The 60,948-nt window shown below is 53.8% G+C and overlaps 1 protein-coding gene and 1 pseudogene across 1 annotated transcript; one reads left to right on the top strand and one right to left on the bottom strand.

The window, feature by feature from the left end:
- Window positions 1–247: 247 nt before the first annotated feature.
- On the bottom strand, window positions 248–44,796 carry PSTPIP1 (proline-serine-threonine phosphatase interacting protein 1). Its single transcript, XM_025390582.1, has 17 exons — window positions 44,761–44,796; window positions 43,341–43,453; window positions 42,562–42,766; window positions 19,776–19,876; window positions 19,489–19,563; window positions 12,281–12,315; window positions 12,000–12,106; window positions 9,694–9,756; window positions 8,969–9,067; window positions 8,042–8,087; window positions 6,930–7,009; window positions 6,228–6,326; window positions 5,155–5,251; window positions 4,587–4,677; window positions 2,015–2,070; window positions 1,641–1,774; window positions 248–531 (listed from the first exon to the last, which is right to left on the bottom strand). Exons 2-17 carry the CDS (start codon window positions 43,364–43,366, stop codon window positions 400–402), a joined length of 1,446 nt encoding a protein of 481 aa, XP_025246367.1. The 5' UTR covers window positions 43,367–43,453; window positions 44,761–44,796; the 3' UTR covers window positions 248–399.
- A 12,585-nt stretch (window positions 44,797–57,381) lies between these two features.
- Window positions 57,382–58,840, top strand: LOC112627883 (annotated as a pseudogene).
- Window positions 58,841–60,948: the final 2,108 nt, after the last annotated feature.

Raw genomic sequence — 60,948 nt, 5'->3', positions numbered from 1 at the left:
ACCCCTTCTTGCCCCTGCCACATCCTCCTGCAACCCTGTATCCTCTGTCCAGGTGTGAATGTGTCTCCCTGGCGGTCTGGGAGCTCCTAGTAACTGGGGCCAAGCCTCTTCTCCTCCAACTATAGCTGAAGCCTTGGCTGAGTTGGGGAGCTCCGCCGTCCAGGCTCCTTCCCTTGTTCCTTTACCTCCTCTGAACTGAGCACTCGGACCCTGGAGCAGGAGGAGAGAAAGACCCCAGCACACCAAGGAGAACAGAACGCACTCCTTTATTCTCTGGGAGACAGGATGTCTCTCAGGGCTGGGGACGCTTGGTTCTGGGCCCCAGCAAGGCATGGTCAGTGCTGGGAGCACTGCTGGCTCCACTGGCAGGGCAGGTCCGAGGGGGCTCCTGGCCCTTCCTCAAAGCTTCTCCAGGTAGGAACCAGGGACGAAGCCACGCTGCCCATTCCTCTCCACGGTCCACCAGCCATCCTCCCCTTCCAGGATCACCTCCAGGATGTCTCCCGCGGAGAGGTCCAGCTCATCCGGGTTCTGGCCAAGAGATTGAAAGCACATGATGCTAGAAGGGCCTGCGGGGAGGGGTGTGGCCTGGTGTTCCCCCACCCAGCAGTAAATGCGGCATGCCGAGCTGTGTCCCTGCCTGCTGGGGCAGCCCCTTGGAGACACAGGATGGGGGTAACCCAAGGGACCTGGCTTCCCATCCACCCCAGTTTGTCATCATAGGCCTCCCCCAACCTGGGTTTCTTCCCCACCCGTACCTCCCCTCTCCCACTCTGGAGATGCAGTGACTGGAGCATGTCAGGGGCCAGGGATATGCATCACACCCCAAGCCCAGGACACACGCCCAAGCTTACCTAACAGCCTCCCCTTTGTGGTCCCCAGCCCCAGGTAGCAACTGCCATCCAAGTACCCCGTCACTCTCCTGGCCTGGCTTCCCTACCTCCCCGAGCCCTGGCCTTGTCAGTGGAGCCCACACCCAGCCTGCCTGGCCATGGGGGGTGCTTAGCCTCAGTCCAGTGGATGTGAGGCCTGGGTATGCACCCCTCCCCTCAAGCAGGGAGCAGAGTGGACCCTCTCTCATAGCTGCCCTGTGGCTGCCTTGGTACATCCTCACCCTATGCACATCAGAAAATCAATCCTGGCACGATTGCAAGACTGATTCTGGCCACAGTTTTCCACACCCATGGCCACAGAGGACAGGGCCCTGACCCAAAGGCGCAGAGCCTGGCCCTCAAGCTATGACCTGCAGGCAACCCCAGGCTCTGCCAGCTCCCCGCATGTGTGTACCACGCAGCGCCCAGCCTGTGTGGACGGCACAGGCCCATGTGCCCCACATGTGTGCTGTGTACAGGCCCCGGCAGACACAGGCCTGCTGCACACCAGCTTCCAGTCAGTACATGCACGCTGAGGCCCCCCAAGCCCTGGGTGCTGTTCTCAGAGCTCATGCCCGAGCACACTCCCAGGTGCCCTTGCTAGTGTGGACATAACTCTCGGGCACATGTGCCCTCCTGAGCAGGAGAGGATGCTCAAAGATGAGTGAAACCACCAGGAGAGATGAGGATGCGAGGCACTGAATGGGGGAGGGAGCGCTCAGGTGCAGGGGAGGTGGCACAGGTGGGTTTAGGGTGTGGAGGCCTCACCTGTGCTGTATAGTCGTAGAGCGCCCGGTACTCCTGGGCTGGCGAGGCCGGGTTTCCCTGCATCTCCTGCACTGCGATGGCTGCGTAGACACCCTCATTCCACTCAGGGGTGGGGGTCAGGGTCTCTGTGGAGGCTGAGAGCAGGGTGAGGCATGGACCCCTCCCCTTTCTGGGGACACTGGCCCCTGGAGGTTCTGCTAGAATAGGGTTTCTCCATGCTGGGCCCTGCCTCTTCCTTCCGCTCTCCATACTTGCTTTTGGGGGACACACCTTTCCCCTTGAGGGGCCTCAGTGGCCCCATCTGTGCCACGTGGGAGACCTTTCCTTCCCCCCTGGATCAGTGTGTTTGGGAGTCCCCTCCTGACCCCCTTTACCAGCAGAAGCTGCCAACGAAGTGGTCTTGGGACTTCCGTGCAGCAGTCCAGAGAACCTGGGGATGGGGAGGAAAGAGGGTGAGTGCCCCCGCTCCACACTCAGGGTGCCACCGGGAGGAGGGTTTAGACACAGAGAAGTCTCAGAGCTGCACACGCTCTGCCAGGGCTGGGGCTGCCCCTAGCCTCCTGGCATGGATGTGATTTATGAGGTGCCCCTCAGGCAGGAGGGCCCCCAGAAGGTGGTCCCGGTGGCTCCTCCTTCCCCAGCTGTGCCCTCCACTGGCGCCCTCTACAGCACCTGCTCCCTACAGGGCCCTTTGGGGGGATCCTAGAACCCCCAAAGCTGCGGCTTCATGGGAAGACTCCCATGGCCCTTTTGGGGGTTCTAGGACCTCCATGCTGAGGCCTAGACACCCAGTCCTTACCCTCCAGACCCCTGCTCTGGCTTGCCCTAGCAGCTTCCCTGGCCAGTAGGGGTGGGGGTGCACTGCCACACAAAGCCTGGCTCACGTGCCCTGCTGAGGCCTCCACTGCCTGGGCTGAGCCAGCCCTCCTCCCTGCGGGCCCGCTCAGCCACCCTGTGCACAGGAGTTCTGGGATAGCGCTGGGCTACTTTATCCCTGCCCCGTGCCAGGCTTAGGCCTGGACTGAGCTGGGGTTGTGAAGGTTTACTGAATAAAGGAAAATAAAACAGAAGAGGCAGATGCTGGGGGCAGCCCCTGAAGTGGGCAGTAGTGAGGGCTCAACAAGTAGAGGCTGACACTGCCTCCAAGGCCAGAAGCCTTCTTGGTGGGGTGGGGCTGAGTCTTCAAAGGTGAGTGAAGCTTTCCTAGGAGAGAAGGGGAATGAGGCACTGCGGGTGACCAGGAGAGGGAGCACTCAGGTGCAGGGGAGGAGGCACGGCACAGGTGGGGTTTGTGGAGTGGACCAGACCAATTTGGGTGTGGGGGGAACAGGACTGAAATAGGGACTGGACCAGACCCTGAGGGACCTTGAATGCAGGTGAGGGGCTGAGCCATGACTCAGGGGCCTGTGGGAGGCAGCCCTGCAATTCAAGGTGGCATGTGGGGGACCTTTCCCACATGAGGGGTCGAGGGCCAAGGCCCTAGGAGTGCACACACATGCACAGGGTGGACATGCGTGGACCCAGCACATGGGAGGGCCTGACACCAACAGAGGCGGGCAGACACGCACCAGCGCCCCAGGCAGCAAAGGACAGGGTGAGAGCCAGCAGGGGCTGGGGACGGGAGGAGGAAGCGGCCAGAGCAGGGGGAAAGGTGTGCAAGGCTTGCTGAGCCATTGTGCTGCCTGCCCCACACCTCTTTTTCCCAGACTGTCTATACTTCTGACTCTCAGCCACTGACCCCCACCTCTTCCCAGCCCTGCCTGGCTTCTAGCTGCCCCATCCAGAGGCCTGACCAGCCCCCTCCAGCAGCCAGGCCTCCCTCCGCCCTGCAGGACATCTCTCTCTCTCTCTCTCTCTAATCCTCTCTGGGGCCACCCCTTCCTGATACTGCCTCAGGTGAGCTCTTTTGTCCAGTTGCTTAAATGACCACCTTTGCTGGGATCCAGGTCCTCACCAGGTGCAGGGAAGCCTGAGTCTCACAAGCTTTTGTAGCATGTGAGGCTGTGGATGTGCTGCGCCCTGGGGCCACTGCTTTCATAAGATTCTCAAAGGGGTGTGTGTGTGTACCGCTCTCAGCACCGGTGGTTCCCACGAGCCTCTGCCTCCCAGGAGTAGGAAGCTCCAGGGGCTCCTGAGGCCCTGGAATGAGCCAGTCCTTGCGAAGGGCCAGGAACTGCATCAGCCCCTCCCCACAGTCCACTACCTCCCAGAGGCAGGGCCCTCTTGGTTGAAGGCTGGCTGGAGAGAGGAGTGGCAGCATGGCAGTGGGGGCACAGGCGCCACGTGAAACCCACAGACCCTTGTGGATGCTCATAGACAGGGCACATGGCCTCCCTCAAAGGCCTGGCTACGAGGGCTCCCTGAGCCGGCTATAGTGTTCCCAATGGGCTGTCACCATTGTCACTCAAGGCCTGAACCAGGAGAGTCCTTAGGTTCTGAATCTGACCCCAACACTCAGGGCCCTGGCCTTAGAGAGTGCGAATGACTTGCCCAGGTCACACATTGAGGCCCGGCACCAGGACCTTGGCACTTGACTGCAGCCAGGCCAGGGAAGGGACCCTGGAGAAGCCTGGAGAATTCTCCAGATGCCCCAGTCCTGCTCCAGCCAGACAGCGTTGCCACTGCAGCCCGACAGGGCACCAGGCTCACGCGAGGCCCCAGGGACAAGGAAGCCAGCATAGGGGCCTCCGCAGAGCTCAGAGCACATCCCCTGCTGAATAATTGGGATGTGATTATTCACTTAGTGTCTGGGTCCCTCGGGCTGAGGGCTCCATAGGCTGAACTGAATGTATCTTGTCTCCACAGGGTACCCAGCACCTAACTGGGCACCAGATACAGATACATAGTAGGTGCTCAGTGAACGAGGAAGGGCCAGGTGCAGAGGAGGGGCTTGACCCACTTCCTTGACCCACTTCCAGGCCGTCACACCGTCTGTTGGGGCCTCACCTCTTTATCATGCCGCAGGATGGCTGTACGCTGGGGCTGCTGGTCAGTGGGGTGACCTCCCGATCATAGTAGTTCTGGTAGGGCACCGGAGCTGCAGACAGCAAGCTGTGAGGCCCAGGGCGGCCCCCAACACCCCATTCTGGCCCTGCCAGAGACTCAGCTGGGGCCCTACGTTCCCAATCTGGCCCTGGCCCACCCTGGTGCCTGGGGAGGTGCCTGTCTTGCTCCCATGAGAGACCCCACTGTAGGTACCACCAAGACCTAATATTCTGGACCCGTGATCCAGCAGAACCAAACAGGCGGGAAGTGGGGGCCATGGGAGCTCCTCACCTCAATCCCCATCCCCACCTCTTCCTCTGAGTGCTATCGTGCCCTTAGCTTTGCCTGAGAGGAGGCTGCAGGCCTGGGACCCAACCCCCCACAACCCCTTGGGTCTGGCTAGGGCTCCTCTGCCTGAAAGGGAGCTATGAGCTACCCCAGCCCTGTCCTGGCACTTGAGGCTCAGGGCCAGGCCTTCCCAGGGGCTCAGTGCACCCAGAGGCTGTGCTGTCCACAGGCTGGTCCTCACCCGGGGGCTCGGTGCCCGTGCTCTTGGCCTGGATGAAGCCGTCGATGTCAGCGTCTATGCTGCAGCCTTCCAGCGTCAGCCGCACTTCCTCATAGAGCTGGGGCAGGAAAGAGCAGAGGCTGCAGCCCGATGCCCACTCTGCCCCTCTGTGGGCCTGAACTCTGGCCAGCGGCCCCCACCCACTGGCCTCCTCACAGGACATTGTGCGCAGCTCAGGGTCTTTGATCCTGAGGGGTCACAGCCCTGGCTGACAGCTTCCTGTTTCCTGAACACCTTCTATGCGCAAGGCCCTGTGCAAGGGACTTAACTCACACCTGTCCTCTGAGTTAGACCCCACTTTTCCCATTGGATAGATGAGGAAACTCAGAGGAGAGTGACTTGCTCAAGGTCACAGAGCGAGCATGCAGCACAGCCAGGTCTTGGGGCTAGTGAGAGTGGATCCAGAGCTCACCCTTCCACCTCGAGGAGGCGAGGAGGCAGCAGGGGGCTCAAGTCACTTGGGCAAAAACAACAAGAAAATCGATCCCCACAGCCCTGGACAGGAGGGTCAGGCAGGAAACACAGCAGGCAAGGGGGCCAGGGCTGCCCGGGAGAGCCATGCGCTGGGCTATATCAACAGAGCTCAGGGCCCCTGGCGGGGGGCCCTCTCTGCTGAGGAGGACCCACCCAGCAGGTTGGGCTCAGTAAGGGGAACCAGGACACCCTGGAGATGTGGGAAGCAGAGGAAGCCAGGGTCCTCCAGCTTCCGCCAGCCTCTGAGAGCTATGTCCACCTCCCCTCCCATCCGTGGCAGAGGGAGCAGGTGCTCTGTGGCTCTGAGGCATGAGAAGGAAGTCAGATGGCAGGGGAACCACAGAGTCACCATCTTCCAGGCAGAGAAGCCTTGGCCCTGTGGTACTGATCTCCTGTCCTGGGGTTCTGGGGGCAAAGGCTGAGCTGCTGAGGCCTGAGACCCCTGGGGCCAAGCTTGGACCACAAAGGACCAGGTGCTTGTTGACTGGCTCAGACGGACCTGGGCACTTTGCTGCCTAGATGCTGCCCTCCCTTACCCCACCAAGGCCCTCAGTCCCCACCTCATCATCCTTGACACACTGCATGGAGAGCTGGTTGCTGTGCACCCACAGGGCATTGCGGAGAATGGTCAGCCGGTCAAACTCTTGCAGCTGAAAGGCCTAGGGGCAGTGGGAGGGAGATGAACTGTGAGGAGGTGCTGCAGGGCCTGGCCAGGCTGGGCCCTGTTCACAGCTCAGCCAGAGCTGACCAGGCCAGTCCTCCCTGCTGGAAGCCCGATCCAAAGGAGAGTGCCCTGGAGTCCCCATCCCGACTCTGGGCCAGCCCTGAGGCTTCAGGGAGGGAGGTGGAACTGCCCAGGGGGTCCCTGCCCCAGCCTCCCTTCAGGCCGCACCACACTGAGGCAGAGGGGTAGTGAGAGGAGCCTCGGACAGGAGTCCTGAGCCCTATCCCCCAGGCCCTGTCCATCGGCAGCGCCCAGAGAGGCTGTGGGTTTTGTCCAAGTCTCAGTTTTGGCTTCAACAAAAACGGTGAAAGAATGCCTGCCTGCAATGAAGGGGCCCGGGACTCAAGGTCAGGTGACAAGCACCAGGGCCAGGCCCCAGCACAGGCCTGTGAGCAGGAGGCTGAATAAATGAGTGAGTAACTGAGTAACGTGTACCTTCCCCCACTGCCTCGCTTGGGCCCCTTGAAGCAGCTGGAGCAGGGATGGGTGTCTTCCACTTCCCGGCTGGGGAAAGCGAGGCTCCCTGTGGGCCACTCACCTCACAGGTGGTCCGGTGTTCCTGCTCCCACTCAGCTCGGACCTTCTCCAGCTGCGTGATGCTCTGCCTGTATACCCGCTCTGCAAGCGCAGGCAGCCTCAGGGAGGGCCCTGACACGAGTTCCTCTAGCCCTGGCTCCTGCTGGGTCCCATCCTGGAGGCCTCCTCCCCCCTGGGAGCCCCGCCTCCCCTGTGGGACCCGCCCTAGCAGCTGGTGGAGCCTCATCTGAATGCCTGTCAGGGCCACCCATGCTGGTACTGCTTCTGCTCCCCAACTGTGCTCTGAGCTGCCTGAGGGCTGCAGTAAAGCCTCATATATGCAAGTCCAGAATATTGGCGTCTGGGCATCTCTGGGCGCCCCACTTCACTTTCCAGAGAGGAAACTGAGGTTCAGAGAGGGCAGCTCAGAGGGTGCTGGAGGAGGGGTGGAGTCCCACAGGCTTGGGTCACAACTTCTGTGCCCAGATCTCTGGAGGTCACCTGTCCCCCCGCCAAGAGAGTAGCTGAGTCCTGATAGAGACAGAGCACAAGGGAGAGGCCTTCCCAGGGGAAGGGAGGAGGGTGGGCGCTGTGTCCGGTGGGTGGGTGGGGCACCAGCAGAGACAAGGGTGTTGGTAGGATTTGGGCATCAAGTGAAGGACAGAGGCCCAGAGAAGGCTATGTGCACACGTGCGTGTGCCCGAGCTTGAATGTGTGTGCGCACATGCATGTAATAGATAGCGGCCCTGTCTTCTGGGGCTGTGCCATGCAAGTCCTGGGCTCTGAAGCCCGATGGCCTGGGTTCAAATGCAGTCCCCACCACTTATTGGCTGTAACCTGGGGCAAGTACTGGACCTTTTAGTGCCTCTGTTTCCTCATCTGTTGAGAAAGGGAATAATAACAGCAGCCACCTCGGAGGGCAGCTGTGAGGACTGAACACATGAAGTGCCAAGAATGGCCGGCGAATGGGGGAGCACAGCGTTTACTTTGACTGCACGTTTCTGGAATGAGAGCGCCGCGCCCATGACTGTGCAGCCAGGTGGGAGTGTGTGTGTCCCAGGGTGTAGAGGTGTGTGTGGGGAGTACCACCCAGGCCTCTGCCCTGGTCAGATGGGGCAGCCAGGGCCCACATACCTGCCTCAGTGGCTGAGTCCTTGCACTGCTTGGCTTTGTTCTGACTCTGAGGAAACAGAGGGGAAGCAGCGTTGAGACCCTGCCCCAGGAGCCCGGGCCCACCCCGGCAGCCCTGAAGTGAGTGTCACACCTTCCCCAGCCACCCTGCAGGGGAGTTCAGGAGCCAACTGTGGGCAGATAACATCATCCACGAGCAACCTCCCCTCACAGCGGACCACAGGCTAGCTCCATGGAAAGGGAATGAAGATAGGAACCGAGCCCAGCAGGATGCCTGTGAAGAGTGGGACCACAACCCACAGGAGAGATGCAACTACCGCTGAGCGCCCTGGCTGGGACTTGGGCCCTGGCCCCTGACTGACTGCCCCCAGCTCATCCTTGGGCCATTTCCCTCTCTGGGCCTCAGGCTTCCTGTCTGTGCAATGGGTGATGTGTTTCCTGGGCTCTGGGAGCTCTGATAACCCCACTCTGGCCTAGGGGCCACAGCCTCAGGAGCATGGGCTCTAGACCACCTGAGTTGGGGGTCCCTTCTCTGCAGCTTCCTGGCTCTGAGACCTTAGACAAGTCACTTACTGTGAGCCTCAGTTTCCTCTCTGTGACATGGGCCTATTGAGCCCTTCTCCGAGGTTGTGTGAGGGTTGGCGTCTGCTCTCATCGCCCCGTGGGCCTCAGTGGGCCTGATCCGAGGAATGGGTCCCTGAGTGCCACCTGATGGTGGCAAAGGGGATCCAGCTGACCTGCCTATCCATGCCCTGAGGTTCTCTATAGGAAACCCATTTCACAGATGAGGAGACTGGGGGTCAGAGAGGGCTGAGCAGCTAGCGTGTCCCACATGCAGACCTTGCCTGGGGGTGTCTACGGCACCCCTTCCGTGTCTCCTCCACTGCCCCCAGCCCTGGGCAACCCACACCGCCCAGCAGCTCAGCGCACCTTCTCCACCTGCTTCTGGTGGCCGTTGGCGCTAATGCGCTCGAAGGCCTGCTCGGCGTCGTCTGCATCCCGGCACTTCTGCTCATAAGTCTTCTTGGACTGGGAGTGTGGAGGGGCGTGACTTGGGGGCTGCACAGCCCTGCTCTGTGTGCCCCGGGAGTGAGGCTCCCTGAGCCCAGCCTGCCTTTTTGCCTGGCGAGGGTTGTGGGTGGAGTGGGGGCATCCTCACCAGGGACAGGGATCTGGGGGTCCGGAAGGAGATTGAGAAGGTGTGGGGGTACTGGCAGTCCTGCTCCCAGGTCCTCTCCACTGAGGACAGCACGGCCTGTCCCGGGCCCCGCCTCCTGGGCTGTGCTCCTCAGCGAGGGCACGCCCCTCGCCACGCCCCTCGCCACGCCGCGCCCTCTTAGGAGCCCCTCTCCCTTCCTGCCCAGCGTCTCGCAGGATCCAGCTCAGGGGTCCCTCCTCACTCCACCCTTAGAGTCCCCAGCCGACTTCATCTACCCTTCATTCACGAGCACCCAAGGAAAGGGCCCGGGCCCATCCCCACTGGACCATGGCGCCCAGCGCAGGCCCAAGCACCCCGTAGGTTGGTGCGCCCTGCAGGACCAAGGCCGAGGCCAGCCTGTTCCAAATGCCCTGCCTGGGGCCACAGCCCAGGATCGCACCCTGAGCCCTTCTCAGCTCCTCGAGGGAAGGCCGCGGCCCCGTGCCCTGACGCTCACCTCCATGGCCTTCTTGTAGAGCGACAGCTTGCTCTTCTGGACCCGGTCCATGACGGCCTCATACTGCAGGGGACACGAGGTTCTGAGCCGAGGGCAGTGGCCTCGGGAGGCTCCCCTAGGCCAAGAGGACGGGGTGTCCCTGGGATGAGGCGCAGCACCTCTCCTGGCTCTGGAGAGGGGGTGACAGGCTGCCCTCCCTCCCCCAGAGCCTGCTGCTTCACAGTGACCCTCACAATGGAAGACAAGCCCAGGGCATCGGTGTGCCCTGAGGTCCTGGCTGCAGACCTTGGCCAGAGCTTCATCTCCAGCTGGGGAGTTCCCAGCCCCACACATGTGCACACACAGTCGTTCATCCTGCATCCCAGAGCCTCTGCAGGCATCATAGTTGCTCACACATGTATGCACACTATGACACACACATACATGCAGAGCTCCTCGTTAACTCGGAGGCACATCGGCCCCATCCCTAGCTGCGCACACGCGTGATCACAGGCATCCCTGTGCACACCCACAGATGCCACTCACAAGTACACACTCCCACAGTCACCCACACACAACCTCAGGCCACATGCGGGCACAGTGGCTACTGGGCCCCTGTAGCAAGGTCTGGGGCCAAGCCTCCCCTCACCTCCCAGGCTTCCTGTTCTGATACAGAAGGCAAAACAGGCAGGAAAGCGACTGGGTTATGAGGTAGGAGGAGAACTGAGCCAGTTTGTGCCTGGGGTCTCAGGGGAGGGGTTCTGTGCCAGCTGGGAGACCAGCGAGGCACAGGCACTCACACACACACACACACACACACACACACCCTAAAACACCCAAGCAGGGCTGGACAAGGACACATGCTCACAGGCACATGCAGGGGAGCGTGGGCATATGTGTACACTCCTGTGAGCATGTGTCCTTGCTCTGTGGCACACACACACACAGAGGCTCAGACACACATGGCACACTCCACAAGACAGCACTCTGCCTGCGGGGCCCTGGCCACTTGGGGAAGGAGTGCTCTGTCCAAAACAGCCTTTGCAGCCAGCGCAGCTCCTCTGGCCACAGGATGGCTCAAAATAGCAGGGCTGGAGTCCCTCCGTCCTGGCAGGCTCTCTGCAGGCTCTGTGGGCAGGTCCCGACTCAGAGAGGGTGTCTGTTGCAGCACCTCAAGCCTGGGCCGGCTTCTGGGGACCCACTGTCTGCTCAGAACCCCACATTTAGAATCCTGAAAGCCCAGCTGGCAGACGGGCAGGTGGCACAGGCAGCCACGCGACATTTCTGCCAGCAGAACCGCTAACCAGAGCTGAAGCCCTGTCTGTGGAGACTGAGGGGAGCATGGCTTGGGCTGAGTTCTCAGCACTTGGGAGGTAGACATATGTGTCCCATCCTGTGAGGGGGAAACTGAGGCACAGAGATGGGAATTGGTATGGCCAGGACACCCAGGCCCAGCCTGGCCCCAGCCTCAGATACAGCTTCCTCCCCTTGAAGGCTCAGTTGTGTCTTCATTTTCAGTTCTTCGGCCAGTATACAATGATCCTTCCTCCCCAAGCAAGAAGCGGGTCTGTGTGCTGCCCTCCCAGCCTATGCAGGGCACCACCCTCATCACTACGGCCCTGAGAGGCTGAGCCCCCATCCTCACAGGCCCAAGCCCAGCCTCCAAGCCAGCCTGCGTCCTGCCTGCCCTCCAGGGAACCCATCCCCAACCCCAGCCCTGCAGCCTCCCTGACAAGCAGCTGCCAGCCTGTGCTTACACAGCTCCCATGATGGGGACCTCACTTTCATGCAGTCACTCTGTCTCGGGATGGCCATGCCCTACATATGGGTGAGAAGTACCTTTGGATGCTAAGCAATGCCACATAACTCTCCCACCCATCTGTGTCTGACCCCTCAGCCTTGGCAGTCCTGTGGGGTGACTGGCTGCAAGTCTGCCTTTTTCCAGGACAATCAGCCCCGGTCCTTGGACTCAAGACCAGTTTCCAGTGACCCCCACAACTTAGACTGCCTCCTCTGGACACCACCAAGTTGCTACAGACCCTCTAGAGTCTTCCGCAGTAGGATCCTCCTAGGTGTGAGGCAGCTCGGCGGGAAGGACCCTCTACAGGGCTCTGGGACTAAGAGTTGGCCTTGGTGTCAGTGGCCAGGCCTCTGCCCCCCCCACCCACTTCAGATTACCCTCAAGCCCCAAAGCCTGGGGTACTGTCCCACCACCACCCCCTGCCACCCTCCACTGACTCTACCAGGAGGGTCAGCCCCCCACCCCCACAGCAACTGAGAGGCTGGCAATGGGGGAGCAGCTCCCCTGCCTCCTACACCTGCCTCACCTTCTTCCTCTGCTCCTTCTGCCTCTCACGGAACTCCTCGAGACTCCGCAGCTCCTCACGCAGGGTCAGGGCCAGTTGGATGTGTGAGCTGCCCACATTCTCCATTTCTTGGGGGCAGAGCATGGATACTGGTCCCCAGTGTCAGATCTGATGGGCCTCAGCCACCCACAACTCGCCCCTGTCTGGGCCAGCCCAGCTCCAGCCCCAACACCTCATCTTCTGTCCCCCCAAACCCTCCACCAGCCCCAAAAGATCCCATTGCCCCAGGGTGGGGGACTTACGTTGCTTCAAGGAGTCAAAGGAGGCCCTCAGGGAGCTGCAAAACAGACGGGTCCAGGTCAGGAGGAGGAGAGCACAGCGGGAAACTGAAGTCCAGGCTGTCCCCGGCTGGGGCGGGGAGGGGGGTGGGGAGTACTTTTATCTTGGTGGGAAGACCCTGGGTCACTCTAGAACCAAGGGACCCTTTAGCCAGATGGTGACCATCCACTGGGGCCCCAAACTGATTTCTGGAAGGCAAAGCTCTCTGCAAATTAAAGCGATCAACCCCCTGCAATGTGGCAGAAGGAGGTACTGATGCCCCACCCCCCAACCATCTGTGCACCTGGCTGCATTCTTAGAGAAGAGGGGATTGTCTTCAGGACCCTGCCTCCCTCCCCTGAACTCCTCTCCCACACTCACAGCCCTCTCTCCTCCTCTGCAAGTACCAAATGCCCCCAGGGTGAGGCTGCAGGGGAGGGGACAGTGTTCAGATGGGCTCTCAGTAGGTGGCCCAGGGGATGTTTGGAGGAGGTTGGATGGCCGTGGGAGAGGCCAGCAGGGTAGGGTGCAGGAGGTGAGAGGTGGGCACTGTCTGCCAGGGAGGGAGGGAGAGGAGGGCCCAGCACCACATATAGGAGGCAGGGAATGATGGGCGGGGGCTGCCAGAATGAACACATAAAGACAGGACACCGAGTGCAATGTGAATCTCAGATGAACGAGCACTTTTTGAATATAGTATGCTCCTTGTAGTATTTAAAACGTATTTTTATTTTTAAAGTATTTGTTGTTTATCTGAAATTCACATTCACCTGGGCATCCAGTATTTTATCTGACTCTCCCTGCAGCCTCTCTGTGGAGCAGCTCGGCTGCCCCCTGGCGGCTACATGACCTCATGACGCCCACCGGACAGCCCTGGGTGGCGCTGGCAGCACACCAGGCAGGCTTCTCAGGGGACTTCTCCTCTCAGTAGACACCTGGGGAAGCAGAGGCCAAGGAGGAACAGCAGCCTGGCAGGAGCGTGGGGATCCAGGTCTGGGGGAGATCTGTGGGGGCCAGGCCCCTCGCCCTAAACTCGTGGATCCCAAAGTGAGGTCCGCAGACCAGCAGCATCAGCATCCGCAGAGCCTGTTAGAAATACAGATTCTCAGGCTCCTCCCCGACCTCCTGAGTCTGAGGCTTCCGATTGGGGCCCGGCCCCAAGCACTGCTGATGCCCATCCAGACGTCAGAACTGCTGGCCTGAGTGACGAGACCTCCTCACAACTCTGCTGGCACAGGTGCCTTTATTTATCCCACTTCACAGATGAGAAGCCAAGGGTCACAGGAGTGAAGAAGCTGCACCCGTGGCCACCCTACAGTAAGAGGCAGAACCCACGGAGAGGAAGGAGAGGGGTGGCTGTGTGGTGATCCCACCTTCCCTTGTGGGACTTAGGACTCTTCTCTGACTCCTCACCAGCAGTGACACCTCCAGTCCCTCTGCTTCCTGTCAGTTCACCTCTCAGCTCAGTCCCCCTCTTTCAGTTAGAGGCCTCCAGTCACAGCGTGGTCCCCCCAACCCTCAACCCAGCCCTCACACACACCACCCTCCAGCCGCACCTCCTTCATGACCACAGCATGCCCAGCCCCTCCCAGAGCCCAGGGCCTGCACATCCACTGCCCAGCCCTCAGCTTTTGGGCCTCACATCTGACAGATACCTCAAATTCAGCATGTCCAAAACCGGACTCAGCACCTGTCCTGCAAACCTCTCCTCTCCCAGGGCTCCCCTCTCAGCAAAGACACTGCTGTCCACCAGTTATACACACCAGAAATCCAGGAGTCACCCCGGGCTCTGTCCTCTCCCTTCCTTGCCTCCACCTTCTATTTTATCTCCTAAATCTCATGCCTGTCCCCCGCGAGCTGCCACCACCGCTGCAGCCCCTGCCCTACCACCTCCACCTCCCACCTGTCAGCCCTGCTCTCTGCCCCTCCCCCCATTCCTTCCAGGTGCCAGGCTCCTTCTTGCCTCAGGGCCTTTGCATGTGCCCATCTCCATTGCAGCATCTTTGCCTGGCATCCTCTCCTGTCCTTTCTGAGCACTGATGTCACTTTGGACTGACCCAGTGGATGTCTGTCACCCTGCTGAACCATGAGCCCTTGAGGACAGGGGCAATGCCTGGCTCTCCGGCTCTCCTCTTCATTGTCCCCAGGCTCATAATCTAGACTTTCTCAACCCCAAACCCACCTGTGGGCCACCCTGGTCCATGGTCTCAGTCTGCAGGGTGCTGTAAGGAATCGCAGGTTCTGGCAGCTGCTGGGCCTTTTCCCAGCCCCCACCTGAAAGCTGAGCGCCTGCCTGAATGCACAGCACTGCCAGGTGGACATTCGGCCTCTGTCCCACCCCTGGGACAGTCTTGACAGTGATGGTCTGTGCTCACCTTGAACTGCCATTTGCCCCTATGACCTGGCTAGGCCTTGGGGGCTGCATAGATGCTGGTGCTGCCTCTGTCTGGGGCACCTGGGCAGGCAGGCTCTGGCCCCTCCAGGCCCCCTCTTGCTGTCACCTGGGCTGCAGGCCTTCCTGCCCCAGGTACCCTGTCCCCATTGCTGGAACCATCAGGCCACCCTAGTTCAGCTCACACAACAAGGCCCAGAACACTCCTCCCTTTCTTGGTCCCAGAAAAAATTTCAAGGAGGCAGCCTCAGCTCTGTGGATGAGAGGAGGAGCCCAGCTTTGCCCCAGAACTCCCAAAGTGAACAGCCTTGAGCTCTGATCTTGTGGAGGGTCTGGGGGCCGCATAAAGTCATTCTCTGCCCCATGAAATTCCCATTTCCTCCCCGCCATCTGCGCAGGGAAACTGTCAAGATCTCCCTGAGTGCCTCTACTGCGTCTCCATCGCATGTCAAGGGCAGGGTCTTGCACAGGCCTCTATCTCCTGCCGTCTGTCACCAGTGCCTTCATGTGTAACTCATTCCATTGCCCTTTTTGACTCAGCTCTCAGGAAGCTCAGTCTGAAATTCTGTGCTCATATACAGTCCAGATTTCCAGTGTGTTTCCTGCTCTGTCCCCACCGTGTCCCTGCTGCCTGCCCACCGGCTGAGAGGAGTAGCCCTCTCGCCTCCCTGTGCTGAGGCTGTGTCCACAGTGAGCCAGCATCAGGGGACATCTGACAGGAACAGGGCCTGGCTGTCTCCCGCCAATATCCTCAGCAATGTCGTCATTCTCTCTGAGTTCAGAGGAAGAGAGACCATGAAAAAAAAATTTAAAAATCTCTCTGACAGGAAAACCACAGCATTTTTGGTTTGTGGCAAGTAGGGGTGAGGCAGGGACGTGAGGATTCAGACCTGCACCCCTTGGGGGCTGTGCCTGCTCACTGGTGACCACAGAAGGCTTACAGGAAGCTGGCCTTGCCTTGATTTCCCTTTGTTTCCCAAACCCCTGTCCTGTGCAACTTCCGGGGGCATGCAGCACCCCCAGCACCTTACCTGATGCAGGAGGAGCAATAGGGGAGTGGAGGTGACAGCTTTCTGAGGGAGGTGGCATTTCAGGCAGGCCTTGAGGGATGGGTGGGACCGGACAGGGGAGCAACAGGGCAACAGCAGGAGCAAAGGCCCAGAGGCTGGAAAGGAGAGTCAGGCAAAGTCTCTGCAGGGCTGGACATATGACGTCAGCAATATTGGTGAGCCCCCTGCAAATACTAACACTGTCTTTTTCTTTTAAGATGGAGTCTCACTCTGCAGCCCAGGTTGGAGTGCAGTGGTGCGACCTGGGCTCATTGCAGCCTCCATCTTCTGGGTTCAAGTGATTCTCCTGCTTCAGCCTCCCAAGTAGCTGGGGCTGCAGGCTCGCGTCAACATGCCCAACTAATTTTTACATTTTTGATAGAGACGGGGTTTCACCATGTTGGCCAGGCTGGTCTCGAACTCCTGACCTCAGGTTGGCCTCCCAAATTGCTGAGATTATACGCATGAGGCATAGCGCCTGGCCCTAATGCTGTCTTTAAAATGCACCTTCATGTTGGTGGGGATTGCTGGAGTTTGGGGACTGGGTCTTTTTTTTTTTTTTTTTTTTTTTTTTTTTTTTTGAGACGGAGTCTTGCTCTGCCGCCCAGGCTGGAGTACAGTGGCCGGATCTCAGCTCACTGCAAGCTCCGCCTCCCGGGTTCACGCCATTCTCCTGCCTCAGCCTCCCGAGTAGCTGGGACTACAGGCGCCTGCCACCTCGCCCGGCTAGTTTTTTGTATTTTTAGTAGAGACGGGGTTTCACCGTGTTAGCCAGGATGGTCTCGATCTCCTGACCTCGTGATCCGCCCATCTCAGCCTCCCAAAGTGCTGGGATTACAGGCTTGAGCCACCGCGCCCGGCCTGGGGACTGGGTCTTACTTGTCCATCCTCCATTACCACTGCCCCACGGATGTTTGCTGAGCTAACATGTGAAGGAGGTACATGTCAAAAATCACTTAAGATGTAACCTCCTGTTAATTTCAGTGGCCTGAGCCTCCAGGCCTGAGGGTGGCTCCTGGCTGGTTTGAAGTCAGGGGACTGTGCAGAAATGCGACACCTTCAGGCAGTGGGGCTGGGGAAGCTGGCCAGTTCCGCCCTCAGGGCTCACTAGGCTATTTATAGGGTCACTTAACCACCTGACTTTTGTCCTCGTTCTGCACCCTGTTCCTAGTCTTCCCATCCCCCAACCCCCTGCCTGTTCTGCAAGGGGCCGGGAATGAGCATCCCACAGACCTGGGGGACAGCTGTGGGCCTCAGGGAGGCCAGGAGCTTCCCCTACTCAGAGATGGGCCCTGGAGGGTGGGCCACCAGCCCCCATGCTGAAGAGCCAGGCCACCTTTCCTGAGGGCCAACACTCCCCACCCCCAAGGAGTCCAAGATGAGGAAACAGGTCCACAGCCACTGTTCACCTGTTCACACTTCCCCACCAAAAGCCCTTCAGGTTGGCATGGGTAGGGGTAACCGGGTCTAAGCCAAGACTGACAGTGAGGCAAGGCAGGATATCTGGGAGGGCTTCCTGGAGGAGATGGGCCTGGAGGAGATGCATAAATGGACCCTAATGCAAAGGACTAGGAAGGAGAAGGAAGTCACCCTCAGTGTGCTGGACTCTGGCTAAGGAACGGCAAAGCCCTCTTATTTTATTTTATTTTATTTTAAATTAGTGAATCCTCCTGACCCATCCAGGGCATGACACATAGTAGGTCCTCAATTAAATGGTGTCTAAATGGATGGAAGATGGATGCTTGGCCTACACTGTAAGGAACAGCTGCATGGCCTCACCAACACTACTTCATGCCACATGGGTCAACAGCAACATTATGGACAGCCCCACTGTGTGCAGTGAACCCCTGTGGCTTGGCACTCTCTGCTTGTCCTTGTGACTGCCCAGAACACCTCTCCAAGTGACCATCCCCTTCCACAGGTACAGACCCTGGACTCAGAGACAGGGAGCATCATCCAGGGCCACACAAGGGGTAAGTCAGGGCAGACCCTGTCCCACCTGGCCTTGAATAACCACGGCGCAATCAGGGCCGCCTCCACCTGGCCCCTTCTCCTAGTTCTACAAATGGAGCAAGATGTTGTGTACCTCCCCCTTCCCGTGACCCACCCTGCCCCCCACCCCCACTGTATTTTCTTTGTGAATAGCTTCTCCTTCCCTGCTGTAAATCCCCTGTGACTCACAATCCCCTGAGCCTGCATCACACAGACTCACTCCAGCCTGGCTCCCATCGTGCCTTGCCGGGGCCACCCTCTCCACCTCTTCTGAGTCTCTGAGTTCTCCCCATGAGGTACCCTCTCTTTCTGGGAAAGTTATCTTCCAGTTGGCCTGGAGGCCGGGAGGCCGGGAGGCCAGGAGGCCAGGAGGGGCTCCCTTGGTTGTGCTGCCAGGCCCCCACAGCTGCTCCCCACCTGACTGAGAGCTCTGGGCACTGCTTCCTGCAGAAGGCATACACCCATTCACTCCTCACCATGTTCTGAGCCCTCCTCTGTGCCCAGTCTGCACCCGGCCCTCAGCCCTTCCCTTGCGAGGCCCTCAGACCATGTTCTTGTTGATCTGTACAGCAGCTCACTGGAGTGGGAGATGAGAAACAAACTCGGAGAAGCTAGGCGACTTGCCCACAGTCCCACAGCTCACATCGGCCGAGCTGGGACCAGAGCTCTAAGGACTCCCTGGAGCCCTCCGTCCTCCCAGGGCTGTGTGCACACTTTCTGGCCTCACACATGGCTCATGCCACATCCAAGCCTTCCTGTGATCTCTGGCTCCTGGTTGGAAGCAGGAGCCGCCAGGGTGCCTGGTGTCTTTGGGGGACCTTCAGAGTATGGCACATTCAGTTCCTGTTTCGGGGGAGCAGGCAGGAGGGGAAGGGGTTCCACAACAGCTGCAAGGTCAGGTCTCAGGGCCCCTCGGCAGGAGGACTCTGCAGAGACCTTTCAAGAACTTGGAGGCCGGTGGTCTGTCTTCCCCTCGACCTGGCTCTGTCCTCACCCAGGGGGACAGTCGGGGCCTTCCCCAGAGCAGCCCCTCCACTCCACTGTTAGGGTGGTTCTGTCCTGAACTCAGCCTGATCTCCTCACCCCTCCTCCCACCCCAGCGGTCTTCGTGCAGAGCCCTGCGGGGCTGGAGACCCCTGCTTCATCAGAGCCACTCCCCTGATGGCCTGCCCTCTAACCAGGCCTCAGCTAAGCCCCTGAGCCCACTTCTTCCTTTGAGGAGGGCTGCGTTACTATCCCATCACTGATGAGGAAATGGAGCCACGGAGTGTGTCAGCAGCCAGCCCATGGTCAGACAGCTGGGGGATGAGGAGCTGGCACCGGAACCCAGGTGTGTCCCCTCCTGGACCTCTGTCTCTGGCTACATCTCCATCTTTGAAGCCCATGCTGAGCCAGTGCTGCAGGCGGCTTGGGCCACCAGTGGAGAGGCCTGTCACTTGCCCCTCAGGACTTCAGTGGAGGCCACCCAGGCTGGTGCAGGCTGTACTGCAAATGACTGAGGATGGATGGCCTCCTGTCTCCCCCGCCCAGACCCTTTCCAGCACTCAGACTCTCGGGCTTCCTCCCGCACAGAACCTGGCCTCACCCTGAATGCCCGATAACCAGGCACCAAGGAGGAGTCCCGATGCCTCATGAGCAATCCACACCTACCCTGGTTCTGCCCAGCCTCCCCCATGCCAGGGAGCCCTAAACCTCATTTAAAGGCCCAGAAACTGCCAGCAGAGGAGAGGAGTGAGCCCAAGGGCCTGGGAGCTCTTACTTGATCTCCGTCTGGCCTCCTGCCTTCCGTGCGATCTGCACCAGTTCCTTCCCGTACCGCTCCTCCGCCTGGGCCCTGCAAAAAAAAAAGGGCATTTGAAAGATCATCAGTGACTTGCCCCCTTTGGGGGAGGCCCAGGTTTGAAGGAACACAGGAGAGTTTTTTTAAAGCAGGACATGTTCTGACATGGCTTGGCTGGGATAGGGGCCTCGGCCACTGCCCCAGGAGCTGAGTGGAAGACACCTGTCTCCTGCCCTGTGCTCCCCGTGGCCTGCCCAGCAGCTCACCTCTGCCTCAGTAGCTCCTCCATGTCTTTGCACATCTTCCTCCCATCCAGAAGCCGCTGCAGCAGCACCTCGTAGCCCGTGTGGGCTGTGAAGTCCCTGCACTGTGACACAGGACAGAAGGACACATGAGGGCCACCGCCAGGCAACACCAAGCACAGCCCTGTGGGGACCCTTCCACCATCTCCAGGAACAGCCTCTCTCCTGCCTCTATCTCCCCTACTCAGGGCAAGCTCTTGGGACTCTAGACCGGGCTTTACACAGGCACACAGGAGGTCCCCTCACATCTGCGGAGGTGATAGGTACATAAGTGAACTCCACCCAGCTGACAGAGCTGGAGGTGCCGGGCCTGGCATCAGAGCTCACAGGACAGGACACACATCAGCATGAGACAGCAGATGGGAAGGGCCACCCTTAAGTCCCCCTGATGACAGTCAGCCCTGAAATTCACTCACTCACGGTGCCACCCTTCCAATATCCCTATCTCAGCTAAGTGGGGAAACCGAGGTGCAGGTGGATGACACATGATCGCATCCAGAGTGGCCCAGCTACAAAGTGGCTGGCCTGGCCTTGAACCCCAGGGTGTTTGACTGGAGTCCCTGCCTTTCGCCTCAGCACTGTGCAGTCTCCATGACCATCACAGCAATTGCAGTTTCTTGGGCACCAGCCATGTGCCAGATGCCACGCTGGGCTCTCTGTGGGCTCAGGAAACACCCCTCATACAGATCCAGGGAGATGGTCATGGAGGGTTACTTCAGTCAAGGCCAGAGCACACGCAAACACACCCTACATCCACCTCTGGACTGGGGTGGGGTGGGGAGCCTCAGAGAACTCTCCAGGGACAGCTACCCTCTGCTGCCTGGCACTTGCCCAGCTTGCCCTGGCTGTCGTTCTGGCCAACCCAATTCTCCTTTCTCCCTGAGCAGTGGGTTCCAGGTGTGTGTCTGAGCTGCTGGTGTGGGAAGCTGGTGTGAGGAGTTAGGGGAGGGAGGTAGTCTTTAAGGACTATGAAGGAACAGAGGTCTCCCAGGACACTCCCAGGCCTGGGGAATGGGTCCCAGGGCCAGGCTCCCCCCCACAACCCCCTAAGCTCTCCCGGGCGCTGCGTGCAGGCTTACTCCAGGGCAGCTTGAGGTGCAGGGGAGACAGGATTTTTGTCACCAACTGAACCAAGGCAGGCCTGACATTCTGCACCTAGTCTGTCTTCCTTTCTATCCCTGAGGACCCCTAAAGCCTCAGAGACTGGAGCAAGAAGTCGCAGCTCCCCTGACCACACACATTACAGTCTCCAAGGTCACACACACTCCAGGGTCGCACACACTTAACATGACTCAGGTAAAGCCTGGTGCTCCTTCCCCTGACCCATGTCTCCCCTCAAACGCCACCTTAGGGGTGTGAGGGGAGCAGGGATGGAGTCAAAATCAAGGAGAGCTCTCTGCAGGAAGAGGCATTTGAGTCAGGTGCTGGAAGGAGAAGGTACTCTCCAAGGTCTAAGGAGAATCAGAAGTAGCAGGGAGGGGTAGCAATGGCATAAATTGCCCCAACAGCACCCCCGCTTCCCACCAACTGCAGTCCACCATCAGCAAGCTCAGAAGGGTGGACTCTCCTGGCCTATAGGACACTTAGGACCCCAAGCTCCTACCCCCTCCATAAACATCCCTAGAATTTCCCGAGGAGGGCCTGGCCCAGGCTCAGCTCTCCCACAGAGCAACAAGCAGGGTGTCTAGCCTGTAAGGCCAGAAGCTGTGCCCCCAGCCTCAGAGGCAGGCCTCCACCCCCATGTCCAGGTTGGTGTCACTGGGCTAGCCTGGGCCAGGCTTCCATTTCTGTGGTTTACGGTGGGCAGCTGCTTGCAGCCCGTAGCCCTCCCCTTCCCATCCCTGAGCCTCTGCCCTCGCTTCAGACCCTCAGGTCGGAGCCCCCGGCGGCTGGGAAGAAAAACAAATCTGGGGCCTCAGCCTCCTGCCCCTGCCTGGAGGGATACCAGCATTCAGGTCAGAATGCCACAGATCCCCCCACCCCAGAACCGGGAGCCACCTTGTGCGGCTCCCCTTACTCCTCAGGAAACGGAGGCCAGAGAGGGAAATGGCTTGCTTGAGGCTGCAGAGTCAGGACGAGAATCTGGACTCTCAGGGGACCTGTCATTTCTTCCTGATACCTCTGGAGTGGCCGCCTGGAGCCCAGCCCTCACGCCAAGGGAACCCTTCTTTTGTCCTTATGGAGGCCCCCAGAGTGGAAAGAGAAGCAAGTTGAACCTACGTTGGCCATTCAGGAGGAGTCAGACAGCAGCGAGAGGCCCTGCAGGCTGCGACCGCCGTGCTCAAGCCCCCAGAGGCTGCAGGCTCCAGGATCCCGCCCAGTCGCCCGCTCAGAGCTTTGGGCTGCTGGCAGGGGCTGTGGCTGAGTGAGCTACTGTCACAAGGACTGGGCGGTTCCGAGGAAGTGCCTGACTCTCCAGGGGCTGCTCATGATGGCTCCCAGCCCTGCACCCCTTCCCCCAGCCCACGTCCTCCTCCTTCACCCCCACCCCTGCCACCTCCTCAAGGGCATGGGTCTGACTCAGTGCTCCGGGCTGGGAGAGTCAGGCTCAGGATGTGTTTAGGAAATGAATGAACCCACCATCCTACAACTTAATCAGTCGTTTGGGTCTGCCACCCAAGGCCCAGCATCAGCATCACCCCCAGGGGCCCTACCCTAGTTGTCCCCCACTCTTACCTCCCTCTCCCCTCCTCCTGTCCGACCTCCATCATCTGAATGCTGCCTGTGGCCCTGCCCTTTGTGAAATCTCTATTTATCAAGTCCACCTGGCACACACTGCACCCAGGGTATCACAGGGTATCATAGCGTTATCTTCCTGACCATGACACACATCCTGGGAGGCAAAGATGGGGACAGGAGGCCCAAGCAAGGAAAGAGACTGCCCAAAGCCACACAATGGGCAAAGGGCAGAGTTTGGGATCTGAACCCAGGTCAACCTGTCCCCAAAACCATATACCTACATCAGCCATTTAATAGACAGCCCAGGAACCATTTTCTATTTTGGAACGTCCAAACATGATTCGAAAAAATAACTCTTGAAAATGATTACTCAAATTATCTCCACCTCAAATCAAAGCTGTATTTTGGGCTATAATTTGGTTACTGTAGATTCACAGAGGGTAGCCTGGTGCCCAGGCTGGGTCAGAGGAGTGCAGCCCTGGAGAACCAGTGAACAGCCAGTGGTCACGGCCCAGCCATGTGGCACCCAGGACAACCTGTCCTGGACTAGGGGTGCCAGGTGGGGAGCGGGCACAGTCCCTTCCTCTGGGAGGCTCACTTGAGCCAGATGTGGGACCCAGCCCTCGCCATCCATGGTGTGTGGCCATCGGCTCCAGGCTGCATCCCAGAACTCCAGGAGGAGGCTCTTGGGAGGAAACATATTCCTGCCTCTGCCTTGAGGCAGTGCGGCCAAGGCCTGGGTGGCCTGTTCTGTCCAGAGATAGCCCACTGGTTTCATTCTCTGGTGGGTGTTGGTGTGAGCCATGGCCCAGGCCTGTGAGCTGACCAGGGCCCTCCACACCCCCACTGGTTGAGTGGAGAAGCACCCTCTGTACCTACCACCACTTCCGCCTTTTCATGCCCATAACACTCTTGGTGGCTGCAGGGGCGAGACCACAGACATCAGGGCCTGAAGCAAGCCACTTTACTTCTCAGGACCTAGTTTCCTCATTGTGGATGTGGGGGCAGAAGGCTAACCCCTTTTCAGGCCCTGACAGCCCACCCCTCTAGGGCACAGTCCTGTTAGTATGGACCACAGTTCAGAGAGGGTCCTAGGGCCTGTCTAAGAGGCTGGGAAGGGTCTGACCGACTAGATGTGGGTTCACACCTCCCGTGACCCTGGCCCTTCTCAGCCTGTTTCCTTCCCTGTGAAAATGGGCCTAATAGTTCTCACCACAGAGAGGTGTCCTGAGAAGCAAGTGAAATGGTGTGCATAGGTGAGAACAGTGGACTCAAGATCAGGGCTCACCACAAGGCGGATACAGGGCTAGGGATGATGACTGCCATTTTATGGATGAGGAAAGGGTAACCCAGAGAGGTTACCCAGTCTGCCCAGGGACCTGCAGGATGCAGCCAGGATATAACCCAGATATCCCAAGCCATGATCTTGGCTGTTAACTTCCCATTACTTCGCCTCTCTGCAAAGCCCCACACTCAGGGCCTGTCACCCAGTGGCAGTTCAGTGAGCAGCAGCTCCCCGAGCCCTACCCGCCTGTCTGCCACCTCCCCCACCAGAAACACCTTCCCTCAGCAGGGGCCAGGCTGGAAGAAGTGAGTCACCTCCTCACCTCCCCTCTCGCCTTACACACCTTCCTCCACCAGAGGGTCCATTTAAAGCAGAGCAAAGCCTTTTTCAAACGCTCACTTGCCTGGCACTCCAGAATACACCATCTATCAGAGGACAGCTAAGCCTCCAACCTTGGAGGGGGACACCTGGGTTTTGGTCCCAGTTCCCATCTGCTATGTCCAAGAATTGGCACCGAAATCTTCCCTGGGAACCAAGTGGGGGCTGTGGAAGGTAGCCAGGAAGAGCTGCCTGGTAATTCTGTCCATGAGAACAGCCTGACAGGGAGAGAGGGACCCTAAGGAGCAGCTGAGTGGAGCAGACTATTGGGTGCAGTGGGAGGGGCTGGAAGTGGAAGGCTGTAGGGAACGGAGTGGTTAGGGACTGTAGCGGGGCAGGGTCGCCAAAAAACCTGCCCAGGTGCCAGGGAGAGAAAGGGCTGACCTGTGTGCATTCGCTATCACCAGTTACAAGAATACCAGGGCAATGAGACGTTTCTCCCCTTTACAGTCATGGCCCCGTGCCCCACCCCACCCATGGAGACCCCAGAGGCAGCTGGCAGTGCAGTGTGGGTACCCCGTGGCAAGGGAGGAAACCGACCTTGTTCTCTTTTCCCCATCAGAGGCTTCCAATAAAAGTCGGGGGACTGGGGAGCTTTACATTGAATGACAGAGTGAAATTGTGACACTAGGTTGGACTGGATTGGGTTACACCTGAAGATGACTAAGAAAGCTCCAGCATGGGCCCACAGGTGGGGAGGCAAGACCTAGCAGCGGATTTGGAAGGTAGAGGAAAGAAAAATGTTTCTGCTTGCACCCTACCAACTTCAAAAACCATCTGGTAAAAGGCTTCCTATTCTTGCTGAAAATCTTTCTAATGGCTGACACGCTCTTTAAAAAGATTATCTTTTATTGGTGGGTGAAGAAACAGAACAGGGAGTGTAAATTCCCTGCCTGTCCTGTCATCTCAGATGCCTCGGGAGTCAGGGCCAGCTGTTTTGGATGGCAGTTGTGGAGCCGCATGGTGCTGGGGTGCTCTCCTCCCTCATACCAGCAGTGACTTCTGTAGCCGGTGTGGCTGACACTGTGGGTTTGCTAGCACCTATTTCCTGTCGCTTGTCTTCTGTGGACTGAGAACCTGGGGTAGGAAGGGCTGAGCTCCATGGAGGCAGAGGGGGTCTTTCAGGTTCCCCACTGGATCCTGGCACCCAGTGCCTACACACCACACTGCTCACAGACACACTGAGTGACAGGCTGGAGAAGTGCCTCGGTGAGGCCCTCAAGAGGACAAGGCCTTATGACTGCTGCTTCCTGAGATGCCCCATGGAGGGGACCAGATCATTTGCTTGCAGATTCAGTGACCCATTACCCAGCACCTTTAAGGAAGCCAGACATACTGGTTTCCTCTACTTCTTACAACAGTCCTCTGAGGCAGGAATTATCATCCCCATTGTATAGATATGGAAACTGAGGCATGCTAAGTCAATGAGTAGCAACCAGACTCATTCCACTGCCCTACAGTTAGTACCCCACAATGGGACTCCTCTCCACCATTACTGGTTGGCAAATTGAGGCAGGCAAAGAGCCAAACACTCAGGTACAATATGGATGGATGGATGGATGGATGGGTAGATGGGTCGGTGGATGGGTGGATGGGTAGATGGGTAGGTGGGTGGATGGATGGATGGATGGGTGGATAGGTGGGTGGGTGGATGGGTGGACTGGTGGACGGGTGGACAAATGGAGGGATGGGTGAATGGGTGGATGGGTGGATGGGTAGATGGGTGGGTGGATGGGTGAATGGGTGGATGGGTGGATGGGTAGATGGGTGGGTAGATGGATGGACGGGTGGATGGATGGATGGGTGGATGGGTGGATGGGTGGATGGGTGGATGGGTGGATGGGTGGGTGGATGGGTGGATGGGTGGATGAGTGGATGGGTAAATGGGTGGGTGGGTGGATGGATGGACGGGTGGATGGATGGATGGGTGGATGGGTGGATGGATGGATGGGTGGATGGGTGGATGGGTGGGTGGGTGGATGGATGGGTGGATGGATGGATGGGTGGATGGGTGGATGGATGGATGGGTGGATGGATGGATGGGTGGATGGGTGGATGGATGGATGGGTGGATGGGTGGATGGGTGGGTGGGTGGATGGAGGGATGGATGGATGGCCAGAGCCCTCAGTAAACAAGGCAGTTGCTTACCCAGAGTATTTGGGAGGAGGTGATAGGGAGGGAAGGAGGGTTCCAAGCCAAAGCTGTGAGGGAACTGCTGAGGTTCCAGTCTCACCTGGAGATCTCTGTGAGGGCATCAGGAGCAGAGGGAGCACTAGTGACTGGCATTTCTCAGCCCAGGCCAGGACTCATGGGGGCAGAGGCAGGGAGGCCAACTCCTGGTCAATGCAAGGAAAGGCTTCCCAGGAGCCCGAGTGGCTGCAGGTATGGAAAGAGGGCGGGGTGCTTTGACAGGTGGAGAGCGCCCATCACTACAGTCTGTAAGCAGGTCTGGCTCCACAGAGAGGACTCAAGCCTCAGATGTGAAACTAGAGACTTGCTGTCTAGGGGTTCCCTGACCCAAGTGCTGCTGAGATCCATGGATAAGCAAATAAATATGGGACGAGGATGACTTACAGCTGTCTGAGATGGCCCAGGGTAAGTGTTGAACAGAGAGGGCCAAGAAGGCAAAGACAGACAGTTTTTAGAGAACAAATGTGCATTAATGTTGTCAGATGAGTAACTCTGTGTTCACCTGGGCTGACAGGACCTTGAGATTAGAAATGAGTTTCCAGAGTGCCACGGTTCTCCTCCGAGTCCCAGTCTGATGGCCTCTACTGGGCCTTACAGAGCCCCTCACCTGAGCAGCCCAGTTGGCCGGGCCCCGAAGATGCCTGGGCTGGGCTCCATTGTGCTGGGAGGCCCACAGGCCCATGGCTGACAGGGGCCCCATCAGAGCCCTGTGAGCTTCCAGGGACTCCCAGGGGTCCCACTAAGGGGACAATACAGGCACTGGACAAGGACACACTGCGCATGAGTGTGGCACCTGCCCTCGGCAATACTGATCACGAGGCAGCTGTCTGTCATGAAGATGAGGAAGGTGACGACAAGAGAGATGACTCTCTCTAATGTTGTGGGGCGTCTGGCTTTTGACCAAGGTCTGTCTGGCTTGAAAGCTTTGTTCTTTTAAATAGGCCTTTTCAATGACGAGGCAGGAAAGCGCCCCACTACCTCAGTTCCCCTGCCTGCTTCCCTCCTGCACTCTCATGGGGCCAGCCCAATTCCCACTTCTTTCTCCTGTGTCATGAAACCAAAACATGCAGAAAAGTGAGAGAGGGCTGGACATGATGGCTCATACCTGAAATCCCAGCACTTTGGGAGGCTGAGGGGGTTAGATCACTTGAGCCCAGGAGTTTGAGACCAGCCTGGTCAACATAGTGAAACCCTGTCTCTACTAAAAATACAAAATTAACTGGGTGTGGTGGCACACGCCAGTAATCCCAGCTACTTGGAGGCTGAGGCAGGAGAATCGCCTGAACCTGAGAGGCAGAGGCTGCAACGAGCCGAGATTATGCCATTGCACTCCAGCCTGGGTGACAGAGTAAGACCCTGTCTCAAAAGAAAAAGAAAAGAGAAGAAAAGTGAGAGAGGAGGCAAGGAGCAAACACAAGATGGCCAGAGGTAGATGGAGACACGCCCCTCAGGCTCAGCTGCCTAGAAGTCCAGTGCTAGTGCTGTTCCTGTGCAAGCCTGCTTCAAGGTAACAGAGACAGGTGCAGGGAGATGGAGCAGGTGTCTGTAAAGGTGGCCTGAGGCCAGACTGAGGAGAGCCAAGTCATGCACAGCAAGGGGCAGGACCTTCCCAGGAGGTCATAGGAACCAGGACCAGGTTCCAGATTCAGGGGAAGGGATTGAGTGGGTAGGGTGCCTGGTGGGGCTCTCACGCATGATCCCCTCCAATCCTCAGGGGACCCTGTCAAGTCAGTACTGTGCTGTTACTGTCCCATCTTTCAGGCAGGTGAGGAACTGAGGATAACAGTGACTCGTCCAGGTCACACAGCTCTGTACAGCCCTTGCCAAGCTGATTTGGCAGTCGGGGGCTCACTAGGATCCAGCAGTGGGTGAGGCAGGAGGCAGAGGCCGACAGTGAGGGCAAGTGAGGAAGGGAGGCCGTGGGCCCTTGGGGGTGACTGATGCAGGGGAGGATGGAGCTGAGCCACTCCAGACCCTGAGCCCTGGAGGAGGCACTGACCCTATAACCAGCCAGGAGGGGTCCAGCTGTCTTCACAGGAAGAGCAGGGCTCCTTGCTACATGGATTCCTGCCTGTGAGTGACCAGCCAGGGGTACCAGTGGTCCAGGCACTGTTGTTGCACACCCCCGTCCCCAGGCGTTGCCCTCCCACACCACCTACACCTGCCAGGGATGTCCCAGAGGAGCACAGGCTCAGGCACTGGGTTCTGGTTCTGGCCCGTTCCACACAGTCTGCATGAGTCACAAACCTCCTGGGCCCAGATTCCTCCTCTGTAAGATGGGGATGAGAGCATCATCCGCTTCCAGGGGCTCTGAGGACTAAATGGACAACACCTGCAGGAGCGTCATGCAGGGCACTTGACGCTCACTGGGCTCCTGGAAGGGCAGCCGAAAGGATTCATGCATGTTAACTGAGAGGAGCCCAGGGAAGGGGCGTTTACAAGAACTGAGTTTCATCCTAGCTGGGACACTTCTCTAGACTAGTGGCTCCCACTCTCTGGCCTTAATTTTTTCATCTGTAAATTGGGGAGAATATGTGGACTCCTAAGCCCTTATAGGGCTGATATGGGGTGTCCTGCTTTGCGGCTGTGAATTGTCGTAGGTGTGAGGGCTGGCAGGCTCCCTTGGGCTTGGGACTTGCTCAAGAGACAGAGATGGGCCCCTAGAGCTTCAGGGGAGCCCCACTCCTATGCCCATGCCCTTCCCTGAAGGCAGGGAGAGACCCCTGCAGCCTCTGGAGGCCCTTTAGCCCCCTCTGCCAGCCTCAGCAGGTTCAGGACCTCGAAGCTGAGCCTGAGGCCTTCCGTGCCTGGGGGCTAGTTGGACTCCACACCTGCAGGGGACGGCATGCGGGGCTCCTTATCCTTGCTTGGCCGTTAACCTGCACGTCTCCACTCTCAATCCTCTAACGTTGGTTTACTACTACAATGTTTACAGACAAGGAACCAAGGCTCAGAGAGTTGAGGGGCTCCCCAGGGCCACCCATGAGTGTAGTAGGATCAAAGCGGGCCACTGGGCTCTAAGGTCAGAGTGAGAGACAAAGATGGCGCCTGCCAAGTAAAGGCTTCTATGTTGGAGCCTGGGAAATTGCTCTACTCTGCCCAACACAGCCAGCGGACATGTTGCACAGAGCCACGTTGCGGAGAAACACGGCTCTAAGTAGAGTCAGATGCTCCCCCTACCCCAGGCCTGGGGAGCTGGGCTGTGTGAGGAGTCTGGTGCTCTCTGGGACCATTCATTATTTAACATTTTAGTCTCAGCCTACACAGAGGTAGGACTCAAATCAAGACTGCCGGGTGCAGTGGCTCACACCTGTAATCCCAGCACTTTGGGAAACCAAGGCGGGTGGATTACTTGAGGTCAGGAGTTCGAGACCAGCCTGGCCAACATGATGAAACCCCATCTCTACTAAAAATACAAAAATTAGCTGGGTGTGGTGGCAGGTGCCTGTAATCCTACCTACTCGGGAGGCTGAGGCAGGAGAATTGCTTGAGCGCAGGAGATGGAGGTTGCAGTGAGCCGACACGGTGCCATTGCACTCCAGCCTGGACAAGAGAGCAGGACTCTATCTCAAAAAACAAACAAAACAAAACAAAACAAAAAGACGGCTGGACCCTGAGTACAAGCTCCTTCCCTTGAGGACTGGGAGTTATCTGAGGCCTGGGATGAAATTTCTGCAGCCTGACACACAAGGCACGAGATGGGCGGATCACGAGGTCAGGAGATCGAGACCATCCTGGCTAACGCAGTGAAACCCCGTCTCTACTAAAAATCCAAAAAATTAGCCAGGCATGGTGGCGGGCACCTGTAGTCCCAGCTACTCGGGAGGCTGAGGCAGGAGAATGGCATGAACCCGGGACGCAGAGCTTGCAGTGAGCCGAGACTGCGCCCCTGTACTTTAGCCTGGGCGGCAACTGCCTAGGCTGGAGTGCAGTGGCATGATTACAGCTCACTGCAACCTCGACCTCCTGAGCTCAAGTGATCCTCCCACTTCAGCCTCCCAAGTAGCTGGGACCACAGGTGTGCACCACCACGCCCCAGCTAATTTTTGTATTATTCATAGAGATTGGGTTTTGCCATGTTGCCTAGGCTAGTCTTGAACTCCTGGGCTCAAGCAATCCACCTGCCTCAGCCTTCCAGACTGCTGGAATTACAGGCATTAGCCACTGCACAGGGCCAGAAGTCCTGATTTTTTTTTTTTTTTTTTTTGAGACGGAGTCTCGCTCTGTCGCCCAGGCTGGAGTGCAGTGACCGGATCTCAGCTCACTGCAAGCTCCGCCTCCCGGGTTTACGCCATTCTCCTGCCTCAGCCTCCCGAGTAGCTGGGACTACAGGCGCCCGCCACCTCGCCCGGCTAGTTTTTTGTATTTTTTAGTAGAGACGGGGTTTCACCGGGTTAGCCAGGATGGTCTCGATTTCCTCACCTCGTGATCCGCCCGTCTCGGCCTCCCAAAGTGCTGGGATTACAGGCTTGAGCCACCGCGCCCGGCCTCAGAAGTCCTGATTTTTAAAGGCTCCTCAGGTCCAGGCAAGCTGAGGCTGGGACAGACATTAATTCCATGCAGGGTCTTCTCTTGATCCACTGAGGAAGTTGGTGACCCAGCCTCCAGGCCTTCCCTCCAGACCCTCCTTGAAGAAGAGTGAGAGCTGGTGGGCCTTAAGGAAGTTGAGACGTCATAGATGGACTTTCTTGGGGAGCTGGAAGGCAGAGCAATCGCAGGGAGGAGCCCACAACCCAGGGGCCCTCTAAAGCAAGTGTCTCCCTATGTGTGCCTATGGTGGGAATATGATGAGGAGTCTGTCATGGACTCGTGGCCAGTCCAGGTTGGGCAAACTTAGGAGGGTCCAGACCTCAGTCTCCTCACCTATAAAATGGGAACAACAAAAGCAGCTCTACTCAGGCCCCCGAAGAGCCAAAACAATCTTGAAAAAGAAGAATAAGGTTGGAGGACTCACACTTCTTGATTTCAAAGCTTACTACAAAGCTACAGTAATTGAAATAGTGTGGTACTGTCATAAGGACAGACATATAACCAACAGAATGGAAATAGTGAGCTCAGAAATGAACCCTAACATATATGGTCAATTGATTTTTGACAGGGGTGCCAAGACCGTTCAATGAGAAAAGGACAGACTTCAACAAATGGCGCTGGGAAAACTGGATATCCACATGCAAAAGAATGAAGCTGGACCCTTACTTTATACCATATGCAAAAATGAACTCAAGATGAATTGAACACCTAAATGTAAGACCTAAAGTTACAAAATTTTAAAAGGAAAACATAGGGAAAAACTTCATGATATTTAACTTGGCGATTATTTCTCAGATATGATATTAAAATCATAGGCAACAAAACAAAGAGTAGACACATTGCATTCATCAAAATGAAAAACTTTTGTGCATCAAAAGACAATATCAAAAGAGTGAAAAGACACTCCGGAGTGGGAGAAAATATTTACAAATCATATCTCTGATAAAGGATGAGTATCCAGAATATATAAAGAACTCCTACAGCTCAACAATAAAAAGACAACCAATTCAAAAGTGGGCAAAAGTCTTAAATAGACTTTCTCCAAAGGAGGTATACAAATGCCCAATGAGCACATGAAAAGATGCTCAACATCATTAATTATTAGAGAAATATAAATCAAAACTGCGATGAGATACCACTTCATGCCTCCTAAGGTGGCTATGATTAAAAAAAAAATAGAAATTAACAACAGTTGGCAAAGATATGAAGCAATTGGATCCCTTTTGCATTGTTGATGGGAATGTAAAACTGTTTGGCAGTTATTCAAAAAGTTAAATAAAGGATTACCATACGATCCAGCAATTCCACTCCTAGGTATATATATAAAAGAATTGAAAGCAGGGTTTCAACAGGTACTTGTACACAAATGTTCATGGCAGTGTTATTCACAATAGCTCAAAGAAACAGCCCAGTGGCCATCAATGGATCAATGGATGTACAAAATAAAGTATATGTGTAGAATGGAATAGTATTTTGTTATAAAGAGGAAGAAAATTCTGACACATGATATGACATGGATGAGCCTTGAAGACATTATGCTAACTGAAATAAGCCAGCCACAAAAGGACAAATATTATCTGATTGTACTTATAGGAGATGACTAGAATAGGCAAATCCATAGAGCTAGAAAGTAGAATCGAGGTAGAACAAGGTATGAGGTGAAGGAGTGGGGAGTTATTGTTTGATGGGTACAATTTCTGTTCAGGATGATGAAGCAGTTCAGGAAATAGTGAATGTTCTTAATGCCTCTGAATCAATACTTAAAAATGGTTAAAATGGTCAATTTTATGTTACATATAATTACCACCACCCCCAAAACTTTTAACCTCTGCTCACTCAGGTAAGTCAAATGAGGTCATGAAAATGGTACAAACCAGATGTATGCCCATTGTCAGCAACGGTAATTTTTGTTTTGTTTTGTTTTGATGTTGAGTGTTCGCTCTTATTCCCCAGGCTGGAGTGCAGTGGCACAATCTTGGCTCACTGCAACCTCTGCCTCCCAGGTTCAAGCAATTCTCCTGCCTCTGCCTCTCAAGTAGCTGGGATTACAGGCACGCACCACCACACCTGGCTACATTTTTTGTATTTTTAGTAGAGACAGAGTTTCACCATGTTGGCCAGGCTAGTCTTGAACTCCTGACCTCAGGTGATCCTCCCACCTTGGCCTTCCAAAGTGCTGGGATTATAGGCATGAGCCACCACGCTCGGCCAGCAATGGTAACTAATTACCACAATTATCTATGGTGACGCCTGTCAACCTAAAGTTCTACATGGAGGCACTGGGGAACTTTGAAAAATACTGATGTCCAGGTCCTACTCCCAGAAATCGGGATGTAATTGACCTGGGGTGTGGCCTAGGCATTGGGATTTTTTAGAATGACAGTCCTACAGTCTGGCTCTCTGCTTCATTTCTTTTCTTTCTTTGTTTTTTCTTTTTTGAGACAGTCTTGCTCTTTTGCCCAGGCTGGAGTGCAGTGGTGTGATCATGCAGTCACTACAGTTTCCAACTCCTGGCCTCAAGTGACCCTTCCACTCCAGCTTCCCAAATACCTGAGACTACAGGTGTGCACCACCAGGTACAGCTAATTTTTGTACTTTTTTTTTCTTTCTTTTTTTTTTTTTTTTTAGAGAAGTGGTTTCACCATGTTGCCCAGATTGGTCTTGAACTCCTGGGTTCAAGTGGTCTTCCCGCCTCAGCCTCCCAAAGTGCTGGGATTACAGGCGTGAGTCACCCCGCCTGGCCACTGTTCTATTTCTGACCTTATCTCCAACTACTCTCAACCTTGGTCACTCTCTCTAGCCATGCAGGCATGCTCTTGCTGCAGCCCATCACCCCCTCACTTCCTCCCCAGTGTGACTGTTTCCCATTCCTGTTGCCACAGCTGGGAAGCCCTGAGTTCCATCTGACCACCGCATCCCCACACTGGTTGCTGGTCTCCAGGGTTCCAGCTGGCACTTCCTGTTGCCCAATGGTGGGTGGCCTGTCAACACAAGTGGGAGGAGCTGTCACTCTCCTGCCTGCTCCATCACCCATTGCTCAGTGTGCCAGGCCTCAGAAAACCACCACACCCTCCCATTAACTGCAAAGGGCTCTCTGACCCAGACCTGGGAAGGTGGCATCCAGGCCTAGCCCAGTCTGAAATTCCATGCTTGTGGCATCCCCCAGGCCCACATCCCTTCCATGAGGCTCAGTTTCCTCTCTGTAAAACAGTAATAAGAATACTGACCTCACAGGACTATTGCTGGAATTCAGTGAGATAACATAGATCATCTTGTTACTTGAAACCAAAGGAATGATTCTCTAATGGTGGAGTATAACATGCAATGCTGAACATCAGTGGAGGAGGCATTCTGGAAACAGCAAGATCTATGTATAAGGCTCACCCTATAGGTGCATATCCAATTATAAATCTGGGTCCCCTGGGACCTGTTCCTGGTCTGCTACCCCACTATGGTGAGCAGGAGGAGGTGGTCCCTTAGCACTGCCCTGAGCCGCAGGAGGAGGTGGTCCCTTAGTACTGCCCTGAGCCACCCCATCCTCAAAGCCCTTATCTTAAGTGATGATGACCCTGACATCCTACAGATGAGGAAACTGAGGTTCAGAAAGGGAAAATAATTCTCCAAGGCCATCCAGCAAGTGTGGGTGAGGGCTGGGCGAGGCTTCGAAGAAGCCCGCTTCCTTCTTCTTTTTTTTGAGACAGAGTTTCGTTCTTGTTGCTCAGGCTAGAGTGCAATTGTGAAACCTCAGCTCACTACAACCTCCACCTCCTGGGTTCAAGCGATTCTCCTGCCTCAGCCTCCTGAGTAGCTGGGGTTACAGGCACGAGCCACCATGCCCCACTAATTTTTTGTATTTTTAGTAGAGACAGGGTTTCACCATGCTGGCCAGGCTGGTCTCGAACCCCTGACCTCAGGTGATCCACTCGCCTCGGCCTCTCAAGAAGCCATTTCCTTCTAAGCCTGGAGGATGAGTCATTACTGAGTCTGTGAGGGAGGAACCTTCCAGAGCCAACCCAAATGGGAGTCCCGGTGTGGGCGGCCCAGGGCCCAGGGCATCATTCTCTCTAGCTGGAAGCAGAGGCAGTCTTGGTTTCCACCCAAAGTTCCCTCCATTGTGTGGTTTGCAGCGTCAGCCAGGCTCTGGGTGAGGAGGAAGGGCATCCCACTCACAGCCTGCAGCCTCTGTTTTCTTTTGCACGAGAGGAAACAGCCACCACCAGAGAGGGTGTAGAAAGGCAGAAGAAAGTATCTCTGCCACCACTTAGGGCAGAGACCTTTCATAATCCAGCTCGTGCCTTCCCTTCCTACCAGTCACCTTGCACAATGCTCTGGGCCAGAAAACTGTCTTCCAAACCCCCTTCCACACCTTTGCCCATGCCGTGCCTCCCACCTTGAGTGCCGTTTGTCCTCCTGACATCTCAAATCCTCACCCACCCTCCAAAGCCCAAAGAAAGGCCCTCCTTCTCCATCCCAGGGGCTGCCCTAGCTCTGTGTAGATGCCAGGAGCAGCCAGGAAAAGCACGTGGGTTCCTGGGGACTGGAGCACAAAGCAGGTCATCAAGAAGCAGATCTTGTTTTTTATCAAGAATAAAATTGAATTAAGAACACCAAATCGACCCAGAACCCTGCAGCTAGCAAATCCTGGCAGTGACCATCTGCAGGCATCGCAAAAGCAGATCAAGCAAGACCACAAACCTCTGCAATCTTCTAACACCTGAGCAGCCAGCCATGTCCTGTGGAACGGGCACAGATGAACCAAGTTCTTGGTCACCAGAGGCCCATGTACCACAAAGTATGCACAGTGTGTGGAAAGGGCGTGCTAGCAAACCACAAATTTGGCGTAGAAACACCAACTCAGTCTTGAAAGCAGGAATTACTTAGTTTTCTTTTTAAATATTTTCTTTTTAATGACACAGGTACTCTGTATTGACTTGCAGAAAATCAGATGGGGGATGGAGAGAATCCTACTTCCAAATCCATAGACACCAATGTTAATATGTAGGGAGCCATCCTTTCATCCTACACAAATTAAAATAGAAGCAAGAACAAACTCTCTAGAATTCAGGGGCAGAGGGCAATAGAGTTCGACAGACCTGGGTGGGAGTCCCTGCTCTACCCTGCACAGGTGACCCTGGTCTGGTCCTAATCCTGCCGTGCCTTAGGTCCCATCACAGAGTCAGGAAGACACTGACGATGGGTTTGGGAGCATGTGGACTGAATGGCACCATGCCTGGCACAGAACAGGCACTCAGCAAACAGGCAGCATTGCTGCTCCTCAGGGGATGATGTAAGTAGCTGGGATTCAGGGAAAAATTCTTCATGGGACTTGAAATAAATGTCATCTTTTTCATTTTTAATTGTTTGATTTAATTTTGAATAATTAATACATTCATATGGTTCAAAAATCAAACAGTATAAAAACATCAATCCTGAAAACATTCACAGACGCTCAGCCTCATCCCTCATCCATCTCTTTTCTCTCATTCTCCCAACAGGCAACCACTTTAATGAACTCCCTGTGCATCCGTCCACAGATTTTTGTTGTCAATACAACAAGCCTGTGCCAGTATAAATGCATATTTCCCCACTTTTCACAATGGGTTGCCGACCAGACACACTGCTAGATACTCTCTGCTTTTTACAGGGAACACCAGGTCTTAAAGAGCTTTCCCAATCAGGAAAGGGAGAGCCTCCGTCCTCACTCCTTCTGACAGATGCAGCCAGGCAGGTGCTGAGAAGGTACTTGGTGGCAGCAAAGGCAGGATGTCCAGGGCCTTCAAAGCCACAGCAGTTTGCTGGGCTGCAAGGCCTTCCACAAAGTCAGAGCAGGCTCTAGTTTCCAGCAGGGCCCCACCCACAGGCCCTGATCCTTCCAGGCCATTCTGGGGTCCCTCCTTTCTGTGTGAAAAAGCTCCTGCCCAACCAGAGGACTATGGGGGATCCCAAAGTGGCTGCTAGTGCCCATGGCTAAAGAACTGTCCCCACTCTTTCACCCAGAAATGCCTCCTCCCCTGGAAAAGAGCCATTCTGCCCAAAGAAATCATCCCCAAGTGAAAAACCTTTAGAGTCAAAGATCTACCCATGGTGTTACTGTCCAGAATAATAAATAATTGTCAGTAACCTAAATGTTCAGCCATGGGGGATTGGGCAAAAAAATCACAGCATAGTCACCAAATTCACAAGCTAGAGCACTGTGCGGCCATGAACATCGGTGTGGCCGAAAATGAGGAACCCATGTCCACACCCACAAGTGTTCCTGATGGAGTGAGTTACGCTAAAAAAAGGAGAGGGTGGCAAACTGTGAACACTAGCGCTACTGAACCATACACCAAAAAAATGGGTAAGCTGGTACATTTTATGTTATGTGTATTTCACTACAATTTAAAATAAAATTTAGAATACTAGAAAAAAAAGGAGGGAGGGCCGTGCATGGTGGCTCACGCCTGTAATCCCAGCACTCTGGAAACCAAGGCAGGAGGATTGCTTGAGCCCAAGAGTTTGAGACCAGCCTAGGCAACATAGGGAGACCTCACCTCTGCAAAAATAAAAAATTTTTAAAAGAGAGGGAAAATACGAAATTGTGTACACAGTATGCTTGCACCTATGTAAGGCAATCTCACCCAAACACAGCAATATCTTAGCAGTTGTGTGATTAGACTAAAGGTGCTTTCTCTTTTCCTAGTTTTCTCCATTTCCCCACTTTCCTTTTAGGATTTTATATTAGTCGATTTTGTTTCTTTAGACAGTACATATATACACATACACACTTTAAATATATATATACACACACACATACACACTTTAAATTATACATATACACACACACACACACACACACATATCTTTAAATGCCCAGGATAGAACAGGTGCCCAGCAAATGTCAGGCTCTCCTAATGCCCCTGGGCCATGGTAGACAAGTCTGGGGGTAGAGACAGGCAGCTTTGTGACAGGTCAAAGTAGCGCCCCTCAGTCCCCTTCTCTGTAGTCTCATAAATGGGCATCTCAGCGTCTCAGAACTGGGGAGGGAAAAGGCACCAGCGGCTGAGTGCCACATAGGGAAGGGGCGGACCAGCCTGGCCAGTCCCACTGTGTGAAGCTGGTGAGTCACTGCCCCACCCAGCATCAATGCTGTCACCTGTTAAATGGGCTTGGGGAGGCTCAGCTCCTCCCAGTGTGGCACAGGGGTTTCCAGATGGAGCCAGAGCCCAACCTCAAAGGAGAGAGACGCCCACATGTCAAGGGGAAAGTTCACGCCTATTGTCCCCATACCCCCTTGGTGGTTCCCACCCAAAGGGTGGGTGACGGTCACTGTAGTGCATGTGGCCCAGCCTCCCCAGGTCCTTACTTTTCCTTTTAACTACCCTAAAAGGGATAGGATGTGGATCTCAATAGAATCTGATCCAGAACTAGATTTTCCCTCTTAAAACAATATCTAATGACATCTTTGCAAAGGCCATTAGATGGACATACATATTGTGAGGGATGGGGGGCCTGGGAGGGGATGGCACAGTTGAGATGCTGCTCCTCTCAGAGCACTCCTTGCCTGACCCAGTTATTCCTCCAGCCCTGGCACTGGACCATGGCTTCCTTCAGGTCAAGACAGTCTCATTCATCTGATTAGATGTTGCAGGGTGAAGAAGCTCAGGGGTCCAGGGTGGACCACCTAGTAGAGAGCCCTACTCACCAAATATTTGCAGAATATAACAAAAGTGAAATGAAGCGCTGGGCACTGTGGCTTACGCCTGTAATCCCAGCACTTTGGGAGGCCGAGGTGGGTGGATCATCTGAGGTCAGGAGTTCGAGACCAGCCAGGCCAACATGGTGAAACTCCACCTCTACTAAAAATATAAAAATTAACCGGATGTGGCGGCGCACGCCTGTAATCTCAGCTACTCGGGAGGCTGAGACAGGAGAATCGCTTGAACCCAGGAGATGGAGGTTGCAGTGAGCTGAGATTGTGCCACTGCACTCCAGCCTGGGCGACAGAGTAAGATTCTGTCTCCAAAAAAAGTGAAATGAAGTAAAAAATGGGTTCAGGAAGGGAGATGGACCATGGAGACATTCACTGTCCATTCATTTATTCTATGAACATATCCTCAGCTGGTACCCCACTCATCAGCCCTGTGCAGAGGATACAGACAGACATTTCTTACAATAGTTCGGCCGCCTACTGGGAGTGGAGCTGTGACAAACTGGGGGCAGGCGGAGGACCCTTCCTTCTCTGGGTTTCCCAGCTCCTTAGACTCAGTGCTAGGCTAGACAACATGAGGTCTAACGCCCTCTCCGCTCGGACAGCTGGGATTTGCAGACTCAACCTTGTCTCACTGACAGGTCCCACTCTGAGGCTCATTTACAAACTTCCTGCCAAGGGATGATGCTCTTTATCATCTGCATGTATCACAGAAATCACAGTATCCCTTCCCTCCCCTGTGGCTGGTCTGCCCTGCCTCACTCCTACAGCAGCATGCATCTGAACACTCAGCTGCAGCTAAAATCAGGCTATAAATAAATACTGTGTGGTCACACTGATACAATTACAAAAACAGGTCGACCGAGGGACAGGACTGTGTCTGCACCCATGCTGAGTGTCCCCACTACTTCTGTACCATTACAGCTGCTTTTCAGACTGTTTCTGTCTCCTTCCTTACAATCAGGCTGCTAACTGCCCTGCCTGTGAAATGTCCTTTCATAGTCCAGGTCCACCAACATTTATCCATCACCAACTGTGTATTAGGTACTGTGCAGACCGCCACCAATTGCTACATCTATAGGCTAAAAGACCCCAAGCCAAGTTCGTTAAAATTGTGGGTGAAATTAGAGTTCACAGGACCTGAGTAAAAGCTAGGGGACGTCTCCTAGGAGTGTAGTATATGAGCTTTAAGGAAAGCTCTTAGGGAAATCATCTTTGGCTCCTGAGAAACCACTTTTGCTTCCTCCCTTACTGTGAGCTAAAGCCAGACACAGCAGGGCTAGCTCCCCTCCTCCGCCCCGTGTTCTGTATGGGTGAGGTGATATGGGTGATAACTGAAGGGCTGTGATATCAAACATGATCTTTCTAGTTTAGCCAAAGTAGGGTCCCTCCACTCTGTCAACTCTGTCACCCAGACCAGAGTGCAGTGGCGCAATCTCGGCTCACTGCAAACTCCGCCTCCTGGGTTCAAGCCATTCTCTTGCCTCAGCCTCCCAAGTAGCTGGGATTACAGGAGCATGCCACCACGCCTGGCTAATTTTTGTATTTTTAGTAGAGTCAGGGTTTCATCATGTTGGCCATGTTGGTCCTGAACTCCTGGACTTCAAGTGATCCATCTGTCTTGGCCTCCCAGAGTGCTGAGATTACAGGCGTGAACCACTGCACCCGGCCTAAAAACCAGTCATTTCTAAACAGTGTGCTGGCAGGCCGAAGGGTTTAATGACAGTGCCTTGGGCTGGGGTGGGGGAAGGCCCAGACAAGGGCCAAGCTGGCTGGGCTGTTCCTAACATAACACCTGCGGTCAGAGTAGTGTGCCTTTTCTGTTTTACAGATTTGTCTACAAATGAAGCTTCAAAATATTGTTCTAGCCACCTTGTCTGATCTTCTTACCCCTCTGGGAGATAAGAGGATTTCCTCTTACCCCGAAGCCAAAAGATCCAGTGATATGAAAGATAGAGGGATCCTGCGACAACACAGGTGCTGGAGCCAGCCTGCCAGGGTTTAATCCCAGCAGTGTGACCTTGCGCAAGTCTCTTAATGTCTCTGTGCCTCAATTTCCTCATCTGAATAAGAGAGAGAACAGTAGCATCTGTTTGAAGGATTGAATGAGTGAATATGCATTCATCTTGGGAACAGCGCCTGGCACATCTTTTGTGCTCAGTAAATGTTAGTTGTTATGCACTGGGATGGGCTGAGCATCAGGAAGAGGTATTAGAATCCAGAGCCCTGGGGCAGGTGATGCCTTGATGCGTACAGTGACCTTTCGGGGCGTCGGCCCAGACTCAGTGTGAAAGGTTCCCACTGGCTACTTCTCTCCCCTTCCTGCTCTGGCCTTCCCTAGGGAAACTATATGCCCACCCCAGACCCAGGGAGCCAGCCACAGAGGAGAGCAGGCACTTGGAGGCCAGGAAGCCCAGAGGTGCGACGAGCTCAGAGTGTGGGCAGGATGCCGCTCAGGAAGCTCCACAGGCGCTGGCTGCTTGCTTCTGCTGCTGCTGCCACACCCTGATCCCTTATACGCCACCCCTACCTGTGCCCAGATCCTGCCATAGGGGCTGCTCCTTGCCCAGCTCTGCACTAGGCTCTGGGCCTGGACAGAGGTCTCGGTGATAAGATAGTCAAGGGGTCCTGGCCTGCCCTGGGCTAGAGTGGACTGGGTTTCCAGGCCCTACCCCTTCCCCCAACTTTGTACACCAAGGCAGGGCAGCAAGGTGGTGACTCACATCCCCCACCCCCCAGGGCTCCAGCTGCCAGCCTGGGCCCTGAGCATCCTGGTGCCTGGTCCTCCGGCTGGGCTGAGGCAGCTCTGCCTCCATTCGATTATCTGGGCTGCGCCCACCCTGTCTTTGTAGAGATGGGGGAACTGAGGCCCAGAAAGGCACAAGGTGCCCTCCCCATGTGGGGTCCTTTGCCTACTGTGCAGTCAGTGCAGAGGAAGCAGAACATTCACACGCTGGCCACAGGCCCCAAGTGGAGCTGGCCGGAAGGGAAGGAAGGCCTGGCTCCGTGGCTCTCATCCTCCTGGCTGCAGCCCCAGGAAAGGGCCCAGGGAGGGCAGGGCAGTTGGCTGGGGCTCAGCCGGCTGAGCCGAGGGCCAGAGAGTCCTCTTCGGGGTTGGAGGCAGCACCCCAGGACAGCCATATTCCCCAGCTCCAACCAGAGAGGTCTCAGCTTTTCCCCAGAGCCCTGGGCACAGCTGGAGCTGAGGGGCAGAGGGGGAGTTGAAGGACAGCTGGAAAAATGCTGAGATGATCTGGGGGTCCAAGCTGGGCTGCAGGCTACGTGGCCCGGGCCAAGTCACTTTACCTCTACCACTGGCTGGGCGCCCTTATTTCATGGGGGAAATGACTTGATTTAAGCCTGTGTTGAATTTAAGAAAGTAAGCAAGCAATTGCCTGCCTGGCTGCCTCCTTGAAGGATCCCTAAGGTCTGCAAGGGACAAGGGGCTGGGTGAGGGAAAGAGAATTACCATTTGGAGTGAGGCAAGGGACTGGGGTCTTTAGTGCACTGGATCCCCTTGCTGATCCAATGCTTTAGTTGGTGTGTTGATTTTTATTTACCCCCATTATATAGATGGAGAGACTGAGGCTCAGAGACAGAAATGACTTGCCCAGCCTATAAGTAACAGAGCCAAGACCTGAACCCAAGTTTGTCTGGTCTCTAAATCTGTGACCCCTCCTTTGCTGCCCCACACATCCTCCTCAAGCCCCCACCCATGTGTTACCCTCTTCTGAGGAGCTCCTGCTGTGGGGAGAGGTCTCCCAGAGGAGAAAACAGCTGGGGCAGCAGAAAGGAGGACCCTCGTTCATGGAGTCCACTTGCCTTCCAATCCAGAAGGGTGGGGGCCCGGGTCACCTCCATGACTATTAAGACCAAGAATCAACCACTATTTTATGAGAAAGCTCCCCTCTCAGAGCCGCATCCCATCACCTGCATGGAGATTTCAGCCTAGCTCTGCCCGCTCCACTTGTTCAGTGCCCCCAACCATCCTCACTCACCCAAAATGCATCTTTGAACTGCAGCTGGGGCATCATCCTCAGGCGTCTGCCGCGGCAAAGCTTGCTCTCCTGCCACAGGCTGGCCTGATGGAGGGCCAGGCGCCAGCAGCACCGTCCCAGTCCTGGCAGGGCTGGCCCAGGCCCCCCTTCCCGGCCGGCGCCGTCTGCAGCACTCAGAAGGCAGCCATGAGCCAGAGAGGAGCTGCTGAGGGGAGGAAAAGGCTCAACCTGTTTTGTTTGGGGCTAGAATCGGCAGCAAAATGAGGAAGGAGTGGAGCTCAGTGATGGGAGGGCGGGCCCTGGTGTCCAGCCCAGCCCCTCGCCGACCCTGCGGTGATGGAGGACACAGTCTGGGACCCAGAGCAGGAAACAGGGATGCCAGCCCTGTGTGGGAGGCAGTGGCCAGTGGAAGAGGCAGGCTGGAGTTCAGGCCAGGCAGGCAGGCAGCCCGAGGCCTGCGCAGGAAGGTTTGTGCAACCTCCCCCCTGGGCGGGCGCGGGGCCCTCGCCCACAGGAAGTGGAGTTGCTGTGCTCCCCTGTGCAGCCCCGCCTGCCACCTGCCATCCTGCTCTTGCCTCTGCTTGCCCCTCCAGAGGCGCGGGCTCACTATTCCAGAGGTCATATGCTAAGGGAGCTTGAGGCCCACCAACAGTGTGGCCAGGAGGGGCCCAGGAACCCCAGGTGTGTCACTGGCCAGCCAGCCCAGCGCCCTTCCAGGCTGGGCCCAGAGATGCCAGACTCTCTACCCCGCACAAGCAAACCATTCTTGAGGGGCTTACCCAGGCCTAGGGCATCTGTCATGCATCAAACCCCGGCTGCTCCGGGACCCGAACCAGGTCCTGCCCTCAAGGGTCCCACAGTCTGGGGGCAGACACAGCTGTGCTCTGGGGGGCTGTGAGCACACAGAGGTGAGGTGAGCAGGCAGCAAGATGAGGGAGAACAGCCTGAGGCCCCGGCACTGCCCCCCACCCCCCACCACCGCCACCGCCGCAAGTCTCCTGATTAGACACTGTTTGGGGCAGAAAACCCCCCTCTGAAGATGGAGACTTCCGGCTCAGTGAATGGGAATAGACGGAGAGAGAAACAGAATTATCAAGGTACAGAGTAGGGTGTTTGGAAACCCAGTCTGAGGCCCAGTTTTGTTTCATTTTGACCCTACCCTTCAAGGGCTGAGGGACCTTAATAGACTCTCCAACTCGCTGAGCCTCAGCTTCCTCATCTGCCACACCCAGTCTTTGGAAAGGAGACGGTGTCAAGAATATTTCTGGAATTTCCAGTTTGGTGTGCAGGTGCTGGGGGCACTGTGTGGTACCACCTGAGGAAGAGCCCTGGACTAGAACCCCTACCCCAGCCCTGAGGAGCCAGGCCCTGCCCCCTCAGCAGAAGATACAGCAGGAAGTCCTGAGCGCAGGGCAGGCTGGCAAAATGGGATGAGTCAGGGATTGTCCACAAATCACCACCCTCACTGATGTCTGCCTTACAGCTGACGGGGTGGTAAGATAGATGAGAGTTGCTGCAGATGAAATAGCTGAGCTCCCAAGTGCCCATTATGCATGCCCAGGGTTTAGAGAGAGGTGCACACCCAGGCTCTGAAATAGCCACCCAAGAGGAAACACTCTGGGGAGAATTGCAGAGCAATGGGACTGCCCCCAGAAGGCCCTCACCTCCAGAAACCTTGGACTTGAGCTAACCTTTAATCTGTAAGGCACCCCAGTCAGGTTTTTTGTTACTTGCAGCTGAAGATAACTAATAGTGTAAAAATCCCCTTGAACTTTGTAGGCCATAGAGTGAGGCAGGCTGCACCTCCCCTCCCAATGGCACCACCACCTCTGATAGCACTGGCTCAGCCTCCCTGAGCTCAGTTTCTCCATCCATCAGATGGGATGATGCCTCTAGGTCTGGAGCAGTGTAGAGACCCTCTGTTAACAGAAGTCTCCTGCCCTCTTATTGGCAGAAAATCTCACAGCTGGGCTCCCTGCCCTGCCTCTCTAGGCGTCCTTCCCATCACCTCCCAGAGACTTCCGCTCCGGCCAGGCCTCTTCCCTCTCCCCAGAGGCACCTTTCCCACTCCCACCTGCTCTGTTCCCAGCCTCCCTTCTGGCAAGCTTTCCTTGATCTTCCTTACCTTGGCAAATCCTCCCACCCCTCAAAGCCAACCTCAAGGCTCCCACACATGAGGCCTTCGTTTCCCAATTGCACTTGTCCAGCCAGGGCAGCTCCGGATGGAGGGCCATGCTGGTGATGGGCTGGAGCAACTGGGGAAGGAAGTAATGGGAGGAACCCCTGGAGAGACTCTGCAGTTCTCTGCTAGAGAGTCTTCCTCCTCCCCTCCCTTCCACCCTTACCTATTGCAGCTCCCCGGGCTGGGCGACCAGACAGCCAATTGGGCTTTGGAGTACTTACCCAGCACCGGGTACATCATTCTGCTTTTCACATGGACCGCCTCACTTACACTGTCATTATCCCCACTTTACAGATGAGCAAACCAGTGATTAAAGAGTGTTAAGTAATGCACCCAAGTAACAGACAATAAGCGGAGGGCTGGGCTTTGGTCCGAGATCTGTCGGAAGTCAAAGCACATGCTCTTAAATTCCACGGTTGTCTTTTACCAACAGCCCTCTATTCAAAATGGGTTTCATTGTTCCTTTCTCCAGTTCTACCTCGAGACCCTCTCACCCAAGTTGATAGATAGAAAAACAGTCTAGAGAAGCCACCGGGGCTGATGGTGCTATTGGGATGAGAGGCTGCCCATTCGCAAGGCCAACCATGGGGAAGTATGAGCACATGACCCACTTTGGGCCTTTAGCACATGCTATTCTGCAGTCACTGTGTTATTTGCATCAGTTGAGGATGCTTTTGGCTGCAAAGAACATAAACCAGAGGGTCTGACACAGAGGATGTGTGCTGTCACCTACACAAAGGGGCTGGAGGCAGGGCAGCCTCCAGCTGTGGTACTTGAGGGCTTCAGCTCAGTCTCTCTGAGTTTCTCCTGCATCTATGATCTTCCTCCTTGGGCTGGAGGCCAAGGAGCTGCAGCAGCTCTAGTCTACAACCCCAGACACAGCCACAAGCAGAGAAAGAAAAGGACACCTGCCCTTGTGTCTCATTTTCTCCAAAACCCCTGCACTCTCCCTTCTGCCCAGCTCCCCAGAAGACCTTCCCCTGTGTCTCCTTGGCCCAAAGTGGGTCATGTGCTCATAATTCCCCATGGTTGGCCTTGCAAATGGACAGCCATGGATTCTGAAAGCCAACCACGTGACCACCACAACCTTCTCCTCAGCCCAGGCACACAAGCACTGCTGAGCACCAACTCCTGCAGGGTCCTGCTGGGCCTGGGGCCTCAAGGGGAGGCCAACTTGGTTTTTGCTCTGAGGGGCCCAGAGACTGACAGACAGGTTCCAGGAAGTTCTTTCTCCATGAGGAGTGGCTCAGAGTGGGTGAGACCAGAAGAAGATATTGTGATGACTTAGACAGGAATGAGGTCTGGTTGGGGCAGGTGGGGTGGGGCTTGGGTGGATTGGTGGGATGTCAGGGAGATGGAGGAGCAAGACTGAGACACATCTGAGTGCCCCTTAGAAAAGAGTACTGTCCTAGGGGGCCCCTATTCCCAGCAGCCCCATCCACACCCACGCCCAGGCCCCTGGAGAGAGGAATACAGTCCTGAAAATCACCGCTTTTTAGTGACTGTTCCAGCTGCTTCAAAACAATTTGCCTTGAGGTCTGTGCAGTTGTGCCTCAAGCCAGGCTGTGGGAGCATCTCCCTCCTAGGCAGAGCCCCTGCCTGTTTTGCATGGTATTTGAACACATCTGCTTGAAGAATTCAAGAAGCAGTAGCTCCAAGGATTAAGAATAAAATGCAAAATCAGGTTTTATAACATTTATTGTCACAGCCCCCACCACCGACTGGCAGGACTCAGCTCCTGAAGACACTTCATCCATCCCTCTGAGCCACATAAACAACAAAACCAGTAACACCAGCTGCCACAGAAGGAGGATCAATATTTACAGGACCTCCACCAGTTTCACAGGCTCGATCTCATTGATTGCTCACTGCCTGGACAGCTACATAATTTATGGGGCCAGTGGAAGATAAAAATGTGAGACCTCTTACTTAAAAAGCAGGGACAAAATTGTGGTTAAAGGTACTAATATATAAAACTTATTTCTTTACTGCAGTCTCTCGCTCAACCTGGAATGGTGTTTTTGATTTGTTATTTAACATTACACTCCCTTGGGCACGGGAATATCTGTGGGACAACCTGCCCCGCCCCACTCTCTGACTTGACTCAGTTCTGTTTGAAATTGACCAGTTGCTTGGAGTTCTCCTCCTGCCAGCCACCACACTGACCTGTGTTCTGCATTCCCCAGCGGGGGTTGAGGAAGTCAAGCCAGGCATTGCCATTTCCCATGGACCTGCCTCACCAACCCACAGTGGACAGGCAGTTCCCAGGGGTGTTGCAAAGTCCAGGCCGGGATGCACTAGGGACCTGGGTCAGAAGTGAGTGAGAGGCTCAGCCCCCTGAGTCACCTGTTAATTTGCCATGGTGTTGCCAGCCTGGGGCAGGGGCCACACTGCCATGGCCAATCCTCAGATGCTACCTGGTGTGCCCTTCACCCTGACTGTCACCATGCCTACACTCAGATCTCTGCTGGGGGCAGAGGGTGGCAGTGATTGCTAGGCAGAAGTGGAGAAGGAGACTGAGAACCAGTCCAGGGGAGGCAGTTGGAAGCAGGACCACAGGAGCCAAAGCACCAAGTCCTTGATGTATGCTTCATTGTCCCACCAGACTGTACTTAAGAAAAGCAAATTCAAAAATAATGTGATTAAGAATTCCAAGATGGCAATCTCAGAGCATTAGACCCCAAGTGCAATTTCCTTACACAAGTTGCACATCTATGAAACCAACCCTGCTCATTCCTGTCTGCTCTCCACATAGCAGAGTGACATTTTCAGATCTACATTTGTTCATGTCAGCGTCCCACTGTCACCTTGCCATGATTTTCCATTACTCTCAGGACAATGGCCATTGCCCTTACATAGCCTACAGACCCTGCATAATTTGGTCCCAGCCTACTCTTCAAAACTTCAACTCACACTATGCTTCCGTCAATTTCTGGTACTGCTTCCCAGACCTTCTTTCAATTCCTCCATTCTGCCTCATTCTCTTCTACCCCGGGTTCTTCGCACATGATCTCCCTGCCTGGAAGCTTCTTCCCGTTCCATCCTAGATCCTGCCTTGGCCCAGCTAACTACTCCTTATCCCTTGGCCCTCTTATCAAATGTCACCTCTTCAGGAAAGCCCTCCCTGACCAATAAATGGATGGACGAATGGACAAAATGCAGGCAAGATGGAAGGCAAATAAACACCTGTTTTCTTTTTTTCTTTTTTTTTTTTTTTTTGAGTCAGAGTCTCGCTCTGTTGCCCAGGCTGGAATGCAGTGACGCAATCTTGGCTCACTACAAACTCCGCCTCCCAGGTTCAAGCAATTCTCCCGGCCTCAGCCTCCAGAGTAGCTGGGATTACAGCCATGCACCATCATGCTTGGCTAATTTTTATATTTTTAGTAGAGACAGGGTTTCACCATGTTGGCCAAGCTGGTCTCAAACTCCTGGCCTCAAGTGATCTGCCCGCCTTGGCCTCCCAAAGTGCTGGGATTACAGGTGTGAGCCACTGCACCTGGCCGAATAAACACCATTTTGAAGGAATTCAGCCAAGTTCTCAGGAGCTGGAAGAGAAGACATAGTCAGGGAATAGCCCTCAGAGGTGAGGCTGACACCAAGCTGGAGGGCAGGACTGCACTCTGAGAGTCCTAAGATTCTAATTTGTTATCCAGGAAGAATCTAAAGCGAGAGCTTCGAGCCTTCTGAAGAAGGGCAGGGGCTGGAAAGAAGAGGGAGAGAAGGAGGGTCTGAAAGCTCTTTGGTGACATTCGAAGAGCCAGGAGGCTGTTGCCATGAATTTCATTTGGAGACAGCATTGCCACTGGTCCAAGGAGTAGGCAAGTGATGCATGCTTCTCCCTTCTGCAGGGGAGCATCTGTCCTGCGGGAGTAATCCTCAACCTGCCATCAGCTATGGCCAGAAGGGCATTCATGAGTTAGCCATTCAGACCTCGGTGGGCACACTGTCATGACGCTGCCCATGGCTGTAGGGTTGTCCACCCATCCTATGGGTGAACTGGGATGTTCCAGCACCTGGCCATGATGGTTCACTGTTGCTGGGGGAAATACCCGCAGGGTCCCTCCAGGTGGCCAGAGGCACATGCCCACTGTCCTGGGGCACCCTCTGTCCACCCCACCTACCCTGTCCCAGAATGGAACAAGCTCCACTGAAGCACACCCACCAGCACCGACTGAGCCTTCCTGTCTGGGAACATGGAATTGAACAAGCTCAGCCCCGGCCAGTGTGGTGAGGGAGGTAGCCTAGGAAGGGAAAATGTGCTGAGCGCAGACAACAGAGAGAGGCTGTTGAGGAGCCTGGCCTGGGAAGTCCTCCCAAAGGAGGGGAGCTGGGTCTTGATTAATGGGAAAGAGCTCACCTGTGAGGCAGGTAGGGCGTTCCAGAATAACGCTAATAGTCTACTAGGGCTGTGCTACACCAGGCTCTGTTGTAAGCACTTCACCTGTCTTATGTATCACTTAATCCTCCCAACAACAATGTGAGGCATATGGCCCCATTCAACAGACAAGGAACCTGAGGCTCAGACAGGTCAGTTAACTTTTCGGAGTCCCATCACTAACAAGGGTCTTTCCTCCCCAGAGTGTGGAGCTGGTAGTGAGGGGCCAGGGCCTGGGGCAGAAACAGGATGAGGAAGAAGGGAAAAGCAAGCCCCCGCTGAGAAGGAAGTACAGAGCCCGTGCGGGGTGGGGATGTGGCGTGCTCAGATGGAGGCTCCCCTCCTCTGACTCCAGGAAACATCCTTGCCCCAGAGTCCTCCACTGGGGCTAAGGGTGTGACCTTTGGCCTTCAGGATGTGATATAGTTTCTGTTTTTCAGTTTGCCCCCAGGGACAGCAGTTGCAAAAGATAAGGCTTCTTCCCACTCGCTCAGCTCTTTTGAATTGATGAGGAGCTTTCAGGTTTGCTAATTTGCAGCCACAAGAGTGTGACTCTGAGTTTCCAAGCATTATCAGTCGTCAGAAGCTGAGTGCTGGTCAGGATGCTTGAAAGACAGCAAAGAGGTGCAAAGTGGCCCTTCGGGAAGTGGCCCAGGAACTGGTGGGCATGGGGAAGGGGCCTCAGTGAGTCCCAGGAATCCACTGCCACCTGCTCACCGGTCAGAGGGTGGAGGCCTGTAGTGATGGAAGAGCCAGCAGGGACCATCTGGAGGTGCTCAAACAGCACAAAGCGTGCCTACAGAAGTGGGACTTTGTTTAAAAAAAGAAAAAAACCAAAAGGCCAAGTCCCAGCCTTGGCCTACTGACGGGGGGGGGCCAGTGAGTCTGCATAGATTTTAAGTTTTGTAAGTCAGTCACACACCTTGGAGCAGAATTCCTGCTATTGCCTTACTTTGTCATTTTACAAATGGGGAAACTGAGGCCCAATAAGTGGGGGTGGCAGGGCCCAGAGGGGGACCAGTAGAATGATCTCACTGACAGGGAAGGAAAGGCATAACCATCTCCCACCCCCTACCCCTTTTCTAGCCTGTCTTGTTTTGTTTCCATTATGGCAGCTATCTCTCAAAACAGCTTCAAAAATGTGTTTCTAGCATCCTCTCTACTACTGGGTTGGTTTTAATTCAGGTGGGAAACGACTTGTTCACAGTAAGGCAAAGCTTGATTTCAGTCCAACTGGTGTTTAATTATCCCTGAAAACCTAGGATTCAGAGGCAGGAGACCCCAACTTTAGTCTTGGCTGGGCCAAAAAATCCACAGGCAGAGACACGTGATAGGCCTGTGTGTAGGCAAAGGGAGCAGCATGTGCCCAGGCTCCAAGCAGGGAAGCCCCAGACTGTCCAAGGAGTGGAACTTGGGGTAGGGGGGCGGGGGTGGATGACCCCTGGACTCAGAGTTGGAAGAGCTCCAGCTTCACCTCACTGAGACTCAGTTACCTCATCTGGAAAACAAAAATGATAAGCCTACATATTTAAGCAGGTTACTTGTTTAAAGCTTAAACCAGATTCTAACCAGGCCTGGTAGCTCATGCTGGTAATCCCAGCACTTTGGGAGGCCGATGTGGGCGGATCGCTTGAGCTCAGGAGCTCGAGACCAGCCTGGGCGACAAAGCAAGACCCTGTCTCTACCAAAAAAAAAAAAAAAAAAAATTAACTGGGCATGATGGCATGTGCCTGTAGCCTCAGCTACCTGGGAGGCAGAGGTGACAGGATCACTTGTTGCGGTGAGTTGTGTATAATTGCACCACTGTACTTTCTGGGTGACTGAGAACTTGTCCGAAGGAAGGAAGGAAGGAAGAAGGAAGGAAGATACATGCCTATACCAGTGTTTGATAGCATGAAAAGGCACCTTAGTCCAGGTTCCCCCACAGTAGACTCACAACCAGGGTGATGACTGTACCCTTAGACCTGACAGTGTTGCTCCTGACAGCCCTGTCTGCCCAGCTGGAAAAGCCTCATTCCCAGAACTTCAAATCATAGAACCAAGCTGAGGAGTGGCTGGAAGCCAGAGTAGCAAACAGACTTCCCAGCCCCATGAGAGCCCACACCCTCAAGGTGCAGGCACTTGCTCTCTAGCTGCCTCCGGTGCGCCGTCCTTGTAGCACCTCCTCGGGTCATCTAGAAGGCAGGCTTTCTCATGTTCCTTTTGTCTTTTTTTTGTAAATTTTTATTTTGGTATAATTTTAAATTTAGAGAAAAGAGTACAAAAACTCCTGTCCATTTTACCGAGATTCATCAGATTGTTTAAATTTTACCTCAACTGCTTTATTATTGTTTCTCTATTTTTATATATGCATATTGATTTTTTTTCTATTAGTTGGGTAAGTTGCAGACATGGTATCCCTTCACCCTTAAATTCTTCAAGTATATATTTCCCAAGAATGAGAAAATTCTCTTATATAACCACAGTATAATTTTTTAAATTAAGAAATTTATCATCGGCCAGGTGCGGTGGCTCACACCTGTAATCCCAACACTTTGGGAGCTGAGGTGGGTAGATTGCTTGAGCTCAGGAGTTCGAGACCAGCCTGGGCAACATGGCAAAATCCTATCTCTACAAGCAATTAGCCAGGCATGGTGGCATGCACCTGAAGTCCCAGCTACTCGGGAGGCTGAAGTGGGAGGATTGCTTGAATTGGGGAGGTGGAAGCTGCAGTGAGCCCTGATCATGCCACTGCACTCCAGCCTGAGTGACAGAGTGAGACCCTGACTCAAAAAAAAAAAAAAAAAGAAGAAATTTAACATCAATATAATGCTATTTTCTAATTTGCATTCCATATTCAAATTCAATTTCATTAATTGTAATGTCCTTTAAAAGTTTGTGTTTTTTTCTCTTGGTCTCCTTAATTCTGCGACAGTTCTCCAGTCTCTCCTTGACTTTCGTGACCTTGACACTTTGGAAGATTGCAGGCCAGTTGTTTTATAGAAAGCCTCTCAATTTGGGTTTGTGTCAAGTGCTTTCCTCATAATTAGACTCAGATGATGTGTTTTTGGCAAAAGATACCACATATGTGATGCTGCATCTTTCTCAGTGCATCATAACAGGAGGCACGTGATGTCAATTTGTCCCACTATTGGTGTTGTTAACTCTGATCACTTGATTAAGGTAGTGTCCACCAGTTTTCTCCACCTTAAAGTTACTGTTTTTCCCTTAGTCATCTGTAAGAATCTTGTGGGGAAATCCTTTGAGACTATGTAAATACATAGATCACGTTTCTCTTTGTATCTTCGCCCACTAGTTTTAGCATCCATTGGTGATTCTCCAACTCCATCATTCCATCTACATTTATTATACCATAAGAAAGAATTTTCCCTTCTCCCAATTATTTATCCATTTAATTATATTAGTCTGGGTTTGGTAAGTTCTATGTCATCCAATGAGTTATAATCTGTTACTATTATTATTTATTATGATGCTCAAATTATCCCAGATTTGACCATTGCAAGCCCCTTAGGGTGGGTTCTCTTTCCTTCTGTTATGGCCCCATCATTTATTGAGCACTTCTTTACTTTCTGGCGCAAGTTTACAGGCTCATCTTGTAAGTTACCTGCCCCTCGTTCTCAAATCAACTTTTCTCCAAGGATCCCTGGTTCCTTTCAGTGGTGAGTCCAGAACTCTGGCTCTTAACTCATTATTCTTTACCTCTTATTTCCTAGAAATTGTTTGGAGTAGACCTTGAGGAGACAGTTGAGGATTTTTTTGGTTTGTTTTGTTTGTTTGAGATGGAGTCTTACTCTGTCGCCCAGGCTAGAATGCAGTGGCGCGATCTCAGCTCACTGCAACCTCTGCATCCCAGGATCAAGCGATTGTCCTGCCTCAGCCTCCTGAGTAACTGGGACTACAGTCACCCGCCACCACGCCCAGCAAATTTTTGTATTTTTGGTAGAGACGGGGTTTCACCATGGTGGCCAGGCTGGCCTTGAAATCCTGACCTCAAGTGATCCACCTGCCTCGGCCTCCCAACGTGCTGGGATTACAGGTGTGAGCCACTGCGCCTGACCAACACTTGAGGTTTTGTATGAACAGATGAGCCAAGCAACTTTAGCTTATCGCTGGTACTGAGCCGCTATGAGTACCTATGGTTTGGTGGAGCCTAGAGAAACATGTGTCCTTTTATTATTATCATATTAACAGAAATAAGCATTTTTCCTTTTTTTTTTTTTTTTTTTTGAGACAGTTTCATTCTTGTTGCCCAGGCTGGAGTGCAATGGTGCAATCTTGGCTCACCGCAATCTCTACCTCCTGGGTTCACACGATTCTCCTGCCTCAGCCTCCCAAGTAGTTGGGACTACAGGCATGTAATATACTACCATTCCCGGCTAATTTAAAATTTTTAGTAGAGACGGGGTTTCTCTGTGTTGGTCAGGCTGGTCTCAAACTCCGGACCTCAGGTAACCCACCTGCCTTGGCCTCCCAAAGTCCTGGGATTACAGGTGTGAGCAACTGTGCCCGGTATTTTTCCTCATTCTTACTCACTGAGCCCCCATTCTGTGCCAGGCTGGGAAGAAGCAGCCCAGCTCATCAGGCACTTCATCCCAGGCTGAGGGATTGGACTTCAAGCTAAGAGCACTAGCAGGGCACTGAAGGCCTTGAAGCCAGATGCATCCTCCTCTTGAGGATTCAGGTACCATGTCTTTCGGGTTACCTCCTACTCCCGACTTCAAGGCCTCATGGCCAAATCCCACAGAAATAGGAAAAGAAGGGAAACAATGCTCTTTGCTTTAAACAGAACGAAAGAATGACGCAGCACCTTCATGCAGCAGAAAGCATATTACCAGGCCCAGGAACTAGCACAGCATGAGGGGAGGGAAGTGGTGAGATGTGACAAGCCAGACATTTTTAAACTGCCAGGCCAGAAAATCAGGAAGCAATGGACTCAGAGAATCTGACTCTCCTAATTGGGACTCCTTTAATACAAACACAATGACTTGTTTTATTTTCCCTATCCACATTTATCAAAGCATCTGTCTAAAGCATATGTTTGTATTCTCTAAAGTTTGTCTCTCTGCCATGTACAATTGAGAGGGTGGTTCACTGCTTAAAGTGTGACAGACATGGAGATGTGCAGCCCAGATTCCCCCTTCAAGGAAGGACCTGCTGCTCAGCTGCAGGGAGAGAGGTCATCAGACAGTCTCAGCTTTCAGTTCCTGCAGAGCCTGCCACCACTGCTGAGGGCCACCTCACCTCAGGCTATGCCATTTCAGGGGTAGCCCACGTCTGGTGACTGATGGTGGCAGGAGTATAGAGGCCCATCCACTTAGACCTGATGCTGGACAGCTTTGATGAACACTGCTGGTTTAGCTGAGACTTTGCTGAGCTGCAGCACAGGTCAACTTCCCTCTGCCCAAGCCTGCTTCCCCCTCCTTTCACAGCTGTTGACTGCTAATAAACATCATGTGCCCCAAATTCTGTCTCAGTGTTTCTGCTTCTGCAGAACCCAGCCTGAAACACAAGGGTATCCAGCCAAGGGAACGAGTGAAGTCTGAAAATGAGACCTTATTCTTCTAGTCAAGTGATATAAACATGAGACTTCATCAGCCAAAGCAGGCGACATTTTCTAATCTTCATTAAGGGACAGTGTGAATGGCAGGGAGCCCAGGACAATTCTCACCCTGCCTTGGGGCTCTCCACTGGGCACCTCCCACTTCTGCACTCCTCTCACCCGTGATCCCTCTGTCCAACCCTCGCCTCCCCCCCCCCCCCCCCCCCCCCTCCCCTCTGCACCCCTCTCACCCACACCCTGTTCTGCTCTGGCTGTGGTCACTCTCTTTAAGCAAGCCCCCTTCCCCTGGATTTTCTACCAATAATCCTCCGGAAAAGGCTTCCCATTGCTCCAAGACACTCAGTTATACCAACACTTGTCTCCCGTCTCCTGCAGAGGAACTATGCTGCTAGATTTTTAAACTTATGCGGAGGGCCAGATGGAGGATCATCAATCTCTTCAGGACACTGCCAGGCCAGAGGTTGTCCAAGACGGAAGGACACCCAGGAACTTCTGCAAATGAGTAAACCAGTGCACAGTAAGGGTGAGGTTCTTGTTCAGGGTCACACAGTGAGCTAGTCATAGAATCAGGCATTGGGTGTCAGAACTTCCTGGGATCCATTCCTGCCTATTCCTCTGGCCACCTAGTAACTGGATTTACCTTATGTCCTGGTACTGAACCAACGTTTCCCTTTGGACTTCATCCTCTGATCTTGACCTTTCCTGTCCACTCCTCCTCCCCGCAACCAAGCTCTCTCCCTCCCGCTTCTTCCCAGTCCCCGTTTTTTCCTCTCCCAGGGAGCCTGACGATCACTTCCGCACTCTGTTCTGCCCTCAGAGCCCTTTGCTCACCTTCTCTGGTCTCGGACCTTGGTGTTGGTTTTTGCTTTCTGCCCATCTGTCTGAAGGGATCCTGGGGGCCCTGGCTGGGTCAATGTAGGGACATACATGCCTGGGTTGGTGGGTCTCACTCTGCAGCATCAACTTCCAGAGGCCAAACGTTTATACCAGTCCCAACCAAGGAGATGCCATGCTATCGTGATAAACAATTGCTGTGCTCTTCTGTGTGCCCGGCCCTGAGCCGTGTGCTGCGCATTCACTGGCCTTGGTCCTAACAAAACTGCTTGAGGGTAGTATTATCACCTCAATCACACAGACGAGGAAATGAATCTCAGGAGGATGAGGCCATGTGGCCACAGCCATGTGATTAGTAAGAACCCCAGAGCCATGTGATTCAAAACATCCCATGCCCACCTTCTCTTCTTCTGTAACTCCCATATCTCCACACAGATGCAAGGACGAGGCCATAACTGCGACTGGACACACCAGAAACCCATCTCAGGAAGTCACTCAGGCCATAAGTATCACGGGATTCTTGAGAGATTTTAAAATGTTCATACGCTGTGTCCAGAATTTCCATGACTAAAAAATCTACCCCAAGGAAATAAGAATCATGGGAAACAACTCTGTACAAAGATATTTGTAACAGTATTATTTGTCAAAGAAAAATCCTGAAAACAACCTAAATGTCCAAGACTACTTCTTCCACCTGTAATCCCAGCACTTTGAGAGGCTGATGCAGGCAGACCACTTCAGCCCGGGAGTTTGAGACCAGCCCGGCCAATGTAGCAAGACCTTGTCTCAAAAAAAAATCAAAAAATTAGCTGGATGTGTTGTTGCACACCTGTGATTCCAGCTACTTGGGAGGCTGAGGTGGGAGGATCACTTGAGCCCAGAAGGTCAAGGCTGCAGTGAGCCATGATCACACCACTGCATTCCAGCCTGGGTGATAGAACGAGACCACCCCCCCTCAAAAAAAAAACAAACAACAAAAACCAAAAACCTAAAAACTATGGCATTGCATTGCAGAAAATACATCTCAGACATTGAAAATGTTTACCAAGAGTTTTATAATATTATAGGGCAAATGTTTATTATATAATACCAAATAAAAATAGCAGGTTAGGCTGGGTGTGATGGCTCACACCTGTAATCCCAGCAATTTAGGGGGCTGAGGCAGGCTTATTGCTTGAGCCCAGGAGTTCGAGACCAGCCTGGGCAACATGGAACACCCAGTCTCTACAAAAAAATACAAAAATCAACCCGGTGTGGTGGCGTGCCTGTAGACGCAGCTACTTGGGAAGTTGAGGTGGGTGGATCACTTAAGCCCAGGGCGGCGGGGGTGGGGGGACAGTGTGGCGGGCGGGGGCGGTGGAGGCTACAGAGACCCTATCTATAACAACAAAAAAAGCAGGTTAACAAAGACTGAATAGCCACATAAATCCTAAGCAAAAAGGATAAAGCTGGAGGCATCACACTTCCAGCTTTAAATGTACTAAAAAAATGGACTTCAAAATGTACTAAAAAAAGCTATAATAACCAAAACCGCATAGTACTGGCATAAAAACAGACACATAGACCAATGGAACCGAATAGACAACCCAGAAATAAATCCACGTATTTATAGTCAACTGATTTTCCACAACGGTGCCAATAATGTCCTTTGGGGGAAAGGACAGTCTCTTTAATAAATGGGTGTGGGGAAAACTGGATATCTATATGCAGAAAAATGAAACTAGATCTTTATCTGTCATCATTTAAAAATTAAATCCAAATTGATGAAAAACTTAAATGTAAGACCCCAAACTAGAAAACTACTAGAAGGGAACTAGAAGCAGTTTCTCTGCTCCTTCTTGAATCCCTGCCTGGTTCAGCCTGCCTGCCTCCACCATGTCCATCAGGGTGACCTAGAAGCCCTATAAGGTATCCATCTCTGACCCCCAGGCCTTCAGCAGCTGCTCCTACACGAGTGGGCCCAGTGCCCACATCAGCTCCTCGAGCTTCTCCTGAGTGGGCAGCAGCAGCTTCCAGGGTGTCCTGGGCGGAGGCTGTGGTGGGGCCAGTGGTATGGGAGGCATTACTGCTGTCACGGTCAGCCAGAGCCTGCTGAGCCCCCTTAACCTGGAGGTGGACCCCAACATCCAGACCACGCACACCCAGGAGAAGGAGCAGATCAAGAGCCTCAACAAAAAGTTTGCCTCCTTCATCGACAAGGTACAGTTCCTGGAGCAGCAGAACAAGATGCTGGAGACCAAGTGGAGCCTCCTGCAGCAGCACAATACAGCTCGGAGCAACGTGGACAACAGGTTCAAGAGCTACATCAACAACTTTTGGCAGCAGCTGGATACTCTGGGCCAGGAGACGCTGAAGCTGTTGGCAGGGCTTGGCAACAATCAGGGGCTGGTAGAGGACTTCAAGAACAAGTACGAGGATGAGATCAATAAGCGTACAGAGATGGAGAATGAATTTGTCGTCATCAAGAAGGATGTGGTTGAAGCTTATATAAACAAGGTAGAGCTGGAGTCTGGCCTGGAAGCACTGACTGATGAGATCAACTTCTTCAGGCAGCTGTATGAATAGGAGATCCAGGAGCTGCAGTCCTAGATCTCGGACAGGTCTGTGGCGCTGTCCATGGACAACAGCCGCTCCCTGGACATGGACAGCATCATAGCTGAGGTCAAGGCACAGTACGAGGAGATCACCAACCGCAGCAGGGCTGAGGTTGACAGCATGCACCAGATCAAGGATGAGGAGCTGCAGATGCTGGCTGGGAAGCATGGGGATGACCTGCAGCACACAAAGACTGAGATCTCGGAGATGAACCAGAACATCAGCTGGCTCCAGGCTGAGATTGAGGGCCTCAAAGGCCAGAGGGCTTCCCTGGAGGCTGCCATCGCAGATGCCAAGCAGCACAGGGAGCTGGCCGTTAAGGACGCCAATGCCAAGCTGTCCGAGCCGGAGGCTGCCCTGCAGTGGGCCAAGCAGGACATGGCACAGCAGCTGCCTGAGTACCAGGAGCTGATGAACGTCAAGCTGGCCCTGGACATGGAGATCGCCACTTACAGGAAGCTGCTGGAGGGCGAGGAGAGCCGGCTGGCATCTGGGATGCAGAACATGAGTATCCATACGAAGACCACCAGTGGCTATGCCAATGGTCTGAGCTCGGGCTACAAGGGCAACACAAGCCCCAGCCTCAGCTTATGGCCTGGGCTCCAGCTTTGGCTCTGGCGGGGGCTCCAGCTCCTTCAGCCACACCAGCTCCACCAGCACCATGGTTGTGAAGAAGATGGAGACCTGCGATGGGAAGCTGGTGTCCAAGTCCTCTGACATCCTGCCCAAGTGAACGACCATGGCAGCCCCACCCAACCTATCCCTCCTGTGGCTGCCCCAGAGCCTGTGGGGGAGCCAAAGCCCACCTGTGGTGGGAGACTTAACTGGCTGGGGTACGCCCCCTTGGCGATGCCTCCAGCTACAAAGCAATTCGATTTTTTTTTCCAAAAGAAAACCTCAGCTAGCTATGCAGAAAGAAAGAAAGAAAGAAAGAAAGAAAGAAAGAAAGAAAGAAAGAAAGAAAGAAAGAAAGAAAGAAAGAAAAGAAAAGAAAAGAAAAGAAAAGAAAAGAAAAGAAAAGAAAAGAAAAGAAAAGAAAGAAAGGAAGGAAGGAAGGAAGGAAGGAAGGAAAGAAAAGAAAAGAAAGAAAGGAAAGAAAAGAAAAAACTACTAGAAGAAAACATATAGGAAACACTTCAGGACATTGGATTGGTCTGGCAAAGATTTAATGGAGACCTCAAATGCACAGGCAACAAAAGCAAAAAATAGACAAATGGAATTAGATCAAACTAAAAAGCTTCTGTACAGCAAAGGAGACAAGCAACAGAGTGAAGAGACAGCCTGCAGAATAGGAGAAAATATTTGCAAACTATCCATCTGACAAAAGACTAACATCAAGAATACACAAGGAACTCAATCAAATAACTCAACAGCAAAAAAAAAAATAATAATCTTATTTCAAAATGGGCAAATGAGCTGAATAGACATCTCTCAAAGACATACAAATGGCCAACAGGTATATGAAAAAATGTATGACATCACTAATCATCAGGAAAATGCAAATCAAAATGGTGATGAGATATCATCCCATTCCAGTTAGAATGACTACCATAAAAATGACAAAATATAACAAAGGCTGAGGATGTGGAGAAAGGAGATGTCTTATATGCTATTCATGGAAATGTAAATTAATACAGCCATTATGAAAACCAGTATAAAGTTTCCTCAAAAATCTGAAAATAGAACTAACATGTGATCCCACAGTCCCACTACAGGGTATACACCCAAAGGAAAGGAAATCAGTATACTGAAGAGATATCTGCACTCCCATGTTTATTGCAGCACTATTGACAATGACAAAGATATGAAATCAATCTAAGTGTCTATCAATGGATGAATGGATAAAGAAAATCTGGTATACATACACAGTGGAATACTATTCAGCCAGAAAAAAGAATGAAATCTTGACATTCACAGCAATATGGATGAGCATGGAGGACATTATGTTAAGTGAAATAAGCCAAGGACAGGAAGAAAAATACCGCATGTTCTCACTTATATGTGGGAGCTAAAAAAGTTGAGTTCATAGAAGTAGAAAGTAGAATAGCAGCTACTAAAGCCTGGGAAGGGTGGGGGATAGTGAGAGGTTAAAGGATACAAAATCACAACTAGATAGGAGGAATAAGCTCTCACATTCTATAATACCCTAGGATGACTATAATTAACAATTTAATGTATATTTAAAAATTGCTAGAAGAGTGGATTTTAAATGTTCCCAGCACAAAGAAATGATAAATGGGCTGGACGTGGTGGCTCATGCCAGTAATCCCAGCACTTTGGGAGGCTGAGGCAGGCAGATCACTGAGTTCAAGAGTTCAAGACCAGCCTGGCCAACATGGTGAAACCCCGTCTCTACTAAACATAAAAAAAATTAACTGGGCATGGTGGTGAGTGCCTATAATTCCAGCCACTTGGGAGGCTGAGGCAGGAGAATCACGAGCCCTGGAGGTAGAGGCTACAGTGAGCTGAGATCGTGCCACTGCACTCCAGCCTGGGCGACAGAATGAGACTCCATCACAAAAAAAAAAAAAGAAATGATAAATGTTTGAGGTGATAGGTATGCTAATTACCCTGATTTGATCATTATGGATCATATACATGTATTGAAATAGCACACTGTATCCCATAAATATGTACAATTGCTACATGTTAATTAAAAATAATAATAGCTGGATGTGGTGTGTGCCTGTAGTCCCAGCTACTTGGGAGGCTGAGGCAGGAGGATCACTTGAGTTCAGGAGTTCTGGGCTGTAGTGTGCTGTGCTGATTGGGTGTCTGCACTAAGTTTGATATCAATAAGGTGACCTCCCAGGAGCCGGGGACCACCAGGTTGCCCAAGGA

The sequence above is a fragment of the Theropithecus gelada genome, chromosome 7a, assembly GCF_003255815.1.
Source record: "Theropithecus gelada isolate Dixy chromosome 7a, Tgel_1.0, whole genome shotgun sequence".
Taxonomy (NCBI): domain Eukaryota; kingdom Metazoa; phylum Chordata; class Mammalia; order Primates; family Cercopithecidae; genus Theropithecus; species Theropithecus gelada.
Note: the sequence above shows the minus strand (reverse complement) of the source record. Positions and strands in the feature narration are given on the sequence as shown.

Coding starts and splice junctions, on each gene's coding strand:
- PSTPIP1 (XM_025390582.1), bottom strand. CDS start 43,366: ATGCATGACAGATGCCCTAGGCCTGG. Junction 19,877..42,561: donor AGTTCAAAGATGCATTTTGG/GTGAGTGAGGAT, acceptor CCTGTGTCACAG/TGCAGGGACTTCACAGCCCA. Junction 9,757..11,999: donor AGAAGGAGCAGAGGAAGAAG/GTGAGGCAGGTG, acceptor TGTCCCCTGCAG/TATGAGGCCGTCATGGACCG.